Raw genomic sequence first — 72,089 nt, 5'->3', positions numbered from 1 at the left:
ACCAAACTAAAGAATGGCATCATTAACTTTAAACAAAGTTATGATGAATCTCTTTACACTGCATGGGAGCGATTCAAAACTCTGCTGAAGAAGTGCCCTAATCACCACCTAGAACGGTCAGCTCAAGTCTGTACCTTCTATAATGGTCTTACGATAAATCATAGGACGACGATCGATGCAGCAGCTCAAGGAAATCTGATGAACCAAACCACAGACGAAGCATAGGAATTGCTCGAGAACATGACAATGCATCATCATGACTGGAACAGTGGTGAAACAACTTCATCATCTGCCCCACTCTCTGCACTTAATAATCAAACGGAGGTCATCAAATCCCTCACGGATAAGTTGGAATCTCTTGCTAAACAACTTGGAGAATTGAAGACGCAGCCGCAGCAGGTCAACCAGGCTCAGGCCTGTGTTAATTGTATCAACCCGCAACCCACTGAAGAATATCAAGTTGAGTACGAAAACGCTGACGGTTCAGTCTATTTCGTTCAATACCCAGCTCGTCAACCCAATTCTAGATTCAATCAACAACCTAGGGTTAATCAATTTAAATGAAGCAACCAGCCTTTTCGCTATCGCTACCCACCTTATCCAGCCCAACAATCTCAATTGTCCTACGATCAACCACTTCCACTCACTGGTCCACCAGTCGAGGAAAATTTCCCAACCACCCAAATTACAAAAACAACCAACCCCACTCTCGGAGCTGATGATCAGTTGACTCAGTTCATTCAAGGACAAAAATAGCTAAATCAGAGAACTGCATCCAAACAAGACCAGACGGAGATACTAATGAGAAATCAATTGGCTCTGCTAAAAAGTCTAGAGATGCAGCTCAGACAGTTATCACAACGCCTTGAAACCCAACCACAGGGAAGGTTACCCAGTAATACTATCCAAAATCCCCACATAGAGGAAGCTAAGCAAATGGATTCCGTAATCTCAGAGGAAGAACCACGGAGAAGGTCAGCTAGGCTAAAGAACAAATCGACATATACTCAGAAGCTGACCCCTGCAACTCCATTTCGTGTACCCTATCCTGGAAGGCTACAGGAGGAACCATCCAAGCTTGACTCCTTCAAACTAGATGGAAGATTCCTGGACACCATGTCCAAAGTTCCCAACCAAAAGATATGCATCCGAAGGCTTCTCTCTACAAAGGAGAGGATACCAGATTCTAACAAAATTCCACTTAGTGAAGAGTGCTCAGCATTACCCAGAAACTCTCTACCGCCAAAGCTAGGAGACACGGGCCGATTCATTTTCCCGTGTTCGATCTACCAATCTGAAACCATTCATGCGATAGCAGATTTAGGAGCAAGTATCAACCTAATCCCCTACTCTCTTTACAATAGATTAGAGTTAGGAGACTTATCACTAACTAAAATGACAATCTAACTTGCCGATCACACAATTCGATATCCTAAAGGCATAGTTGAGAACGTCTTGGTGAAAGTCGAAAAATTCTTATATCCTACGGATTTCGTAGTAATGGACATTAAGGAAGACCTACACACCAGTAGTGTTAGGAAGACCTTTCATGAATACGGCTAGGACTGTCATTAATGTGTACAATCAAACCTTGATCCTGCGATCACATGGGGAGAGCGTTACCTTCAAAATTGACCGACCCACCGATCTTTCTGGACAGGCAGAGATGTTTGCTATTTCCACCAAACAGATCACTTCCGATGACGAGTCTTCACCACCAGCCAATGATATCGAAATGGGTGTCGAATCACAGTCTTCAGACGACGCAGAAATGGGAGAAGAGGATCCCAACGAAGAAATAGAGGAAGAGGAGGAATCTGAAGAGGAAGAGGAAATGGAAGACGTAAAAGAAACTGCGAAAATACCCTCTCTAAGCATTAAGCGTCATGAAGAATTAATGAGGCTTGAGACGGAAGATCACAGTTTAATCATTCGTTTCAAGAAGAAGATTGACAAGGTTGAGGTTAAAGATATAAAAATTGACCCTGCAAGTATCAAAGTGGAGAACCAGAATACTGAAGAAGCCCGTTCATCAGACGAATCCTCAGAAGAACACTATACCGATGATGACGAGGAAGATCAACATGAAGACATTCTGGATAATTCACACTCTCCAACCGAACCAGATCTAGGGGAGCCGGACTCTTCTTCAGATCAGATTCCGGGCATATCTTCACACGCAGACATGATAACCTTCATCATTGATACCGATGAATTTGAAGATATTCTCAAAGCCATCTGTAAATCAACAATTGATTACACGCTACTCTTAATAGAACGAATCATGGCTATCCAAGAAGAATACAACCTCTATCTCCAAAGAGAAAACAATGATGTCGAAATCCTAGAAGAACGCATTCAAGACTTTATCAACACTCTTCACGATCATATCTACCGAGAAGAAAGGCAACGAGAGCACAATTCAGTAGTTCGCACTATTCTTGAGACAAGATTCTGTCGAGATCAGAAGATCATTTAGTCTAAGGTTTACAACGCCTTAGCTGGATCTGCACTTCCGTTCTCAGCAAACCAACGAGCACTACTGACTCTCATCCGAAAGCACATGGATCTTTCCACTGGACGCCCGACTTATCACTCTGATTTGCAAATGATCGAAGATATTCACAGCTTTTTCGCTCTCTTGGAAAGAGATAATTTCGAAAGCACACCAGACAGGCTAGCGATTTATGTAACAATTGATCACCATGCTGATCTGATTATCAAAGAGTTACGAGACACAGTTACAGATGAAGAAAGGAGCAACAATCCGTTCTCTCATATTGAACCAGATCGAGTCAACATTGCCACCTACGTTACGAAGAAGATAGCACGTATCTTCCACGAATCCACAGATCCAAGTTTCACATTTAAAGCCAGATGTCGGGAGATATACTCAAAAACGGTGACGTTAATGCTCGAGTCAGGATTGCTGTTCACTTCTTTTCAGTTTCACCTTTTGAATAATCTGTGCAAAGCTACAGACTCTTACTGTGGAGATCACCATTCCGAAGATTTCGAGATACTAAAGATACAGTTTCTAACATTGTTTGAAGACCTCCGAAATGAGCATCCCATCAGAGAAACAATCACCACCAGCACTGCCTCTATGATTGACATTCATGGGTCAACCAGCATAGTCGTGGATCATATTCTCATCGAACTTCAAGATTTATCACGAGCCGAAACTGCACACTACTTATCTTTCAGAAGATCTTCAAGAGAAGTACCGGACCTTCTACCACTTTTGGTACGACACTTTCTCAGGATTTACCCACCAAGACTCACATTCCCTCGAGAAGACCAAGATTACAACCAACATCGAGGAATGTTTGCTTTCTAAAGCATCACTACGGTCGAGCCAACGACCTTAAACAAAAGTGCTTCTCGGGAGGCAACCCGTGCAATAAAGTAGAGTAAAAGAATAAAGGATGACAAATGAGCCGATCAATAAAGGACGCAAGGATTGAAAGCAGCTAGTATCAAGCAACATCCGCTAGGGGTAGTTCTTTCTTCCCGCTGCTAGCTCAAACTTTAAATTATGTCACATCCTAGCTTATCACTAAGTGTGGGATCCCAACCCAATTAAAAACTAGACAAATACTCACAAATCTTTAACTAAAACTCCTAAGTGTGGGATACACTAGAAACATTGAGGACAATGTTTATCTAAGTGTGGGATGTTGGTATAATCTTTTTATGCTATATTAAAATAACCCATTACAAAGATTATATTGCGACTCGAAAAAATCGTCATTGACGGCACCGTCTACTTAGGTCCCGTTACGTGGTCATAAGTCTTTAAAGCAACGTTTGACCAAAAGTATGTCGCATTCATTTCAAAAGTAAAGATGTTTCAAGGTTTACAATGTAGTTCGACAACTAGTTACATCACAAAGTTTAAAGTACAATTGAAACATATGCGACACAATTTAAAAGTAGCCAAAAGACGCTCCATGTATGCATGTATACTCGACATCCAAGCAAGTATCAAAAGTAAAGAGCAGAAGCATGTATCACAAAACGTTCAAGGACCTGAGAAAAACATAGAAATCTGTCAACGAAACCGTTGGTGAAATCATAGGTTTAAGTAAGTAAGTACAAGTGAACCACAAGATTTCTAACATTGATATAATAGTAATACATTCCAAAAGTTAATATTCACGAGCACCCAATTATCAATGCTTAACATTCCTTCCATAGAACCCTATCACAATAGTGTTAGAACATACACTGTTTCTCTAAAATATATTCCATTCGTAAACGGTAGCGAACCGTTTGAATGAGGGTTTGTCAAACCCATATGGATCCATACAACATAAGTTCTCGCTTACACCCGGCAAGTGTAACTAATGATAATCAAATTGAGGATTTTGTTCTAAACTCGTATGTAGAATGTTTGTTTTCCTGTACTTGTGTTCACTTAGTAAAAGAAATGTTTATGTTTTCTCATCCCAAATGTAAGTTCAAAAAGAGTAAAAGTGGGACTATGATCTCACCTTGAGTGCACGAGTAATAGAGTACTTCAACAACTAAACATGTGCAAAGAACAATGCTAATCTTGACCTAAACAAATAGGTCGTATCAATAACGGTAAACACGATAGGTCAAAGTGTTCAATTAGTCCTATGGCTCTTTACGACTCGATCATTATAGCATGTGAATCAAATTATCAAGTTTCATGCAAGGTACAAGTATAAAAGCATGTTAGAATGATTGCATAAGTATTTGGTTAAGTTTGATTAAAAGTCAACTTTGGTTGGGTCAAAGTCAATGAAAAAGTCAACACGTTCGGGTCGAATCCCGAACTATTTTTTTGAGGTTTTTATTCATATATAAGCATGTTAGAACAAGTTACATGTGAATCGGAGGTGCGTAGCATAGCAAACATTTTTCGAATTTTGACCATGTAGGTCAGAACCCAAACACGGCAAATGCCGCGCCGCGGCCAAGGAGGGCCGCGCTGCGACATTTAACGTGGTCTAGTGCCTGGTCAGTTTCAATTGTTCAAGTCAAAATTAAATCTTCAAATTAGCACAATTCACAAACCGTAAACACTTAGAACACGTATCTTATATCATTGGAAAGGTAATTTGACGAGGAACACAACTAAACACGTTTCATCAATCAAAAACATCATTTGCAAATATCGAGTTTCCAAATTAAATGATCAAATAAATGCTCATCATTAATGCTTCAATTTCATAAATGCACTGTGATGATTTGGGAATTAAATGAACACATATAATACGCCGTTTCGTAGGTAATTACGCATACAATACAACTAAACACTTACAAACAATATTGCATAGCATTTGGTGCATCAAAAATCCATTTTACTCCTATCAAACCCTAACTCAAAATCACAATTTTGCAATTAAGTTTATGAAGTCCTTCCAAGTCAACCTACACCTCAAATTGAAGCTAGTGTTGTTTGTAACACAATTAATACATGCATTTATAACATTTAGCAACATTCAAGCAACCAAATCACCAAATCAAACACACCAAAGTTCAAGTTCATGCTAGTTGCTTAAAATAACGAGATCGAATATATAAATCATATATTCATGTTAGACTTGAGCCATAGACACTAATTAACACTTTTACAAGTAAAAATCATCAATAACACAAAATCTAGTGATTTTAGAAAGTTACCCAAATGCAATAAAGTTGGTATGGATTCGAAGAGGAAGATGCAAGGATTCCGAATACGTAATTTGTTTGGATTGATGCTTGCTCGATTTGATTTAGATAATGAATGTTTGGATTGGTGTTTGAGAGAATTTAGTGAAAGTATTTAGAAAAAGGAAAAAAAGAAAAGAATAATGAAAGGAGGTGGGTGTAACTAGTCCATCTAGTCACATCTTTGTTCAATTGGTGAAACTAGTACCTCGAGTTCGGTTGCGGGTGCGTGAATTACCTAAACGAGATAATTTAAACGCGTATCAACGGATGATGTTATAAATATATAACGGACTTTAAAATAGTTAAACGGGAAGTAAACAGAAAAAGGCGGGATGTTACAGATTCCAAGTTCTTAAGCCAAATTTCATAATTTTTAACAAGAGAAAGCCTTTCCGAAAAAGTATTTTTAAAAACCTAAAATGTTTGTAATTAAAAGTAAGGCTTAAGTAAGGTGGAAATCTTGTTAGAATGAACCAAATCTCTAATAGAGCATTGCATGACTAAGGCATTATCGACCTAAATTGATTATGGTGAGGCACCCACATAAGACCAGCATTCATCTTTAATGCTTCACTATTTTCCGTTGAGAGTGCCGATGTCTGTGATCAGAATCAGAACTTGCTTTACATCTACATTTCCAAAGCAGCGAAACGTGATTCGGTTATAATCAGAAGAGCTAGCCATTTGTCAAAATAAAACTTTCGCACCTCCACTACTTCTACTTCACCACCACATTCACATCATCTTTACTACCACTCAAAAAATCCAGAAAATGAGATTCCTTCCGAAAACCCGATGTTTTAAACTTCTCAAGTATCATGGCAAAGGTCTTGAAAAAAGTTTACCGGCAAAAAGTTTCTCGAGATGAAATCTCCAAAAAAAAAAATCAAAGTTCTGAAAAAAGGAGCAGAACTTATAAAGAGAAGCGCCGAAGAAGAACTTGCCCAAAAATGATTATCAAATGAAGAAAAGTTCAAAAGTGCTTCTCAAAAATTTCAGCACTCCTATCTATCCGAATAAAAGTCTGCCTAAAGACTATATCACCCTTTTTCTCACCCCTCAAAAGCAACTTCACTACCACTCCAAAATTCCTTTCCATCATTGACAAATGACCTAGAAGCTATGGTTACTACTGTTCTCACATTAGTAGTAAGGATTTGAGTCTTTATCAAGCCTATGAAGATGGGTGCAGCATGACTGACTATGAGTGAATTCATTTCTTAGATCTATAGGGAACCCTAAACACTTGTGTGATTTGAGTGACCCATGAAAGTTAGCCTAAGTCATGTAACCTCCTCGCATGCTTGCAGAGATAGTTTCAATCCTAACATAAATGACTCACCTTATCTTTCGCTCTTATAATAAAAAGCAAACCGCTTAGGCTATTAGAAAAGAAACTCCGAAAAGATTTCTTAAGGTAAAATGAGAGTTTGCTTGAGGACAAGCAAAGTCTAAGTGTGGGATATTCGATATCGGCTAAAAAGTCACGTTTCCACTCCGGTATAAAGGCCCAAAAATAAGAAAGATTCAAACTTTATCGACAAAATACCCACTTGATCGGTTAGAATTGAAGAACAAGTAATTATGAAGATGGTGAAAAAAGAATCAAGAGAATCAGAGCTAAAACGAAGATTCTAGAGCGAAAATGGTGAAAGACAAGAAATCAAGTTACGATCCAGGGAATCAGCAAGCTAAATGGCCTGACTGGATCACAAATGTCCTGCCACACGCCCAAGTCAAACGGCCCCTGCAAACGGCTTGGTCTGACAAACGGCCCCTGCAAACGGCTTGCCAAACGGCCTGCCAAACGGCCCGCTAGCCGTTTGCAGGCAAAATTCATGCTTATTTAAAGGGTCTTTGTCATTCATTCCAACACACACTTCAATTCACTTCTTTCTCTCTCTTATACAATATTAGTCATACTTTTAAGGTCTTCGACTCCGTGCGGGAAACCTAGTACCCGGAGAAGAACGCCGAAGATTGTATTAGGAGCCGTCTGGAGTTTGAAGTTGTCACTTTTGTATTTGGAAATCGTTTAATCTACTGGTACTTCTATCCTTTATCTTTATATAATGTCTTCTATCATTATGTTCTATGATGTTTTTGCCATGATTAGCGAGTAGTTATCTTTAGTGTATGTTATGATGTAACCAGTTATAATGCCGAAATAATGTTATGTGAATGTTGTTAAAATGCTTTCCGATTATGCTTTAAACTCAATCGCTTTTCCAACTAATAGAACGTAGTTATTGGCTCTGTTATTGGGAAGTCGCGAACCCCGATTCAGAGTACACTATCTGTGTCACCCCTTGGTAAAAGAAGTCTATCGGATACAACATAAGATCGACTGAGGCACACCTATTGTGGTAAGTCTATCAAGCTTTGGATTCCAACTGAGGACTCTTTCGTAGTGAAACATATGACTAGACCCTTGGTACATTGTCGGTCCCAGACCATGCTAGTGTAGTCACCAAGCATATAAACTTCGTACGTGCATGCTGAAGCACATCGGTTGTTGTAAGCTATACCTCTGCTAAGTAAGGCCATGGAACCCGGTCAGTGTTAATTAGTACACTGCACCATAACGCTGTCTCAAGCATTGCACCCTGCTTGAGGGATTCTTAGTTAATTAAGGAACTATTTGTTTAAACACATAAAGGATTTGACCGTTAGGATAACCGAACATGTTCATGGAAGTAAACCTGACTTGTCCATGGTGTTCTTTATGGTTGAACTCTTTTTAAGGGCCTAACTATCTTTTAAAACCAATCATTAACGAAAGCATTGAAACACGTCACGTCTCTTAGATATGGTAAACCCTGTTGATATGGCCGAAATGGACGCTTTTATTCGTGCGGTGTCGTTAGGCAGCAGAACATCTGATTCATTTGATCAAGGTAGCACACAGTTGTTTTGTTTATTTATATTGTGTAGAAGGTGTAGAAGGTAGCACACAGTACTTTTACTTTCTAAGGTGTAGAAGGTGTAAGTTAACCTAGTGTCGTATTTTTATTGATTAACGAATTGAGAATCAAGTGGATAATTGTCTTTTAGTTAAATTACCTGGATGAAAGATAGTAGTTGTTTTTAGCTAAAGGTCCTAAATAAGTAAATAAGTGGAAGGATATCTGGAGTATGCAGATCAGGGAAATGTTGACCAAGATATCAGTATTGGGTTAGGGAAAGGTAATTATGCTTATGTTAAGACTATGCTTAGAATGATGTAGATCTAGTTGGATGAGCCAATTACACAGACCTACTTGTCTCTGAACTCTCGAAGTTCTCTTTGAGCAGTGAGAAGTATGGCACTTGGTCGTATAATTGAAAGGTAACAATACCTCGGAGGTTATCCTCAGTAAAGTACTAGGTTTATTAGTGAGTTAATGTGACGACCCGGAAATTTTCGACCAAATTTAAACTTAATCTCTATATGTTTTCGACACGATAAGCAAAGTCTGTATGTTGAAATATCAAAAACTTTGAACTGTGTTCATGTAATCAATTACCCTTTTGACTGTGCTCGTCGATTCACGAACATTTATGTGTATAGATATGTATATATAAAATATAGTTATATTAATTAAAAACGTTAACAAAGTATTAGATGTATAATACTTTACATGAACATATTTGTTTCAATATATATATAATATAATTATTGACGGAATTAAAAGATAATATCAAATGATTGAATTATCAGATACAATGTGATTATGATTACGGGTCTCTGTTATGAGATTCGCTATGATTTAAGAAATCTGTTCTTTTTAACAATATTCGGAAAATGGTTATATTCTATTAATTATATTACTATATCTATATATATGTATATATATACCTATGAGTTATAGGAACACACACACCAACTCGTTGCTTTCTGTTTAAGGTTATAATCAACCATCACCACTTGATTCAATGATTGATTCTACTGCATCTAGTTTTGTTTTCAATCTCTTCCACTATCTATTTAAAGTTATATATAAAATACATATTAGATATCAGATATCCATATTAGATATATATATATATATATATATATATATATATATATATATATATATATATATATATATATATATATATATATATATATATATATATATATATATATATATATTAAAACACACACAATCACATGCACCTTTCCTGTTGAACCTACCTTCATTATTACTTAAAAATATCAAGTAAAGATATAAAAATAGATATTACACGAATAATCTGTTAGATGTCACCATATTTTGTGTCAAATCTGTTTTTCCTCCGTGATTTATGGTCGATCAGCTAGCTAGAAGATAAACTGTAAAAAGAAGGTGTCGGTTCCAGGTTTGATTATAAATGAATATCTTCTTGCTCGACTAAACTATCTATCTACCTGTTTCTTCCTCGCATTATGATCTTGTCTCAAACCCATTAAACCATCATCTTCGACAAACCATTTTATTATTGCTTCTTCGTTGTCTGGTTGCAATCAAACACTAGAACCAACCATGACCTTCACTCTTAACCTTCATCTTCTATCATCAAAGTCATATATAAATGTAAATATATATGCAAGTATTACATATAGTTAAGCAACCAAGAACATCATCTTGAAACTGCTACAGTGTTACTACCATCGGTCATCTCGTGTTTACTAATAATCTCTGTTCATGCTTATGATCGTGAAACCATCACCAAGAACACCTCAAACGTCATCAACCCCACGAATACCCATATTGGCAAACGAACCACAACCCAAATCATCACCATCGAACAATACTACTCGTGCTTACTATTCAAAACTACATACCTCTTAACCATCACTAAACCATCAAGGACCAACCTTTGGTTGCATATCACTGCTCGTCGCTGCAAGACTTCTGCTTTATACTCCACTTCAAACTGAAACCATCACCCTACAATCGTGAGTCGCCACTATATATCACCACAACTGTCAAAAACCATTAACCTGCTACCCCGTTCCTGGTTTCTGTTTCAAACAGCCCAAACCAAAACCCACCAAATAACTGCTACGACTTCAACTACACAACCATCCTTATTTTTTTTTCTATTTTGAAACAGTCAGCTAGTCTTTTGTTTCCTTCTGGTTCCTCTGAGAATAACGAACTCGAAGAACACCTGCAACTATGATGAACCGATTACTAACACTTCTATATTCTATTTCAATTAACACTAACCCTGGAACCATGACGCCAACCCCATTACAACCGCTGGAGTATGTAAACCTATATATATATATCTGAAATTGCAAATCATCGAATAGTTTTATCAACCCAAAAGCTACTTTTGTAACATCCCGCCTTATTCCGTTTACTTTTCAGTTTAACTATTTAAAGTCCGTTATATGATTATGACATCCCTCGTTAATATGCGTTTTAAAATATCTCGTTTAGGTAATTCACGCACCCACAACCGAACTTGAGGGACTAGTTTCGCCAAAGTGCCAAAGAGGTGACTAGCATTTGACTAGTCAACCCCTTCCTCCCACCTTTTTCATTTCATTTCTCTTTTTCTATACTACTTTCCATTTTTTTCTCTCAAACTCCATATCAAAGAATCATCATCTAAATCCAAGCTAGCGGGTGTCTTGCAAAACAAATTACATATTTGGAATCCTTGCAACTTCCTCTTCGATTCCATACCGATTTCATCAAGTTTGGGTAACTTTCTAAAATCACTAGATTTTGTGTTCTTGATGTTTTTAACTTATAAAGTTGTTAATTAGTGTCTATGGCTCAAGTCTAACATGAATACATGATTTATATGCTCGATTTCGTTATTTGAAGTAACTAGCTTCAGTATGAACTTTGGTGTGTTTGGTTTGGTGATTTGGTTGTTTGAATGTTGTTAAATGTTATAAATGCATGTATTAAATGTGTTCCTAACATCACTAGCTTCAATTTGATGTGTAGGTTGTTTTAGAAAACTTCATAAACATGATTAGTGATTTTGATGTTGTTGGTTAGGGTTTGATAGAATTGAATGTGAACATTTAATGTATTGAATGCCATGAATTGTGGTTGGTAAGTGGTTAGTTAGATTGTATGCTTGATTACCTACGAAACGGCGTGCCATATGTATGCATTTAATTCACGAATCCTATTTTGTGCATTTATGAACTTGTGTATTAATTGAGCATTAAATGTTGGAAAGTCGGTTATTGCAAATGACGTTTTTGGTTGATGAAATGTGTTTAGTTGTGTGCTTTGTCAAATTACCTTTCTAACGATATAAGATACGAGTTCTAGGTATTAGCGGTTTGCGAGTTATGCTTGAAAGTGTTTGGAATTGAGACTTGGACATTTGAGACTGACCAGGTACCAGCTCCCGTGTATTGTCGCGGCGCGACAATCCTGGGTCGCGGCGCGGCCTAAGCCGTGTCCAGGTTCTGACCTCTTTGGTCAAATTATGAAAAATGTTTGGCACCCTATGGACCTCCGATTCACATGAGACTTGTTCTAACATGTTTATATATGAATAAAAACCTCAGAAAAATAGTTCGGGACTCGACCCGAACGTGTTGACTTTTCGTTGACTTTGACCGACCAAAGTTTGACTTTTTGTCAAACTTAACCAAATGATTATGCAACCTTCCTAACTTGTTTCTATAATGGTATCTTGCATGAAACTTGACAATTTGATTCACATGCTACATAATCGAGTCGTAACGAGCCATAGGACTAATTGAACATCTTTGACCTATCGTGTTTACCGATATTGATACGACCTATTTGTTTAGGTCAAGACTAGCACTATCCTTCGCACACGTTACTTTGTGAAGTACTTTTCATACGTGCACTCAAGGTGAGATCATAGTCCCATAATTCAAACAACTTTTATGCTTTAAACTATGGGATGAGAAACATATACGTATCATACTTTTACACATTGAACACAAGTACGAAAACGAACATTCCACGTACGGGTTTGAACGAAAATCCTCAATTCAATTATCATTAGTTACACTTGCAGGGTGTAAACGTGAACTTATATTATGTGATCACATGGGCTTGACGAGCCTCATTCGGACGGTTCGCTACTGTTAGCGGATGAAATATATTTTCGGGTCTAGTGTATGTTCTAACACTACGCAAAGGGTGCAAAACAGTTAAGTATGATAATTGGGTGCCCGCGAAATAAATAACAACTTTGGAATGCAAATGATTAGATAATCATATTATATTAAATCTTGTGGTTCAAATGCAACGTTTACTAAAACACCTATGATTTCACCAACGTTTTCGTTGACAGTTTTCTATATGTTTTCTCAGGTCCTTGAAAGCTACTTGATACATGCTTCCGCACTCTTTTTGATACTTGCTTGGATGTCGAGTATACATGCATAGTTGGAGCGTCTTTTGAGTACTTTAAATTGTGTCGCATAGGTTTCATTCGTATGTTAAACTTTGTAATGTAACTAGTCTTTTGAACTACATTCGTAAACTTGAAACATCCTTTTACTTATGAAATGAATGCGACATATTTTGGTCAAACGTCATGTTAAAGACTTATGACCACGTAACGGGACCTAAGTAGTCGGCGCCGTCAAACATGATTGGGTCGGGTCGCTACATATGGTATCAGAGCGTTGGTTGTAGGGATTTAGAGTTCATTGGTGTCAACCCCGAGTCATAGGGTACATTGGTGAGTCTAGACTACAACCGGTATATAGACTTGAAGTATGAATTACTCGAACTCGTCTATCATATCTAATTCTTATTCAATCTTAATCTCACGTTACTTGATTTAATTGATGCGCCACCTTGACTATATGAATTAGTGTTGAATGCACATATGAATTAGGGTAATATAATTTCCAAGATTATATTACGGTGACTCATATGAACATTCCGACATTATGACATAAAGAATTTAAGGCGAGTCAAGGAAAATTTCTCTCTATCCTTATTCCATATCATGGTTAGTATTATTAAGAATACTAATCAACGGTATCCTTGTGTTTTGAAGGAACAATGCCTCCTCGTCGTGTGCCACGCCATGAGACTCCCGAACAAGCACTACAACGAATGATAGCCACCGCCGTGGAAGCTGCCATGGCCGATCACTCCTCCAACAATAACAACAACCACAACAATCAAGGGGCCGGTAACTCAAGCGAAGGGTGCTCCTACAAAGCCTTCATGGGGTGCAAATCTCACACTTTTGATGGAACCGGGGGACCGGTTGTACTCACTCGATGGTTCGAACAAACGGAAGCCGTTTTTAGCATTAGCTGTTGTCGAGACCAAGATAAAGTCAAATATTCCACCCACACCTTTGCCGATATCGCCCTCACGTGGTGGAACACGTATGTACAGTCGGTGGGTACCGATGAAGCTCACGCCCTCTCTTGGGCCGATTTGAGGGAAAGGATGATCGTTGAATTTTTCCCTCGCGAAGAAACCCGAAAGCTCGAACAAGAGCTAAGAACTTTGAAGGTGGTTGGAAACGATCTCAAGGCCTACAATCAATGATACGCCGAGCTATCTTTGATGTGTCCCAACCTCGTGAACCCCGATTCTCAAAGGGTTGAACTCTATATGGATGGTCTACCAAAGAGCATTAAACAAGGAGTGATGTCATCCAAACCCGCTAACTTACAACAAGCTTTGAACATGGCCCGCCAATTGATCAAAACGGTTGACGAAATCATAGTTCCGGCACCTAAGGCCGAGGATAAATCGGGCAGTAACAAAAGAAAATGGGAAGCCCCCCAATCAAGCAACAACTACAACAACAACTTCACCAAAAAGCCTTTCACCTCCGACGCCAAGAAAAGTTATGGCGGAAATAAACCCTTTTGTAACAAATGCCACAAACACCACTATGGTGAATGTAGCAATCTATTTTGCCATCGGTGCCAAAGAGGTGGTCATGTGGCCAACGATTGTAGAAGTGTCGCCCCCGTCGCTCAAAAGGTGCCCAATGCACCAAAACCGGGTACTTGTTATGAATGTGGCCAAACGGGTCATTTTAGAAATGCGTGTCCGAAGAAGAAAGCCAACACCAACACGCGCGTACGAGCCTTCAACATCAACACCGAGGAAGCCCGAGATGAAAATGAATTAGTCACGGGTACGTTTCTCCTCACCAATTACTTGTTTATTCGATTCGGGTGCCGATAAGAGTTTTGTATCCAAGACTTTGACTCATTCTTTTAACACTCCACCACTTCCACTAGATACCACTTATACCATTGAAGTGGCCAACGGAAAACTATTGACTGCCGACACATATTACCGGGGGTGTACGTTAAACATTTTGGGTAATGAGTTTGAAATTGACTTGATACCCATGGAACTAGGAAGCTTAGATGTAATAATCGGTATGAATTGGCTAGCCAAAACGAAATCTCACATCCTTTGTGATCTTAATGCAATCCGAATTCCTATCGAGAATGGTGAACCTTTGATCGTCTATGGCGATAAGAGTTGCACCGGACTCAACCTCGTTTCATGCATTAAAGTTAGAAAACTACTCCGTAAGGGTTGTTTTGTGATCCTTGCTCACGTTAAGAAAGTTGAGTCCGATGAGAAGCACATCGATGATGTGCCAATTGTTAGTGACTATTCCGATGTATTTCCCGACGAATTGTCGGGTCTTCCACCTCATCGACCGGTTGAATTCCAAATCGATCTTATTCCGGGAGCCGCACCCGTAGCACGTGAACCATATAGACTTGCTCCATCCGAAATGCAAGAATTGCAATGTCAAATCCAAGAACTACTTGATCGTGGTTTTATCCAACCTAGCCATTCACCTTGGGGCGCTCCGATTTTGTTTGTTAAAAAGAAAAACGGATCCCTACGAATGTGCATTGATTATCGTGAACTAAACAAATTGACAGTTAAGAACCGATATCCTCTTCCTCGCATCGATGACCTCTTTGATCAACTACAAGGGTCTTGTGTATATTCGAAAATCGATCTCCGCTCGGGTTACCATCAATTAAGGGTTAAGGGGGAAGATGTTTCCAAAACTGCTTTCCGAACTTGTTATGGTAGCTATGAATTTCTTGTAATGCCATTTGGTCTCACTAACGCACCGGCGGTGTTCATGGATCTTATAAACCGCGTGTGCAAACCGTATCTTGACAAATTCATTATCGTGTTCATCGATGATATTTTGGTTTATTCTAAAAGCGAAGAAGAACATGAGGAACATCTCCGACTTGTGCTTGAACTTTTAAGACAAGAACGACTCTATGCCAAATTCTCCAAGTGTGAATTTTGGTTGAAGGAAGTTCAATTTCTTGGTCATGTTGTAAGTGATCAAGGTATTAAAGTCGATCCATCAAAAATCGAAGCCATTAGTAAATGGGAGACCCCTACTACTCCTACTCATATTCGTCAATTCTTGGGTCTCGCCGGATACTATCGTAGATTCATCAAGGATTTCTCTTTGGTTGCTCGTCCTCTAACTGCGTTAACTCACAAGGGAAAGAAATTCGTTTGGGCGACCGAACAAGAATCCGCATTTCAAATCTTGAAAACAAAGCTAACCACCGCTCCTATCTTGTCACTTCCCGAAGGCAACGATGATTTTGTTGTGTATTGCGACGCCTCGAAACATGGTTTTGGGTGTGTGTTGATGCAACGAACGAAAGTCATTTCTTATGCTTCTCGACAACTCAAAATTCATGAACGAAACTACACGACACATGATCTCGAACTCGGAGCCATTGTCTTTGCACTTAAAATGTGGAGACACTACCTTTATGGAACCAAGAGTACTATCTTTACCGATCACAAAAGTCTCCAACACATCTTCGATCAAAAGCAACTAAACATGAGACAACGAAGGTGGATTGAAACCTTAAACGATTACGATTGCGAGCTTCGTTACCATCCCGGAAAGGCAAATGTAGTAGCCGATGCCTTAAGTCGAAAAGAAAGAGCGGTGCCTCTTCGTGTACGAGTTTTAAACATTACCATCCACACAAACCTTAATAGCCAAATTCGGGTAGCCCAAGATGAGGCTCTCATGGATGAAAACGTTTCACACGAGCTCTTGAACATTCTCGTCTCTCGATTCGAAATTAGGGAGACCGGACTCCGATATTTCGCCGGAAGGATTTGGGTGCCTAGTTATAGGGACCTACGAAGTCTTATTTTAGATGAAGCCCATAAGTCACGATACTCAATTCACCCCGGTGCCAATAAGATGTACCATGACCTTAAAGAACAATATTGGTGGCCGAACATCAAAAGGGACGTAGCTACTTATGTTGCAAAGTGTTTGACATGTTCCAAAGTCAAAGCCGAACACCAAAGACCGTCCGGGTTACTTCAACAACCCGAAATCCCGCAATGGAAGTGGGAAAGAATAACGATGGACTTCATCACCAAGTTACCAAAGACAACGGGCAGTTATGATACCATTTGGGTTATCGTTGACCGTCTCACCAAATCCGCACACTTTCTCGCCATGAAGGAGACCGACAAAATGGAGAAAATTGCACAACTTTACATCAAGGAGATCGTAGCCCGACACGGTGTACCTTTATCGATTATCTCCGACCGAGATGGCCGTTTTGTTTCCAGATTTTGGCGTACCTTGCAAGAAGCGTTGGGAACGCGTTTAGACATGAGCACCGCATATCATCTCAAACCGATGGGCAAAGCGAACGCATAATTCAAACCTTAGAGGACATGTTACGGGCTTGTGTTTTTGATTTTGGAAAAGCTTGGGACAAGCACTTACCTCTCGCCGAATTCTCCTACAACAATAGTTATCACGCGAGTATAAAAGCCGCCCCATTCGAAGCATTATATGGCTGAAAATGCCGTTCTCCTCTTTGTTAGGCCGAAGTAGGCGACGTACAAATCACCGGACCCGAACTCATTCACGAAACCACCGAGAAGATCGTTCAAATCTAAGATAGGCTTCGGACGGCCCGGAGTCGTCAAAAGTGCTATACCGACAAAAGACGGAACGACCTTGAATTTCAAGTCGGTGACCGCGTCATGTTAAAAGTCGCACCTTGGAAAGGTGTCATCCGTTTTGGGAAACTCGGGAAGCTAAATCCGCGGTATATTGGTCCTTTCGAAATCTTGGAGCGTATTGGAACCGTTGCTTATCGTTTAGATCTTCCGCCTCAATTGAGCTCCGTTCATCCTACCTTCCATGTATCTAACTTGAAAAAGTGTCTTGCCGAGCCCGATATTGTCATCCCTCTCAAGGAACTTACTATTGATGACAAACTTTATTTTGTGGAGGAACCGGTTGAAATTGTGGACACCTCCGTCAAGACATTGAAACAAAGCCGAATCCCGATTGTCAAGGTTCGTTGGAATGCCAAAAGAGGACCCGAGTTTACTTGGGAAAGGCAAGATCAAATGCAAAAGAAATACCCTCACTTATTCCCGATTCCGGAAACGCAAAATTTCGAGGAAGAAACAACAACCACTACGCCTACTTAAATTTCGGGACGAAATTTCTTTTAAGGAGTAGGTAATGTAACATCCCGCCTTTTTCCGTTTACTTTTCCGTTTAACTATTTAAAGTCCGTTATATGATTATGACATCCCTCGTTAATACGCGTTTTAAAATATCTCGTTTAGGTAATTCACGCACCCGCAACCGAACTTGAGGGACTAGTTTCGCCAAAGTGCCAAAGAGGTGACTAGCATTTGACTAGTCAACCCCTTCCTCCCACCTTTTTCATTTCATTTCTCTTTTTCTATACTACTTTCCATTTTTTTTTCTCAAACTCCATATCAAAGAATCATCATCTAAATCCAAGCTAGCGGGTGTCTTGCAAAACAAATTACATATTTGGAATCCTTGCAACTTCCTCTTCGATTCCTTACCAATTTCATCAAGTTTGAGTAACTTTCTAAAATCACTAGATTTTGTGTTCTTGATGTTTTTAACTTATAAAGTTGTTAATTAGTGTCTATGGCTCAAGTCTAACATGAATACATGATTTATATGCTCGATTTCGTTATTTGAAGTAACTAGCTTGAGTATGAACTTTGGTGTGTTTGGTTTGGTTGTTTGAATGTTGTTAAATGTTATAAATGCATGTATTAAATGTGTTCCTAACATCACTAGCTTCAATTTGATGTGTAGGTTGTTTTAGAAAACTTCATAAATATGATTAGTCATTTTGATGTTGTTGGTTAGGGTTTAATAGAATTGAATGTGAACATTTAATGTATTGAATGCCATGAATTGTGGTTGGCAAGTGGTTAGTTAGATTGTATGCTTGATTACCTACGAAACGGCGTGCCATATGTATGCATTTAATTCCCGAATCCTATTTTGTGCATTTATGAACTTGTGTATTAATTGAGCATTAAATGTTGGAAAGTCGGTTATTGCAAATGACGTTTTTGGTTGATGAAATGTGTTTAGTTGTGTTTTTTGTCAAATTACCTTTCTAACGATATAAGATACGAGTTCTAGGTATTAGCGGTTTGCGAGTTATGCTTGAAAGTGTTTGGAATTGAGACTTGGACATTTGAGACTGACTAGGTACCAGCTCCCGTGTATTATCGCGGCGCGACAATCCTGGGTCGCGGCGCGACCTAAGTCGTGTCCAGGTTCTGACCTCTTTGGTCAAATTATTAAAAATGTTTGGCACCCTATGGACCTCCGATTCACATGAGACTTGTTCTAACATGTTTATATATGAATAAAAACCTCAGAAAAATAGTTCGGGACTCGACCCGAATGTGTTGACTTTTCGTTGACTTTGACCGACCAAAGTTTGACTTTTTGTCAAACTTAATCAAATGATTGTGCAACCTTCCTAACTTGTTTCTATACTGGTATCTTGCATGAAACTTGACAATTTGATTCACATGCTACATAATCGAGTCGTAACGAGCCATAGGACTAATTGAACATCTTTGACCTATCGTGTTTACCGATATTGATACGATCTATTTGTTTAGGTCAAGACTAGCACTATCCTTTGCACACGTTACTTTGTGAAGTACTTTTCATACGTGCACTCAAGGTGAGATCATAGTCCCATCATTCGAACAACTTTTATGCTTTAAACTATGGGATGAGAAACATATACGTATCATACTTTTACACATTGAACACAAGTACGAAAACGAACATTCCACGTAGGGGTTTGAACAAAAATCCTCAATTCAATTATCATTAGTTACACTTGCAGGGTGTAAACGTGAACTTATATTATGTGATCACATGGGCTTGACGAGCCTCATTCGGACGGTTCGCTACCGTTAGTGGATGAAATATATTTTCGGGTCTAGTGTATGTTCTAACACTACGTAAAGGGTGCAAAACAGTTAAGTTTGATAATTGGGTGCCCGCGAAACAAATAACAACTTTGGAATGCAAATGATTAGATAATCATATTATATTAAATCTTGTGGTTCAAATGCAACATTTACTAAAACACCTATGATTTCACCAACGTTTTCGTTGACAGTTTTCTATATGTTTTCTCAGGTCCTTGAAAGCTACTTGATACATGCTTCCGCACTCTTTTTGATACTTTCTTGGATGTCGAGTATACATGCATAGTTGGAGCGTCTTTTGACTACTTTAAATTGTGTCGCATAGGTTTCATTCGTACGTTAAACTTTGTAATGTAACTAGTCTTTTGAACTACATTCGTAAACTTAAAACATCCTTTTACTTATGAAATGAATGCGACATATTTTGGTCAAACGTCATGTTAAAGACTTATGACCACGTAACGGGACCTAAGTAGTCGGCGCCGTCAAACATGATTTGGTCGGGTCGCTACAGATGGTATCAGAGCGTTGGTTGTAGGGATTTAGAGTTCATTGGTGTCAACCCCGAGTCATAGGGTACATTGGTGAGTCTAGACTACAACCGGCATATAGACTTGAAGTAGGAATTACTTGACTACTTGTGCATTATACTCGAACTCGTCTATCATATCTAATTCTTATTCAATCTTAATCTCACGTTACTTGATTTAATTGACGTGCCACCTAAACTATATGAATTAGTGTCGAATGCACATATGAATTAGGGTAATATAATTTCCGGGATTATATTACGGTGACTCATATGAACATTCCGACATTATGACATAAAGAATTTAAGGCGAGTCAAGGAAAATTTCTCTCTATCCTTATTCCATATCATGGTTAGTATTATTAAGAATACTAATCAACGGTATTCTTGTGTTTTGAATGAACAATGCCTCCTCATCGTGTGCCACGCCATGAGACTCTCGAACAAGCACTACAACGAATGATAGCCACCGCCGTGGAAGCGGCCATGGTCGATCACTCCTCCAACAATAACAACAACCACAACAACAATCAAGGGGCCGGTAACTCAAGCAAAGGGTGCTCCTACAAAGCCTTCATGGGATGCAAACCTCACACTTTTGATGGAATTGGGGGACCGGTTGTACTCACTCGATGGTTCGAACAAACGGAAGCCGTTTTTAGCATAAGCGGTTGTCGAGACCAAGATAAAGTCAAATATTCCACCCACACCTTTGCCGGTATTGCCCTCACGTGGTGGAACATGTATGTACAGTCGGTGGGTACCGATGAAGCTCACGCCCTCTCTTGGGCCGATTTTGAGGGAAAGGATGATCGTTGAATTTTTCCCTCGCGAAGAAACCTGAAAGCTCGAACAAGAGCTAAGAACTTTGAAGGCGGTCAGAAACGATCTCAAGGCCTACAATCAACGATACGCCGAGCTATCCTTGATGTGTCCCAACCTCGTGAACCCCGAATCTCAAAGGGTTGAACTCTATATGGATGGTCTACCAAAGAGCATCAAACAAGGAGTGATGTCATCTAAACCCGCTAACTTACAACAAGCTTTGAACATGGCCTGCCAATTGATCGAAACGGTTGACGAAATCGTAGTTCTGGCACCTAAGGCCGAGATTAAATCGGGCGGCAACAAAAGAAATGGGAAGCCCCCCAATCAAGCAACAACTACAACAACAACTTCACTAAAAAGCCTTTCACCTCTGACGCCAAGAAAAGTTATGGCAGAAATAAACCCTTTTGCAACAAATGCCACAAACACCACTATGGTGAATGTAGCAATCTATTTTGCCATCGGTGCCAAAGGGGTGGTTATGTGGCCAACGATTGTAGAAGTGCCACCCCCGTCGCTCAAAAGGTGCCCAATGCACCAAAACCGGGTACTTGTTATGAATGTGGCCAAACGGGTCATTTTAGAAATGCGTGTCCGAAGAAGAAAGCCAACACCTACACGCGCGGACGAGCCTTCAACATCAACACCGAGGAAGCCCGAGATGAAAATGAATTAGTCACGGGTACGTTTCTCCTCAACAACACTTATGTTACTTGTTTATTCGATTCGGGTGCCGATAAGAGTTTTGTATCCAAGACTTTGACTCATTCTTTTAACACTCCACCACTTCCACTAGATACCACTTATACCATTGAAGTGGCCAACGGAAAACTATTGACTGCCGACACATATTACCGGGGGTGTACGTTAAACATTTTGGGTAATGAGTTTGAAATTGACTTGATACCCATGGAACTAGGAAGCTTCGATGTAATAATCGGTATGAATTGGCTAGCCAAAACGAAATCTAACATCCTTTGTGATCTTAACACAATCCGAATTCCTATCGAGAATGGTGAACCTTTGATCGTCTATGGCGTGTTTTTCTTCTGTTGTTATTCGTTGCTACTATTTTCTTTTGTTTCCTGTTTGATTCAGTGAAGATGCGAGGTTGATTCCATGACAATGATGAACGAATATGATGATACGATTAGGATCATGATATTAGATTACGATATTGATAAATGATGATGGGTAACGATGGTATTAGGAGGATGAAGTTAATAATATGGTAATGTTATTATGGGGTTCGATGATTAAGATTCATAATTATAGTTGATGATGATCATGATGCTTGATATTATTAGGTGATGATTAGGTGATAGATTATGTTGATGAGAAGAAGAAGAAATAATACAGAAAATTGATTTATTTTGGAAAAGAAACAGAAATCGAGTTATAAGGATTTAAAATCCTATTTATTTCAGAAAATCAATGACAGCGTAATGGTTTAGGTTGTTATCGGGTTTGCGGGACGTCACAGGTTTAAACCCGGACTTGGGCATTTTTTTAGGACTACTTATTTGAGGTAGTTTACTGATTACTCATTTTTATTATTATTATTATTATTATTATTATTATTATTATTATTATTATTATTATTATTATTATTATTATTATTATTATTATTATTATTATTATTATTATTATTATTATTATCATTAAATGATAGTATTAGTATTATTATTAAAAATTATTATCATTACAATTAGTATTATCAATATTATTATTATTATTACTAAAATCATTATTATTATTAATAGTATTGTTTTTATAACAAATTATTGATTCTTGAAATAATACCAATTACAAATATATATATATATATATATATATATATATATATATATATATATATATATATATATATATATATATATATATATATATATATATATATATATATATATATTTTAATATAACTATATGTGTGAATATTGATTATTTTACAAAATGACCATATATAAAATATAATTGAAGATATAAAACATAAATAAAGTATATATATTTATATAACTACAACACTTAAAATACATAATATTATTTAGAAAGAATTATGTGATTATATGTGTTAATATATATACTTGATATAGGTTCGTGAATCCGAGGCCAACCCTGCATTGTTCAGTATCGTCGTATGTATATTTTTACTACAAAATATCGTATTGTGAGTTTCATTTGCTCCCTTTTACTCTTTACATTTTTGGGCTGAGAATACATGCAAATGCTTTATTAACTATTTTACAATATTTATATGCGTGAGTTTCATTTGCTCCCTTTTTAAATGATTTTGCAATATATATTTTTGGGACTGAGAATACATGCGCCGTTTTTATAAATGTTTGACGAAATAGACACAAGTACTAAAAACTACATTCTATGGTTGGATTATCGAATTGAATATGCCCCTTTTTAGCTTGGTAACCTAAGAATTAGGGAACATTACCCCTAATTGACGTGAATCCTAAAGATAGATCTATGGGCCTAACAAACCTCATCCGAGGTACGGATGCTTTAGTACTTCGACTTATTATTATACAAACGAGAGGATTCTATTTTGGGGATATTCTATATGCATCTTGTTAATGTCGGTTACCAGGTGTTCACCATATGAATGATTTTACCTTAATGCAGACGAGAGGATTCTGCTTGAGGATTATGTTACAAAAAGAAAATCTTGTGGTCTATTAAAATTATGGAAATGATTATTATGATAAACCTATGAACTCACCAACCTTTTGGTTGACACTTTAAAGCATGTTTATTCTCAGGTATGAAAAAAATCTTCCGCTGTACATTTGCTCATTTTAAAGATATACTTGGATTCATTCATGGCATATTTCAAAAGACGTTGCATTCGAGTCGTTGAGTTCATCAAGATTATTATTAAGTCAATTATAGTTAGATATATTATGAAATGGTATGCATGCCATCAACTTTCGATGTAAAGAAAGATTGTCTTTTAAAAACGAATGCAATGTTTGTAAAATGTATCATATAGAGGTCAAATACCTTGCGATGTAATCATATGTTATTGTATTCGTCTTTATAGATTAGGATGGGTCTTTATAGTTAAGCTCTAATCCTAACCCTCGTTATCAGTTTAATTAACTGAATAACAACGTGCCGTGTTGATTGAACACTGATCACAAATGGAAGGAATCCGTCGGTTTAAGTTGGTAAAACCTTAAATGAAAACTAACAACCATTCCATAATACTAATGAGATCATAACAATTCAAACATTATACAGCATCACAGTTAATATACCAATAGTAAAGCAGATAGAAATCTAATGAATACCTAAACAGTTGATATAACTAAGACCTAAGGCAACAATCAGACAAGAGCATGCAATAGGCTTGGGTCACACAGTGAAGGCACTAACAAGATCTTAACAGCTCTTAAGAAGTCTCTTCGGAACAGTCAATAGGCATACTAGGTCATTCATGTCTCAATTCCTAAGTTCCGTGTCCTAAAAGCGCATTAAATGCCTCTCGGGAACTCCGGCCATACCGAGTTCATAGAATCTTCAGATACAGTATAACCAGGGGTCTTAATCTTATGAATTAGCTAATTTCATAAAGGTGGAAAAGTCCTGATCACAACCTAGGTTGGTCAATCCTTAAGATGCTAGTATACAAATCTATCAGACTTCCTAGTTCAGTATTATAACAGTAATCGTACTAAATTAACATAATTACGCTAACCCAAACTTCTACCATGGAAACATACGGATTAATTAAGCTATCATGGTAATATCGGAATGCATTATTAAACATAAAAAGTAAGAACACATGTTTATTACAAAAGACAAGTGTTTCGGATAAAAACCTGAAAAGGCCGAAGAAAATCAGCCCGAGATCGCAGGGACTCGCCGGGATATCCTCCGAAAAATAAAAGCTAAGCTAACTACTACTAAAAACTAACTAAAAGCTTGAAAATATGAAATGAATTACAAATTGAGTGTGTGTTGAAATGGATGGAGAAAGCCCTTTAAATAGACTTGAAATTTTCCTGCAAACGGCTGGCACGCCGTTTGGCAAACCGTTTGGGAGGCTGTTTGCAGGGACCGTTTGCCAGGTTTGCCCGTTTAAGGTGCTCGTTTGCTCTGACCGTTTGCCAGGCCATTTGCCATACTGGCAAGCCGTTTGGCAAGCCGTTTGGCAGGCTGTTTGCTTGCTGATTTGCTGGATCGTAACTTAATTTATTGTCTTTCACCGTTTTCGCTCTAGATTCTTCGTTTTAGCTCTATTTTACTTGATTCTTTTTGCATCGCCTTCATAATTACTTAATCTACAAAAGAAACCAAAAAAGCGATAATTTTGCCGACAAATTTTAAATATTTATTGTTTTAGGGCTTAATATAGGGGATAAAAATGTGACTTTTTGGCCGATATCACCTGTATTCTATTATGCTTAAGAAAGTTTAGACCTTTGTGGAATGTTAATACGTCACCCAACCGAGTCGCTCAATTGGATGAGACATCTGAACGTGTATGCCTGTAGTCAGACTGCACGGGCGTCGGGGATAAGGGACGTTGCTGTCTATTTAGAATCTTCAAGCCCATCACATTACCCAGTGACATGTCTTACTACAGGGGCCTTTGCCTATTCATGAGCCAGCATTCCATAATCTCGGCAGAATAACTGATGATATCATAGTATGCACTTGCTTTAACCTTATCTGAATTACAAATTTTATCGCATTTACTTTATCTGTCTTATAAACTAGAAAAACCCAAAATTAGGTAGCCACTACTCCTTCATAACTATCTTAAGCTTTAAATATAGGTTCGATTCCACTGATATCTTAAAAATACGACTCTAGGTCATACTTCCCTTACTCATAATAAGGAGTAGTACGATTTAGGCCCCGCTAAATATAAATTTAAAACAGTACCCCCTCTTGATAACCGATTCTGACGTGTTGCGATCTAACGACACCGAACAAATAAAACCTTCTGTTTCGGCCATATCAGGCTGACGTGGCATGCAGCTTGTTTGTATGTTTGTTCCAAAATCAAGTACTCGTCTTGGGACAGTGCAGTTTCCGGGATGAAGTGTCTTTTCCGGGACAATGCACTTTTCCGGGACAGCGTGCTTGTCCGGGACGGCTTGTTTGTTCCGGGACGGCGTGTTTTCCGGGATGGTATCGTTGTACTAGGCCAGAATATCTTCACCGGGGAGACGTGGCATTTTCGAGAGTGTGGTGGATCCATCCAAGTCATGACGCCTTGATCAATCAAGAAGGTTTTGCCTGATGTTTATTCCAAGCATTTCTTCACGGTAGTGTTATGACCGGGCAATATTGTAACCGATTTATGAGCATATTTATAAAGGTTATCGGGTGTCCGTCGTCCATGGTCCAGCAGACCTTTTTATGTGATGACCTGGTTCCCGGCTTCTTAATGCTTTATGTGCCCGGCTAAGTGGTGCCGGTAACCCGTGCACTTGTCCGGGTAGGATAAGTTTTATGTAGTGTCTCGGCTAGCCTCTTTCCGGTACGCTTCTTCCCGGGCGCGTACGTAAGTAGCCTTCTGATCGGGTTACTAAAGTACAGCTGGGAGGATGTTACTTACCCATGATGATTCATGCCGAGAACATTCTAGCCGGAATGCTGTTAATAATGTGCCTTTCTGAGACGGATCACTATACGTATCATCAATATATATATATATATATATATATATATATATATATATATATATATATATATAGTCATTATCAAAAAGGAAGCACTTTTTAGGGGGAAGTGGGGGGGAATAATTTTTTTCGTTTTTCTTTTAATTTTTATTTTCAAACATTAAGATCACATGAAAATATGAACATTTAAAACACACACTTTGTGACGAATGTTATTATTTTGGCGGGAAAATGCTCAAAAAATAATGATAACATTCATTATGAACAATGTTTTAGTTAGAGTTTTTTTTTCATCGCTTTTCTTTTCATCTTGTGTGAAGTGTTTTTTTTTTAATTTAGCCCGATTTAGTGTTTACGGTGTAGGGTTTAGGGTTTAGTCCCTAAACCTAAAAACCTAAAACGCAAAACCCTAAACTTTAAACCGTTCGTATTAAAAATTCAATCAAAATCCTAATTTTTAAACCCTAAACCTTAATTTCTAAACCATAAACCCTAATATTTAAACCCTAATTTCTAAATCCTAATTTCTAAGCCCTAATTTCTAAACCTTAATTTCTAACTCCTTAAAAAAAAATATTTTAATTAAAACATTACATACAATGCATGTTATCATGTAAGTTAGACTACGTTTCATCTTCAGAACTATCTATGCATATATACATACAATTGCATCCCTAAAAATAGTATATATATATATATATATATATATATATATATATATATATATGCATACACTCTAAAATGATGCGAAAATAAAAATTCACATCTCTAGGTAGTTAAGGCATCCCTATTATTTATGTACACGAGAATTTCATTTATAAAGGAATAAAATGGCAATGCTGTTATAATTCAGTAGGCTTATAACTACCTTTAGTGGCCTAGTTCTTGACTGTAGACTAATAAGTATATAGAGAGAATATGAGAGAATATGAGAGAATATATTTAGTGTGTGTTTTATAAACTCATAACACACATATTTATACTCAAAAAATCTACTATACAATATCTATAATAATAATAAAATTAACATCCAATTTAACTTTTATAACACTCCCCCTTGAATGACAATTTTATTAGAGAATAACTAGTACTGCCTCGTTAAAAACCTTGCTAAAGAAAACCCATTGGGATAAAACTTTAGCTAAGGGAAAAAAAGTGCAGCATAGAGTTGACTCCCCCTCAATTAGGCAACGCCTGAATTGTTACATCTTCTAAACATGCCTCATGCCAATATTATGAATGTGTGTTCTAAAAATAGCAGTTGGAAGTGCTTTGGTGAAAAGGTCAGCAGAGTTTTTGTTGGACTGAACATATCTCATTTCAATCTGGTTGTCCTTAATGAGATTTTGAGTGTATGAGAAGAATCTAGGAGGTATGTGTTTTGTTCGGTCACTTTTGATATACCCTTCTTTCATCTGTGTTATGCAAGCTACATTATCTTCATAGATAGTTGTTGGACTTTTATCGCGTTCTAGTCCATAAGAATCAGTAATGAGTTGTGTCATTGATCTCAACAAAAAACATTCCCGAGTAGCTTCATCTAATGCAATCACTTCGGCATGATTTGATGATGTTGCAACAAGTGTTTGTTTTTGAGAACGCCATGATATTGCGGTACCTCCATTTAGGAATACATATCCATTTTGAGATTTAGCTTTATGTGGATCAGATAAATAACCTGCATCTGCATAACCAACCAAATCTTGTTTCGATTCGTTAGAATAAAATAATCCTAAATCAGTAGTTCCTCGAAGGTATCGAAATATGTGTTTGATCCCATTCCAGTGTCTTTTGGTAGGAGCTAAGCTGAACCTTGCCAACAAATTAACTGCAAAAGAAATGTCAGGTCTTGTACAATTTTTAAGATACATAAGAGCTCCAATTGCACTAAGATATGGTACTTCTGGTCCTAGGATATCTTCACGATCTTCACAGGGACGAAATGGATCAGTGTCAACATTAAGTGATCTAACAACCATAGGAGTACTTAATGGTTTTGCCTTGTCCATATTAAAACGTTTTAAAATCTTTTTAGTATATGTTGTTTGATGTACAAGTAAACCATTAGACATATGTTCAATTTGTAAACCAAGGCAATACTTGGTTTTTCCGAGATCTTTCATTTCAAATTCTTTCTTTAGAAGTTGAATGGCTTCATGGATCTCTTTATTTGTACCTATGATATTAAGATCATCAACATAAACAGCTATGATCACATATCCGGATGTTGTTTTCTTAATGAAAACACATGGGCAACTAAGATTATTGGTATACCCTTTGCTTATCAAGTAATCACTTAATCGTTTATACCACATGCGACTCGATTGTTTCAACCCATATAAAGACCTTTGTAACTTGATTGAGTACATTTCTTTGGGTTTTGCATTGGTTGCTTCTGATACCTTAAATCCTTCAGGTATCTTCATATATATATATATCACTATCAAGTGATCCATAAAGATAAGCAGTCACAACATCCATGAGATGCATTTCTAAATTTTTAGAAACTGCCAGGCTGATTAAGTATCTAAAAGTAATTGCATCCATAACAGGAGAATAAGTTCCCTCATAATCAATTCCTGGTCTTTGAGAAAAACCTTGAGCTACAAGTCTAGCTTTATACCTTGTAACTTCATTTTTCTCATTTCTTTTTCACACAAAAACCCATCTATATCCCACAGGTTTCACATCTTTAGGTGTGAGAATGATAGATCCGAAAACTTTTCTTTTATTGAGCGATTCAAATTCAGCTCGTATTGCTCCTTTCCAATGATCCCAATCATGTCTATTTTGACATTCTATGACAGATTTTGGTTCTGGATCATCATCATCATTCATGATATCATATGCAACATTATATGAAAATATCTCATCAAGATTTTTCATTTCATTTCGGTTCCATAATATTTTTGAATGTGCATAATTGATTGAAAATTCCGTATTGACATCATCAATCTCCTCTGCAGAAGGAGTATTGATTTGTAGTTCTTCTTGAACACTTTCTTTTACCTCATTATCAGCTGATTTTCTTTTTCGAGAATTTTTATCTTTGGAACCAATTGGTCTCCCACGTTTCTGGCTTGGCAAAGACTCAAGAATGACATTATTGCCAGTTTTTGGAATTTCAATTCGAACTGGAGCATTTGCTGCTGGTATATATGATTTAGTCACTCTTTTTGTATCTGTAAATGCATCAGGCAATTTATTTGCAAGTTCTTGCATATGCATTATTTTTTGAACTTCGGTCTCGCATTCTTTTGTGCGAGGATCAAGATACATTAATTAAGGTTCACACCATGAAACATCATTTTCTTTATTTTTTATTTCTTCCCCTAATCTAGGGAATAATGTTTCATTAAAGTGACAATCAGCAAAACGTGCAGTAAAAATATCACCCGTCATGGGTTCAATATATCTTATTATTGAAGATGTTTCATATCCAACATATATTTTCATCCTTCTTTGAGGACCCATTTTAGTGCATTGTGGTGGTGCTATAGGGACATAAACCGCACAACCAAATGTTCTAAGGTGGGAAATATTTGGCTGATGGCCAAAAGCAAGTTGCAAGGGAGAATATGTATGACTTGCGCTTGGTCTAATGCGAATCAATGTTGCAGCATGCAAAATTGCATGACCCCATACAGATACTGGGAGTTTTGTTCTCATTATCAATGGTCTAGCTGTTAGCTGCAATCGTTTAATTAATGATTCAGCTAAACCATTTTGTGTATGCACATGGGCAACAAGATGTTCAACAATAATCCCAATAGACATGCAAAAGTTATTAAATGCTTGAGACATAAACTCACCGGCATTATCTAGTCTCACCCTTTTAATAGTATAATCAGGGAAATGTGCTCTCAATTTAATAATTTGAGCAAGAAATTTTGCAAATGCCATATTTTGACTTGATAATAGACAAACATGAGACCATCTACTAGATGCGTCTATTAGAACTATAAAATATCTAAATTGTCCACATGGTGGATGAATTGGTCCACATATATCACCTTGAATTCTTTCAAGAAACATTGGTGATTCTTTTTCAACCTTAAGAGGTGATGGTCTTATTATCAACTTTCCAAGTGAGCATGATGTACATGGGATAAGTGCATCATGAGGGATCCTTTGATCCGCCAATGGATGTCCATGTGTATTTTGTATTATTCTTTTCATCATTGTTGATCCTGGGTGGCCTAATCTCTCATGCCACAAACTGATCATTACAGGATCACATGATTTTTCTTTAACTACCACATTTACTTCAGGTACATTTATATGTGTATAATGTAAACCAGAATGAAGTCTTGGTAGTTTTTCAATTACACGATTCTTATCAGTGATACTTAAATATTTTTCATTTTCTGTTGTCACTGACTGATAATCATATCCATTTTGGTATATGTCAGAGAAACTTAATAAATTTCTCTTTGACATTGGAGAAAATAAGACATTATTTATCAGAAAATTCGTACCATTTGGTAACATGAATTTTGCCTTTCCCATTCCTTTTATTAAGTCCACAGGACCTGATATAGTATGTATAGTTCCTTCCGTTGCTTTCAAGTCTGTGAAATATTTTTTAGATTTGAGTATGGTGTGAGTGGCACCACTGTCTGCAATACAAATATCTCCACCATTTAACTGATTTTTTACTCCAGCAGTATACATCATGAACTTCAAAAAAAATATGAGAAACAAATAATGAGTACATAATTCATCAATATATTACATTCAAAACATGTTACAAATGATAGCACATAATAAGGAAATATGTAGTAAACTAGATATGGTGTAGATTGAAAATCTACAACCATTTATTTAACGGGAACATATAATAGGATATATATATATATATATATATATATATATATATATATATATATATATATATATATATATATATATATATATATATATATATATATATATATATATATATATATATATATATATTAGAAATTTATTCATTAAAGTAGTCACAAGTTGGCTCAGTGATTTTTGTATCAAGGTCATCTACAAGATTTGCTTCTTTTCATTTTTCCTTTAGGGATTCTTGATACCGATTAACATAATTCTGATTTGTTCGGCAGTTTTTAGACCAGTGGCCAATTTTACCACATCGGTAACAAGAATCTTCAACATTCTTTGAAGAGCCTTCTTCAACATTGTGATTTATGGGATTGTATGGTTTTTGAATTTTATAATTTTGTGGATTATTATTTCTTTGTCCACGACCACTACCACCATGACCACGACCACCACCACGACCATTACCATAAGGGTGATTTCGAACATAGTTATGATTTTTATTATTGTTATGGTAATTTCCATGATGATGGTTTTGTCCAATATGGCCACGACCTTGTCCACGCCCTCGTCCATGTGCATTTCTTCTTTTATTATTATTATTATTGTTAATAGCATTAGCTTCAGGAAATGCTAGCGCACCGGTAGGACGAGATTCTTGATTTTTCATCAGTAATTCTTTATTAACTTCTGCAACTAAGAGATAAGTTTGAAGTTTGGAAAAAGTTTTATAATTCTGCAATCTTAAATTTTCTTGCACAGTTATGTTTGCAGAATGCATTGTGGAGAAAGTTTTCTCCATCATATCAGCATCACTTATTTCTTGACCACAGAATTGAAGCTTTGAACGGATCTTGAACATGGTCGAGCTGTATTCACTTACCTTTTTGAAATCTTGAAACCTTAGATTTCTCCATTCTTCCCTCGCAGCTGGGAGTAATATTTCCTTTTAATTATCGAATCTACTCTTGATACTTTCTCATAAAACATGTGGATCTTTGATAGTGAGAAACATATGTTTTAAAGTGGTATCAATATGTTTGCGAATAAAAGCAATTGATTTTAATTTCACTTGATAGGAACAAGTATTATTTTCTTTTAAAGTTTCTAGAATACCCAATGATCCAAGATTTATTTCTACATCCATAACCCATGATGTGTAGTTTGTTCCCGATACATCTAAGGCATCAAACTCAAGCTTTGATAAGTTTGACATTTTCTATTTTCAGAAAGATGAACAACATAAATCATAATCATAATCATAATCAATTTTATTTTATTTTTATAGACAAATAACAACATGAAATTAGAATTAGTTTAGATTCATAAGTAGCAAACAAATGAATAATGGTATGATTACAAATAATAAAACCATAAGGGAAGGATAGAATATAGGTTCATATTATATTATTAATAATATTATTATAATATATATTAAGTTATAATATATATTATTATAATATATTTTTCTTATTTTAACTTTTAAGATTTACTTTTAATAAAAATACAAACTACTTTTTCTTATTTTAACTTTTAAGATTTACTTTTAATAAAAATACAAACTACTTTTTCTTATTTTAACTTTTAAGATTTACTTTTAATAAAAATACAAACTACTTTTCTTATTTTAACTTTTAAGATTTACCTTTAATAAAAATACAAACTGCTTTTTTCTTATTTTAACTTTTAAGATTTACTTTTAATAAAAAAAATACAAACTACTTTTTCTTATTTTAACTTTTAAGATTATAAATTTAAGAATAAACATTAGTATGCATGAAATAAATAATGATTAATTGCATAAGTAATCATAAATGTTAGATAACATATAAAGACCCCATCGTATTCGTATTGATCGGAATTAATCTCGACCCATGGTACCGTGTTGTCAAATGACATGTTGCGTACATAAAGTACCGTGTTGTCAAATGACGTGTTGCGTACAATCATGAGGTCTTATTAACATAAATATAAATGTTAGTGAAGTTAATAAGAGTTAGATTACAGAAAATATAATTCAGGCGGTATAACCGACCATATATAACTTAAATAACATAAATATAAATGTTAGTGAAGTTAATAAGAGTTAGATTACAGAAAATATAATTCAGGCGGTATAACCGACCATATATAACTTAAATAACATAAATATAAATGTTAGTGAAGTTAATAAAAGTTAGATTACAGAAATATAATTCAGGCGGTATAACCAACCATATATAACTTAAATAACATAAATATAAATGTTAGTGAAGTTAATAAAAGTTAGATTACAGAAATATAATTCAGGCGGTATAACCGACCATATATAACTTAAATAACATAAATATAAATGTCAGTGAAGTTAATAAAAGTTAGATAATTTCTTACCTTGATTAGTGACGTGTGCTTGCTTAGATAAACCTTGATTATACGGAGCACTTCGTGCTGATAACGTGTTATAATTCAGTAGGCTTATAACTACCTTTAGTGGCCTAGTTCTTGACTGTAGACTAATAAGTATATAGAGAGAATATGAGAGAATATATTTAGTGTGTGTTTTATAAACTCATAACACACATATTTATACTCAAAAAATCTACTATACAATATCTATAATAATAATAAAATCAACATCCAATTTAACTTTTATAACAAATGCGACTATGTATTTCAAAGATTTGCGAATGAATTTGGATCCATAATTTAGGTGTGTTTGGTAGGATGCATCACTAGTTAAAGACACTTTAATACAATTAATGGATGGATTAATGGTTGCCTATACTCTTTAAAATGATGTATCCTTAAATTGAATGAAGAGGATATGTAGGGAAAATATTGTTTATTAATTAATCTCTGTCAATTGACCGAAAATTAATACCAGATTTTTTTTTTTAAATCAGAGTTGTAACTTATCCCCAAGACCCCCTTAGCTCTGGATCTCTCTCTCTCTCTCTCTCTCTCTCTCTCTCTATATATATATATATATATATATATATATATATATATATATATATATATATATATATATATATATATATATTGTGTGTGTGTGTTTGTATTTTGATTTTTTTTAGCGTCTTCCAAACGAACTGATGCTACTTCAGGGCCTACGTAGTGGTAAAAGAGTCTCTTGCTTCAATATTGCAAAACGCAGATACAAATGGAGGTTGAAACAAGAAAAGTTCAAGATACCAAACCTCTGTGTGTCTCATGGTTTTGGCCGTTTTCGAAATGAAAGTCGACTAAAATCGGGCACAAAACGTTTATTCACTTACCACTTTAAAGAGCGTGCTTTTTACGTTTTTCATGTTTACAACAATCCATAAGCTTTAAGTTGTGTAATGAATAACTCTATGAAGAAATATTTTCCAATTATTGGTGATGTGTATTCTTTATACTTTAGAAATTCAACAATAACAATACTTGAGACACTGTCCGTATAATATCGTATATTCATATACAATTTTTAATTTCAATATTTTAGTTGCGGATGAGTACCCGTGCAACGCACGGGCTCATAAATCTAGTATATATATTAGTTATAATTTTATTATTAACTACTACTTATTAACTACTTCTTATCAACTAAATTAATAATAAATAATTTGTAGGATAATAAAAAAGAATATGTAAAGCATAATAATTTCGTGTGTGTTTATCAGGTACACAATTGTACATTGCTACAAATTTTGGTCCATACGCAAAATGAAGAGTATATGACAACTCACTTGTTGGAGATGGAAACTCCTAAAAAGATAAAATTGAAATGTGTTAGTGAAGATTTACAGTTATTTGGTGATTAATTGATCTAGTTTTAAGCTTTGAAGAGAAGATATAATATACAAACAATAATCTTTACTAAATTTAGATATATTGATACTTGCAAAGTTCTTGTTAACAATAAAGACAAAATGTATATTTATTATATATGCATTATTACGTAAGAATAAAGATTAATTATTAATTTTATATATATATATATATATATATATATATATATATATATATATATATATATATATATATATATATATATATATATATATATATATATATATATATATATATATATATATATATATATATATATATATATATATATCCTATCTATATGTATAGAGTATATCTTATCTTTTTATAGCTTAGTATTAATTGTAATAATCTATACATATATATGTAAATCAATATGTATATGTATATATTAAATTATAATTAATAATTAATTCAATTTAATCATCAAATGACACCTAAGCAAAAATCTTTTTGATTCATATATATAGGGTGGATCCAGAGAGAACCAAGAGTAGGAGAGAACTCACACACTAAACTCAATATGTGATGCAGATTGACTCAATGTGTGTGCAGATTGACTCAATTTGGGTGCAGATTGAGTCAATCAATCTGTGTGCAGATTGAGCTAATCTGTGTGCAGAGTTAGCCAATTTGAGTGTAGATTGAGATTGAGCTCAATCTGTGAGTTCTATGAGTTCTCTTTCACCCTTAGTTTTCTCTGGATCCCTTCAATATATATATATATATATATATATATATATATATATATATATATATATGGGCATAATCAATGGGGAAGTAACTAATCGGGGGACGCAGGGGGAATAAAAAAAAAATTCATTTTTTTGGAATTTTTTTTTCAGGCATTAAGATCACACGAAAATATGAACATTTAGAAAAGATACTTCGTGATGAATGTTATTATTTAGGCAGGAAAACGATCGACAAAAATAACATTCAAGATAATATTGGTCGTGAAAAATGTTAACGTTTTTTTTCTTCATGTTTTGTGAAGCAAAATTTAGCCCGATTTAGAGTTTAGGGTTTGGTGTTTTGGGTTTAGGGACTAAACACTAAACCCAAAACACCAAACCCTAAACCCTAAACCCTAACCCCTAAACCCAAATCGAAAACCCGTGAATTTCTCTCCTGTGTGGGCGATTTTAGCGAATCTGTACGGACCAGCTGAGTTCTTCACTGTTCCTTTGATTTCAGGCTAATTTCTGTTGTTAAACCTTCCCTAATCACTGAATCTGTCTTGTTTCTTCACCTTAATCATTTGTATTTGCTTTTATTCCACCGATTTTCATCCTGTTTTGAGTTCTTTTAGATCTCAAAATTTGGGGTTTAGCCGCATTTATTGTTCCATCGATTATTAGCTTGATTCTGTGTTATTCACCTTCAAAACTACTCGAAATTGGTCTAATATGGTTACCTGATACTGTATTGTGTTTCGATCTTATTGTTTAACATATAGAAATCCTAATTTTGAATTTAGGGTTTCTTATCTCTTTTCCCAGATTTGCATTTATTTTGGGGGTTTTGATTTCTAAAGCTATAAATCACTTGTATGTGCCATGATTTTTGAATCTAATACTCCGGAAGCTCCTATTCGTCCTCCTGATCCTCCAGATTTGAATATGGTGGACCCATGTTACACTCCTGAATCTCGTATTTCTGAAACTCCTGCAGTGGATAATGTGATGTCACCTGTACAAGTTAGAGCTCGTACTAGGGATGAGCTTTCTCCTATGGTGCAGGATGAGTTTAAGAAATCATGCTTGTCTACTAAAAGAAAGGGTAAGAAGAATTCTCTTATGAATAAAGAAGACATGCCTGCTAACCCAAAGAAGAGTGCTCAATTTGTGTTGTATGGTGGTGATACTGCTATTCCTGAGCAAGTAGCTTCATTACCTGCTATTGAAAGGAGGAAAAAGGGCAGAAAGAAAGGTATTCTTAACAAAAACAAAGTTATTGATAATGATACATGTGTTGATATTAATGATAATAGTAATGTTGATGTTATTGTTAAATCCATTGATGAGAATGCTGTTTCTGCAAAGCCTATATGCAATGTTAGTCCTGTTGTCTTTTTCAAAGGGTCAAAGGATGTTGATTCTAATATGATTACTGCTTCTGAGAGTGCTACAAAAATGTTTAAAAAAGATGGAGTTAATGTAAAGGTTTCTATTCCTGCTAACTTTTCTCAATTCTCCTTGGGTGGTGTTAGCAATGATATTACTAGCCCTACTGTCATTAAAACAGGGCATGTTCCTGATGAGGGGGGTACCAAGAGGCCAAGAGCTTGGGCTAATCCTAATTCTACATTTGCTGATATTATGAAACAAAACAAGGAAAATGATGAATTAAAAATGGAATATATTCCCCCCGTTTTGTTATCTAATGGTAAAAAAAGAGTTGTATTTACTGAAGATGAGGTTAAAAAAGGTGGAAGTGCTTTTTCTTTACAACTCTATGGTTATTTCATTGGTACTTCTATAGATTATAGAGTTGTTAATGCTCATTTAAGAAGAATGTGGTGGAGGTATGATTTGAAAGAAGTTACAAAGGCTGCAGCTGGATTCTATCTTTGTAAGTTTAAAAGTGAGAAAGGTATGAAAGAAGTCCTTAAAAATGGACCATGGTTGGTGAATAATGTTCCTTTTTTTGTCAATCAATGGGAACCTGGGGTATGGCTTGAAAAAATTGAACCTGCTAGAGTCCCAATTTGGATTTGCATTCATAATATTCCTATTGAGTTATGGAATGGTAGAGGTATTAGTAAGCTTGTGAGTAGTATTGGCAAGCCTATTACTATGGATAAAGTCACAACTTATAGCTGTTTGCAAAAAAGTGGTAGATTGGGCTTTGCTAGGGTTTTGGCTGAAGTTAATGCAAGTGATGAATTACCCAGTTCTATTGAATTTGCTTATCCATCTTTTGGTTCTTTTCCTGCTAAGGTGGGGCAACTTGAAGTAACCTATCAATGGAAACCACCACTTTGCACTTATTGCAAAGTTTTTGGTCATACTACCAAAGTTTGTAGTAAAAGGCCTAGAACTGAGGATGAAGTTGCTGCTCAAATTATTAAGGATGCTATTAGGGTGGATTCTACTGTTGATAAGATTAATATGAATGATGTTGGGAATGATGATGGATTTCAGATAGTTGGTAAGAAGGGTAGAGTATTTGATAGATTGAAGTTTACAGGGAATAATGCTCCAAAGAATAGTGGTAAAATCCAGCATGATGTTCAAAATGTTAAAAGCCCTAATTTCAAAAGGAGTGGTACTCTCCCTTTTAAGGGAAATATTTTTGATAAAATCAGGCAGCAAAATTCAACTAAATGGGTACCATCTAGTAATAATAGGGATAAAGCTTCCACTAGTGGTACTGCTAATGATAAACAACATGAGGTGACAGATATTGCTAAGTTAATTGAAGAAAGATCTGTGCCTGTTGCAATTCCTGTTATGAAATCATCAAGTCAGAAGAAGAAGCAGATGGAGACTGGGAAAAATATATATGGATTAAAGGAGAATTGTGTTCTTGAAGAGATTGTTAATAAAGAGCAAGATAATTTGAATAAGTTTGCTTCAAAGAATGTCTTTGCTACTTTGGCTACTGAATGTAATGTCATGGATGATGGTGATGAGGCAGAATGTGTAACGACCCGTCAAAGTACACTTGACGACCATCGTTATCTTGGTCCCACAGCTTGATCGAAACTCTATATGAATTTAATAAAACAACCTTGCATTCTTTATTTAAAAATGATTTCCTATAAAGGAAATCTACTAAAATGTATAAGTTTAAAAAAACTATACATAAATACTTTAACCAAAAGTTGACCAAAACAAAGTCAACAAACACCCACTATTCAATGTAACAAAATAGAATGCAAGTTAATGTTTAACAAAAGCTGTCATCATAAATATGCAGACTCTCTAAGCACAGTAGAAGCAATCAATCATGAACCTGAGAATAAAACATGCGAATAACTGTCAATATAAAGGTTGAGTGAATTATAGGTTTAATAGTGCAAACAATATTTAATGTAAACCATAAAAATTTATGTTTGAAAACATAAAAACTCCTTTTTGGACCACAAAATTATATGCTAGAAAACATATAAAAACATTATTCCATTTACAGTGAGCCACCTGGTAACCACTTAACCATTTATTTACCCTTGCCAAACACAATAAATAATATACACCGCACAAGTGTATCTACAACAAATTACGAAGTACTAAACATTCCGATTATAAATTGCTAGCGCGACTAGCTCGAAATGGGGTTGTCAAACCCGATAGATCTATCCATAGGATTCGCGTTCACCAGTAGAAACCAGTGATTACAATTACCAGATTAGGGAATATTTTTGTTCGACTCACAATGCATAATTTAAACCAACTTCCACTTGTCCAAAATATAAAATAAATTGCATGTATTCTCATCCCAAAAGATTTAAAATAGAAAAATTGGACTATAACTCACCTTAATAGTAACGAAGTAACCAACACAATTAAGTGAACAGCAAATGTAGTACAGTGATCAGGAATGATCACAACGCCGACCTATAAATAAAGCAGGTCGATATAAATAACTAACTTAGGTCAAGTCTTAGTATGATATCTATTGTACATGTTGCAAGTAGTCATAGAACAATACTCAATATGCATCGGTTTGATCGGAACAGCTTACGGACACACTTTCTATTTTTAGAAAGTTTCTATTTTTAGCAGGTTTCCATTTTTGGAAAGTTTCTATTTTTAGAAAGTTTCTATTTTTGGAAAGTTTCCAAATTTAGAAAGTTGCTATTTTAGGAAAGTTTATAAGTTAGGAAAGTTTCCTTAATTAGAAAGTCAACAAAAGTCAACTGAAAGTCAAAGTCAACTGAAAGTCAACTCAAAAGTCAACCTTGGTCAAACATGGTCAATGTAAATTTTAAAAGTGTAAGCTATAATAATAATATAAGTTATAACGTTTATTAAAGTTAAATATGTCTAATTATGTCATAACATAAGTTTAATTAAATTAAAATGAATTATTACAGTTAATATAAGTTTAAATCATATAATTAATATAACATAAGTATTTAATTAATTAATTAAATATTAGTCATAATATAAGTATTATTAATTAATAATAAATTTTAAATTATATCATAAGTATTATTAATTAATAATGAATTATTAATCATATCATAAGTTTCTAATTATAATCATTAAATCATAAGTATTTAATAATTAAATTATAATTAAATAATAACTAAGCCTTATAATAATTAAATAATTAATTAATCCTTATTATAAGTCTTATTATAATAATCTCATAATATAAGTTTAATACTTATCATAAGTATTTTCCATTAATAATGAAAGTATTATTAATCACAAGTTTAATTAAAATGTTAATTAAATCATAAGTATTAATTAAATGATATAATAAATATATATCATAAGTCTTAAATAATAATAATAATTACTTTTTATATCATAAGTAATTAAATGATAATGAAATCCATTATTTATATCATAAGTTTAATAATAAATCCCAAGTTTTAAATCAAAAGTTCATCGGGTCGTATCCTAAGCCCCGGGTGTCGGTTTTCGGCGAGCCTTACATATATCTCCGCCTAAGCAAACCACCTGACACTTTGGTACACTCAAGAACACACCATTAACAGCCCACAAGTCGTGATATACAGCCAATACACTACTTGGAACTTCAATTCAATCAAAAACGTGTTTTAGACGTAACGGGTGATTCGTGGCTCGGATTGAGATGACCCGAACATGAAAGTTCGCCCCACCATCAGTACTAACACACTAACACACCCTAAAGTCACCAAATATGGTCACAAAGTCGGACCAAACCTGGTTCATACCAAAATCACATTTCAATCTTAACAAAATACCACTTTGATCGATTCTAGGGCTCCGGGAATCGAAACGACATGAATTCGGAGTCTAAAATTAATGTCTTGATGAGAGGAACTCATTTATATACTTTATTTTATGATTAAAATCAGTTACAATATCAGAAACACACGAAAAAGCTGCTGTCCCAATTTTATCAAACCGAAAAGTATGCAATCGAGCAAATCTACGCATACAATCAACATTACAACAACTAATAATCATCATACTAATAATATAAACATAAAATACAGAAAAATAAATAAAAATTAAAAGTTCTAGGGTTAGGGTTTATACCCTAATCAAGAAACAATTGGTATGATCGCGTAGAGAACGGAATGAGGAATCCGATTGTATAAACGATTTGATGATCCAAGTAATATTTTTAATTGATGATGATGATATTGTTGTTGCTAGTTCTTGGCCAAGAAGAAAGAAAAGAGGGAGATAAAAGCTTGCTAGGTTAAGAAATAAAATAAAGGAATGAATTAATTTGAGATTAAAAGGGAACTAGTCATAAAAATTGCAAAAACACCCCTCCCTTAAAGGGTTCAGCCGAAATATGCATGGGGGTGGGCCCCATTAGCCCAAAATGCTATAAAGTCAAGAAGCTTGTGGCCCGAACGCCCGACCGAAGCCCGAAACGCGAAAATACGCTTACGCGATTAAAAATTCGGAGAGATAACAAACGCGCGACGAAAAATAAATATAAATACTTTATATAATTATATGACCTTAAAATATCATATTTAAAATAATTAGGATTTAAATATCCCAAAAACTCGACCGTTGGTTTGAAAATCGAAAAGATTCGCCGGATGGAAATCCGCGACACGTAGAAACGTACAACTTAAAATATGAATACAAATATTCATTTAACACATAATAATTAATATATTATTACAAAAATAATAATATGGGTCATAGAAATGACGTGGCACGAATAACAGTTAACGGTCGTTAAATAATTAACGGTAAAAGATAACGGAAAAAGTAGGGTCGTTACATTACCTTCCCGTTACGGAAATTTCGTCCCGAAATTTAAGCAGGTGCAGGAGTTGACTCAGCATCTGGGAACAGATGTGGGTACTTCTGCTTCATCTGATCTTCATGCTCCTAAGTGAACTCGGGACCGCGTCTGGCGTTCCATCTAACCCGGACAATAGGAATTCTACTCTGTTTAAGAGTCTTAACTTCTCGATCCATAATTTCGACAGGTTCCTCAATAAAATGAAGTTGCTTATTGACATGAAGCTTCTCCAGAGAAATAGTCATATCGGCCTCGGCCAAACGCTTCTTTAAATTCGACACATGAAAAACATCGTGAACAACACTGAGTTCTGGTGGCAATTTCAAACGATAAGCCACGGGTCCAACTCTCTCAATAATCTCGAACGGTCCAACAAAACGAGGATTCAACTTTCCCCCTTTACCAAAATGTACCGCACCTTTCCAAGGTGATACCTTTAACATAACATGGTCACCGACCTGAAATTCAATATCCCTTCTCTTATTGGCATATCTCTTTTGCCGACTTCTGGCGGTTCTCAAACTTTCCTTAATCTGTACGATCTTCTCGGTAGTCTCATGAATAATTCCTGGACCTGTGAGTTGAGCATCCCCAACCTCATTCCAGCAGACAGGAGACCTACACTTTCTACCATACAGCGCTTCAAATGGTGCGGCTTTAATACATGCATGATAACTGTTGTTATAAGCAAATTCAGCTAGCGGCAAATATTTATCCCACCCATTACCCAAGTCAATAACACACGCTCGTAACATGTCTTTCAACGTTTGAATGGTCCTTTTACTCTGACCATCTGACTGTGTATGATAAGCAGTGTTCATAACCAATTTAGTTCTTAAAGCATCTTGTAAGGACTGCCAAAACCTCGATGTAAATCGACTGTCTCGGTCCAAATAATAGATACGGGAACACCATGCCTCGAAACAATTTCCTTCAAATATAAATGGGTAAACTTCTCCATCGAATCAGTTTCTTTAATCGACAAGAAATGAGCTGACTTTGTGAGTCGATCTATAATCACCCAAATGGTATCATAGCCACCCGCAACTCTCGATAATTTCGTAATAAAGTCCAGCGTAATACCTTCCCACTTCCACTCGAAAATTTCAGGTCACACCAAAAGTCCTGACGGATCTGATGTTCAGCTTTAACCTTAGCACAGGTCAACACTTAGCCACATACGTAGTCACATCAGCCTTTAAATGAGGCCACCAATACAGCTCCTTAAGATCATGATACATCTTTCCTGAACCAGGATGAATAGAGTACCTAGACTTATGAGCTTCATCTAAAACAAGTTGTCGCAGATTACCAAACTTCGGAACCCAAAGGCGTCCCGCAAAATACCAAGTACCATTGGTTCGTATCTCTAATTGTTTACTCAAGCCTCGGACCTTACCGTTAAGAAATTCTCCTCCTTCAAGGTTTCTTGTTGAGCTGCAAGAATCTGCCTTACGAGGTTTGTTCGAATGGTCATATTCAAGGCCCTAAACCTACGAGGCTCAACCCTTTCTTTACCACTCAACGCATCCGCCACAACATTGGTCTTACCCGGATGATATAAAAGTTCACAATCGTAATCATTCAACATCTCAATCCATCTTCGTTGTCTCATGTTCAACTGTTTCTGATCGAGAATATGTTGAAGACTTTTGTGATCTGTGTACACAGTACTCTTGACCCCATACAAATAATGTCTTCAAATCTTAAGCGCAAAAACAATGGCCCCCAACTCTAAATCATGAGTTGTATAGTTCTGCTCGTGAATCTTCAATTGAAGTGACGCGTACGCAATAACTTTCTTTCGTTGCATCAAAACACAACCAAAGCCTTGACGCGAAGCATCACAATAAACGATAAAATCGTCATTACCCTCAGGTAGTGACAATATCGGAGCGGTAGTCAACTTCTTCTTTAAAATCTGAAAAGCAGTCTCTTGTTCATCCTTCCACTCATATTTCCTCCCCTTGTGCGTTAAAACAGTCAGAGGTTTCACTATACAAGAGAAATCTTGAATGAACCTTCTATAGTAACCTGCTAATCCTAGGAACTGACGAATCTGATTAGGAGTTTTCGGAGTTTCCCACTTTTCAATCGCCTCAATCTTAGCAGGATCAACTTGTATCCGTTGTTTACTAACAATATGTCCAAGGAATTGAACTTCTTGTAACCGGAATGCACACTTAGAGAACTTAGCGTACAACTCTTCTTTTCTTAACAGATCGAGCACCAACTTCAAATGTTCTTCATGCTCTTCATCACTCTTCGAATAAATAAGAATGTCGTCGATGAACACAATAACGAACTTGTCCAGATAGGGTCTACACACACGGTTCATGAGGTCCATGAACACAGCAGGTGCATTTGTCAATCCGAACGTCATAACAAGAAATTCGCAGTGACCATAACGGGTACGGAAAGCGGTTTTCAGAATATCAGTTTCTCTAGCGCGTAATTGGTGATAACCAGAACGAAGATCAATCTTAGAATAAATGGACGAACCTTGAAGTTGATCGAACAGATCATCAATTCTCGGAAAAGGGTAACGATTCTTAATAGTATGCTTGTTTAACTCACAATAATCAATGCTCATCCGGAACGAACCATCTTTCTTCTTAATAAACAAAACAGGAGCTCCTCAAGGGGACGAACTGGGACGAATGAAATATAGTTGCAACAATGAAGGAAGCAATATATGGAGTAGTCACATCGGTGGCATAGATATTTAAGGCAATTCTCTCAAAGGAGATAACGAGGATCATGGATTTCAAAGTAAATTTTCATTACATTTCCGAAAGGAAGACGTATGAAAGGTGTGCTTTTTCAACGAGAGTGAACTTCTTTGTGCAATGAGCGAGGAAATCTAGGATTCATCTATATTCTTAAATTTATGTGCGGATGAAAAGAACGCGAATCATGGGTTATAAAGAATGGCCGAATCCAGGTGGGATGAATCTCCAAAAATAATTTCGTGCACCTCAAAGTGTTGAATCCTAGAATTGATGTTTACGAGGGTGTTGCAGTTAACAGCGAGTATTGAGGGTAGAAACTCCTCAAACGGTCAAGTGTAATATATATCCATGATACCCACTATAACAACAGTTGGGGGTAGAAATCCACCTAGCGCCTTTTCTACAATAGGGTGAACACCGAGTGTACCCCAGAAATTGGTTTATCGGTCCGCGTTTTGGCTATGTCTAACCATAAGAGGGAAAATTTTATGAGCGCAAAGACTTTCCAACAAATTTTATAAAACCGGAATCCAAAGTGGTGTAAGAGTTTCTATCAACGAACTTAATGGTAAGTTTCATCCTTAAACCGAGGATGAGAAGAACTGTGATTCAGACACTCTTTAGGGTAATGCGAAAAGTTGATAAAATTAATCAATGGAGTTTTGAAAAAGCTTTAAACGTTTGATGTAACAACATAAACGGAACGAAGTTCTTAGTAAATTTAGAAGTATGTACAACGTGTACCATTTTTTTTTTATAAAACAAATTGACTTAATCAAACAGCTCAATAAATGAGTGGTTTTAAAATAATTTTGAAGGTATGATTTAGTATACACTAGCCAAAATAGGTAAAGGTAAATTTATTCATTTGAATCCATACGTACATATACGATTTTATAAATTGTATACATGACAAAATATTTCATTACTTCTATTCACCCATAAATCCGTAAGAACCACCCAATTAAACAAATGTGTAAAACTCCCGATGATAAACAGAGTATCTGTATTTCAGAGGTTACAAGTTGAAGTAAGATCGTGAAAGATCGAGTAAAGGACTTGAATTGCCGTACGACATTTGACCAACATATGTTACGAGGTCATAAAAACCAATAAGTTAAATGTTACTTTGACTATTATCAAGACATAAATCCTTGAGCCAAAACTGTTCCCGAGCGAAGCTGTTGCTAACAAGCGAGTTATGGAGAATAGGGCATGAGATAGCTAATCTGGTTAAAACGAGCTTCTCGTATATCAACAAATAAGATTATGAATATCTTCCTTACCCATGTAATACATCGGAATTTCTGAATGAGTAGTGTAAAAAAAAAAAAAAAATTTTGACTCGCTTTCTATTCCTCATGTCACAATATTGGGACTTCTTTATGAATTAACGTAATATAATCACGTTGGCCTGACGCCATTATATTTCACTAATTCATAGTTTCATTCCAATAGCACTACATGAGGTCAGGACACGCGATCAACCTCGGATTTCCACACAATTTCCCTAAAATGATTTCTTAAACAATGTACTAAGAATAGCACAAGAGACATAAACATCAAAAGTAACGAATAGGAGTAACGATGACATAAAAATATCTTCGAAGTACCAAGAATCTCTAAAAGTCAAGAATGACGTCTTCCGATTCAAAAACCAAAGCACATAGGCACAACAGCACAAAGGCACGTAGTATAACAAGAATGTTATATACCTAAACATAATAGCTGACATTGAAATGCCGAGTATTTAGAAGTCAAGAATGACATCTCGCGTAACATAACTCAAACGTCAAACACATAACCATAATAGATGACATAGGAATGTCTAGAATTTCAGAAGTCAAGAATGACATCCCTCGGTTTCACTATCTGAGGTGTTCTTATAAAAGATAAACTCGCATGAGTCGGAGAATACGTTTAAATTGGAATGGGAGTTCCTCCCGGATTCAGAACATAATAGAGATGTATGTATGATAACAATATACATACCAATACGATACAAATAATCACATATAATAATATATAATAGGTCGGGCTGTAGACTAGACTCACTAATGCACCTTATTGACTCGGGTAACGACATCAATGCAGCCTAATTCCCTACAACCAGAGCTCTGATACCAACTGTAACGACCCGTCAAAGTACACTTGACGACCATCGTTATCTTGGTCCCACAGCTTGATCGAAACTCTATATGAATTTAATAAAACAACCTTGCATTCTTTATTTAAAAATGATTTCCTATAAAGGAAATCTACTAAAATGTATAAGTTTAGAAAAACTATACATAAATACTTTAACCAAAAGTTGACCAAAACAAAGTCAACAAACACCCACTATTCAATGTAACAAAATAGAATGCAAGTTAATGTTTAACAAAAGCTGCCATCATAAATATGCAGACTCTCTAAGCACAGCGGAAGCAATCAATCATGAACCTGAGAATAAAACATGCGAATAACTGTCAACACAAAGGTTGAGTGAATTATAGGTTTAATATTGCAAACAATATTTAATGTAAACCATAAAAATTTATGTTTGAAAACATAAAAACTCCTTTTTAGACCACAAAATTATATGCTAGAAAACATATAAAAACATTATTCCATTTACCGTGAGCCACCTGGTAACCACTTAACCATTTATTTACCCTTGCCAAACACAATAAATAATATACACCGAACAAGTGTATCTACAAAAATTACGAAGTACTAAACATTCCGATTATAAATTGCTAGCGCGACTAGCTCGAAATGGGGTTGTCAAACCCGATAGATCTATCCATAGGATTCGCGTTCACCAGTAGAAACCAGTGATTACAATTACAAGATTAGGGAATATTTTTGTTCGACTCACAATGAATAATTTAAACCAACTTCCACTTGTCCAAAATATAAAATAAATTGCATGTATTCTCATCCCAAAAGATTTAAAATAGAAAAATGGGACTATAACTCACCTTAATAGTAACGAAGTAACCAACACAATTAAATGAACATCAAATGTAGTACAGTGATCAGGAATGATCACAACGCCGACCTATAAATAAAGCAGGTCGATATAAATAACTAACTTAGGTCAAGTCTTAGTATGATATCTATTGTACATGTTGCAAGTAGTCATAGAAAAATACTCAATATGCATCGGTTTGATCGGAACAGCTTACGGACACACTTTCTATTTTTAGAAAGTTTCTATTTTTAGCAGGTTTCCATTTTTGGAAAGTTTCTATTTTTGGAAAGTTTCTATTTTTGGAAAGTTTCTATTTTTGGAAAGTTTCCAAATTTAGAAAGGTGCTATTTTAGGAAAGTTTATAAGTTAGGAAAGTTTCCTTAATTAGAAAGTCAACAAAAGTCAACTGAAAGTTAAAGTCAACCGAAAGTCAACTCAAAAGTCAACCTTGGTCAAACATGGTCAATGTAAATTTTAAAAGTGTAAGTTATAATAATAATATAAGTTATAACATTTATTAAAGTTAAATATGTCTAATTATGTCATAACATAAGTTTAATTAAATTAAAATGAATTATTATAGTTAATATAAGTTTAAATCATATAATTAATATAACATAAGTATTTAATTAATTAATTAAATATTAGTCATAATATAAGTATTATTAATTAATAACAAATTTTAAATTATATCATAAGTATTATTAATTGATAATGAATTATTAATCATATCATAAGTTTCTAATTAAAATCATTAAATCATAAGTATTTAATAATTAAATTATAATTAAATAATAACTAAGCCTTATAATAATTAAATAATTAATTAATCCTTATTATAAGTCTTATTATAATAATCTCATAATATAAGTTTAATACTTATCATAAGTATTTTCCATTAATAATGAAAGTATTATTAATCACAAGTTTAATTAAAATGTTAATTAAATCATAAGTATTAACTAAATGATATAATAAATATATATCATAAGTCTTAAATAATAATAATAATTACTTTTTATATCATAAGTAATTAAATGATAATGAAATCCATTATTTATATCATAAGTTTAATAATAAATCCCAAGTTTTAAATCAAAAGTTCATCGGGTCGTATCCTGAGCCCCGGGTGTCGGTTTTCGGCGAGCCTTACATATATCTCCGCCTAAGAAAACCACCCGACACTTTGGTACACTCAAGAACACACCATGAACAGCCCACAAGTCGTGATATACAGCCAATACACTACTTGGAACTTCAATTCAATCAAAAACGTGTTTTAGACGTAACGGGTGATTCGTGGCTCGGATTGAGATGACCCGAACATGAAAGTTCGCCCCACCATCAGTCCTAACACACTAACACATCCTAAAGTCACCAAATATGGTCACAAAGTAGGACCAAACCTGGTTCATACTAAAATCACATTTCAATCTTAACAAAATACCACTTTGATCGATTCTAGGGATCCGGGAATCGAAACGACATGAATCCGGAGTCTAAAATTAATGTCTTGATGAGAGGAACTCATTTATATACTTTATTTTATGATCAAAATCAGTTACAATATCAGAAACACACGAAAAAGCTGCTGTCCCAATTTTATCAAACCGAAAAGTATGCAATCGAGCAATTCTACGCATACAATCAACATTACAATAACTAATAATCATCATACTAATAATATAAACATAAAATACAGAAAAATAAATAAAAATTAAAAGTTCTAGGGTTAGGGTTTATACCCTAATCAAGAAACAATTGGTATGATCGTGTAGAGAACGGAATGAGGAATCCGATTGTATAAACAATTTGATGATCCAAGTAATATTTTTAATTGATGATGATGATATTGTTGTTGCTAGTTCATGGCCAAGAAGAAAGAAAAGAGGGAGAGAAAAGCTTGCTAGGTTAAGAAATAAAATAAAGGAGTGAATTAATTTGAGATTAAAAGGGAACTAGTCATAAAAATTGCAAAAACACCCCTCCCTTAAAGGGTTCAGCCGAAATATGCATGGGGGTGGGCCCCATTAGCCCAAAATGCTATAAAGTCAAGAAGCTTGTGGCCCGAACGCCCGACCGAAGCCCGAAACGCGAAAACACGCTTACGCGATTAAAAATTCGGAGAGATAACAAACGCGCGACGAAAAATAAATATAAATACTCTATATAATAATATGACCTTAAAATATCATATTTAAAATAATTAGGATTTAAATATCCCAAAAACTCGACCGTTGGTTTGAAAATCGAAAAGATTCGCCGGATGGAAATCCGCGACACGTAGAAACGTACAACTTAAAATATGAATACAAATATTCATTTAACACATAATAATTAATATATTATTACAAAAATAATAATATGGGTCATAGAAATGACGTGGCACGAATAACAGTTAACGGTCATTAAATAATTAACGGTAAAAGATAACAGAAAAAGTAGGGTCGTTACAGAATGGGATGTTGATCTTGAACTTTACTACACTGATATCAAAGAAGTAGATAACCTTATTAAAAACAATCTATATCCATCAAGTGGATTGAGGCAAAAATGGGGTGAGAAAATGATTGATTATTTTAACTTGAAATGTAAATAAATTGGTCGACCATGTCTTGATGAATTAGATAATATTAATGATGTTGAGTCTGAAGAAGATGGTACTGCACAATCTATGAGGCTTGATGATGATAATTTTGAAGCTATCAAGTTAGGGGGTATGGTGGATGGCACAAACCCTGCTGTTTCCCAATGTCTATAAAAATTGCTGCTTGGAATGTTAGGGGCATCAATAATGCCACTAACCAAAAAGAAGTAAAGAAGTTTTTGAATAATGGTAGTTATAGTATTTGTGGTTTGATAGAGACTCATGTTAATAAATCAAATCTTGTTAATGTTGGTAATCTTATGTTTCCTAATTGGGATTGGATATCTAATGCTGCAAGTTGTAAAGGAGGAACAAGAATTATTGTTGGCTGGGATCCAAGATCTGTTGATGTTATTGTCATTGATCAACATGCTCAAGCCTTTCATTGTTTTATTGTTCCTTCTTTTGGAGGTTCAGGTTTTTATTGCTCCTTTATTTATGGCTTTCACAAAATGGTTCCCAGATGAGCTCTATGGATGAGTTTAATGAGATATAAAAGAGTTGTTAAGCATGAACCTTGGGTGTTATTGGGTGATTTTAATGCTACTTTGGATCCCGAGAAGTGTTCTGCAGGTTCTTCTTTCATTACTAAAAGTATGAGTGAATTTCATGAATGTGTAAGTGAAATTGAAGTTGATGATATAAGTTGGTCAGGTTTAAACTTTACTTGGAATCAAACCCCAGGGAAAACTACTGGGATTATGAAGAAGCTTGATAGAGTGATGGGTAATGTTGAGTTCATTGAGAAATTTCCTTCTGCAACTTCTGTATTTATGCCATTTTTAATGTCTGATCATAGTCCAATGATATTGACTTTTCCTGATTTAGTTAAAGCAAAGCCTAGACCCTTCAAATTTTATAATTATTTGACTACTAAAGCTGGTTTCTTGCCAATAGTTAATAATATGTGGAAGACTGAAGTCAATAGGCATGCTATGTATTGTGTTGTCACAAAACTTAAATCATTAAAGAAGCCTCTTAGAAAGTTGAATTATGAGCAGGGTAATTTATTTGAAAAAGTTAAAAAGTTGAAGGTGGAATTGGAGAGGGTTCAGGAAGCTGTTGTGAGAGATCCTTCTAATGTTGACTTGAGAGAGGAAGAAGCTATGTATGTTAAAGCTTATAAAGAAGCAATCATTGATGAAGAGCTTTTTCTAAAACAAAAATCAAAGATTGAATGGTTAAAAGAAGGGGATCAAAACTCTAAATTCTTTCATAAAGCAGTTAAGGAAGGAATAATAGGAATAGAATCAATTTTGTTGAAGATTTGCATGGTAATATTTTTTATGGTAATCAAGTTCCTAATCAATTTGTACTCCATTTCAAGAATGTTCTTGGGTGCAGCAATGTTGTGAATCAAATTAATGATCCTGAATCTTTGTTTACTAAGAAGATTTCTTTTGAATATGCCCATGCAATGGTAAGATTGATTACTGATGATGAAATTAAAGCTGCCCTTTTTGATATTGAATATGATAAAGCTCCTGGACCAGATGGTTTTTCTTCTAAGTTCTTTAAGGCTGCTTGAGGAACTGCAGGTCCGGATGTGTGTACAGCTGTAAAAGAATATTTTCAAAATGGTAAGCTATTGAATGAAGTTAATTCTACAATCATTGCTTTAGTTCCTAAGTTGGCAGCTCCTAAAAAGGTTAATGATTTTAGACCAATAGCTTGTTGTACTGTTCTGTACAAGTGTATAAGTAAAGTGATCACCAATAGAATCAAAAATGTTTTAGATGGTATTGTTGATGAAAATCAAAGTGCTTTCATTCCTGGGAGGCAAATTAGTGATAATATTCTATTATCACAAGAATTAATGAGAAACTATCATAAGAAGGTGGGTCCTCCTAAGTGTGCTTTCAAGATTGATGTTCAAAAGGCATATGATTCTGTTGAGTGGCCTTTCCTTAGAAGCTGCCTGTTGTATTTTGGTTTTCATCCAATGATGGTCTGGTGGATCATGAATTGTGTAACTTCTACTTCATTTACCATAAATGTCAATGGGGATCATGTAGGTTATTTCAAAGGAAAAAGAGGGTTGAGACAAGGTGACCCTATGTCACCATACCTTTTTACTCTTGTTATGAAAGTACTTACCTTGATGATCAGAAGAAGGGTAGAAGATGATGATGAGTTTAAATATCACTGGAGGTGTGAGGATGTTAAACTGACTCATCTTTGTTTTGCTGATGATCTTTTGATGTTCTGTCATGGTGATAAGCACTCAGCTAGTATTCTGAAGAATGCATTATTTGAATTCAGTGGGGTCTCTGGGCTAGTAGCTAGTATGGAAAAGAGCTCTAGTTATTTTAGTAATGTTAGGCCTAGCATAAAGGCTAAAATTGCTAAGGTACTACCTTTTTCTGAGGGTTCACTACCTGTTAGATATCTGGGTGTTCCCCTACTTGCAACCAGATTATATAGAAAAGATTGTGTTGTGTTAATTGATAAAGTTAAGAAGAGAATATTTGACTGGAAGAATAAATCACTTTCATTTGCTGGGAGACTTCAATTGATCAATTCTGTACTGTGTTCCCTTCAAGTTTATTGGGCTTCAATGTTTATCTTACCTAAAAGTGTCAATGCTGATATTGAAAGACTGTTGAGGAATTTTTTATGGAGTCAGGGTGAATTCAAAAGGGGGAAGGCTAAAGTCAATTGGAATGAGGTGTGCAGGCCAAAAGTTAAAGGGGGTCTGGGAATTAAAAATCTGCATACTTGGAATATTGCTTTGATGTCCAAGCATGCATGGAATATAGTGTCAGATAAAAACTCAATTTGGGCAAAGTGGGTCAAGAAAGTCAAACTTAAAAAGAGAAATTTTTGGGATTTTAAAGCTGCAGTTGACTCATGTTGGAGCTGGAAGAAGATAATGCAAAACAGAGAACTTATAGCTAAATTCATTGTTAAGAGAATTGGTAATGGTAGTCATACATCAGCCTGGTTTGATAATTGGCATCCTGTGGGTCCACTTTGCAAGTTCATTGGCTACAGAGATCTTTATGAGGCTGGGTTCAAAAAGAATGAAATGGTGGCTGATATTGTTGTGAATGGTGATTGGAAGGTTCCTGACTTGTGGAAGATCAAGTTTAAGGAGATTTTTGATTTCCCTACTCCTGTGCTCATTGCTGACAGAGTAGACATGTGTCTTTGGAAATCTAGGTCAGGTAAAACTTCTAATTTCACTGTTAAATGTGCATGGCAAGATCTAAGTGAAGACTGGGCTAATGTTAATTGGGCTAAGCTTGTTTGGTTTAGTCAATGTATACCTAGACATTCCTTTATTACATGGGTTGCTCTTCATGGTAAATTGAGGACACAGGATAAATACATGAGAGTAGAAAGTAATAATGACCTTAGATGCCCTTTTTGTAAGTTGTGTAAAGATAGCCATAGTCATCTTTTCTTTGATTGTGACTACCCTAGGGCAGTATGGAATGAGTTGAAACTTATGGCTAACCTTGATCATGCCCCTAATGAATGGACTGAACTTGTAGAATATTTGTTGCATAGACCAATTAATAGAACTGTATGGAGTATTATTCAAAGATTGGTTTTTGGTTCATGTGTGTATTTTATATGGCAAGAACAAAACCTTAGGTTGTTTCAAGGGAAGTGTAGATCTGTGGATGATTTGGTGCTTTATATAAAGAAAATTGTCAAATTTAGGCTGTTAGGGTTGACTATAAAAAATAATAGTCAAACTAAACTTGCTGCAGATATATGGGATATTGATTTTGGTCCAGCTAAAAATGTTGGTGATGGAAAGTGATCAATGGTTTTCTGGTGGTGGTAGGAAGTTAAGTTGTGATGCTATGTGTATTAGATCTTGTTATCATGTGCAAGTAAGTAGTCTGGTGATCAATTTAGGGTTCAGTGGTCAATTATTGACTTTGGACTGGAGATGTAGGGTCCAATTTCATAATATTGATTTTCTTGATTTCTTAAATTGTATTTGGTTGATATTGACTGTTACTTGCATGGGGGAGTTATGGTGGTGGTTGATTGCATTTGATTTGGGTATTCTTGCCGGTTTGACTTTGCTTGGTCAAAATTTTAAAAGATGGTTTAGTTATCTTTTGGACTGGGTTGATAATTTTGTAATTGACAGTCCTGGGATCATTGTTATAGTCTTGTATGTCGCAATTCAAGCTATGATATTTGATTCTCAATGTATTTTAGTAGTAAGTAGCTTAGTGGTTACATTAGGGTTAGGCAGTCAACTGTTAGAATTGAAATGGTGTTGTAGCTTTCATGTTCAAATGGTTGGTCTGTCTTACATCCTAATGTTGACCTGGTTGATGAAAGCTGTTACTACTATGGTGATGATATGGTATTGGTATAAGTGGCAATGGAGGTTCTATTGGCATCATCTCAGTTGGTCCTCTTGGTTTGGAATGCAAGTTATTGATTTCTTGACTGTAAATGTAATGGAGGAAATATGTAATATGAAAGTAAAAAGAAAAAGAATGTATGTTATCAAGGTCACTTTGGCTGTGGTGATGTGCAGGTTTTTGTATTCTGGGATGGTGGTTGCTATATTGAAGAGTATATTGGTCTTGTTCATGAAATTTAGTGTACATGCTATCTTGGTAATTCATAGACTAAAGGATCAAGAGGTTGCTGCCTTGAAGATTCAACTTTTGGATGCTTCAGAGTTGAAAGAGTTAAAGTTTATGATGATTAAAGATTTCAAGGTTAAAGAAGTTCAAGTATTAAAGATTGAAGATCAGGAAGAGTTGTATATTTCAAGTGAGATAACCAAGTGCATGGCGGACGCTTCAGGTATGGTTTGTTATTTGATTTATACATGTGGTTTTTTGCAGGTGATTTATGTTAGCCATTTGGTAGTATTTAGACATTTGTTTTGGTATTGGTGGTTGTTTAGAATATGGTTTGTTTTCATTTTCTAGGCTTTTAATTAATGTATAGATTTTATTTCCTAGTGTAGGGATTGAATGTTAAAGTGTTTCGGATGGTCACTTCAAAACACCCGCCCCTCTTGTACTTTTTGTTTTGTTTTAATAAAATTTTGTCGGGTACCGTCCCCTTTACCCAAAAAAAAAAAAAAAAAATTACCCTAAACCCTAAACCCTAAATCGTTCGTGTTAAAAACTCAATCTAAATCCTAAATCTAAACCCTAAATCTAAACCTTAAACTCTAAATTTCTAAACCCTAATATCTAAACCCTATAAACCCTAATATCTAAACACTAATATCTAAACCCTAATAGCTAAACCCTAATATCTAAAACCTCAACATACGCTTGAAAAACACGATAATTGTTATATATTACTTCTTCGAGGGTTTTTCCGCCAAAATAAAAACATTTATCACAAAGTATCTTTATTAAATGTTCATATTTTCATCCAATCTATAATGTTCGTGAACAAAGTTTTTTCAAAAAACGAAAAAAAAAAGTTTTTGCTTCCCCCGCTTCCCCCGATTGGTTACTTCCCTCTTGATCATACCCCATATATATATATATATATATATATATATATATATATATATATATATATATATATATATATATATATATATATATATATATACACGTTAGAAAAGCAAACAAAAATTCATTAGTAGAAATAGAATAGATTGGAAAACCAATCTGCAGTCTAACATGCACCAACACCAAATCTAAGCTCACGAAACTAAAAAGACTCACCCACTGGACATACAAAAAGGTCTAGAAAAAAATAACACACTTTCATGAGAAGGAACGAGTCTTCGTCCATCACCACTAAAGAATGACAACCAATTGAATATGAATTGGATGAGCTTATATCCATATTATATTATATTATATTATATTATATTATATTATACTTACATACTAAACCTCCTCTCTAATTTGGTCGTTTCAGTTTTAACGTGTTGTCATTTTGAGTTTGCGTTCACACTACAAATGGTCCTCCAACTTTCGCACAAATTACACAACAACCCCTCAACTTTACACTTTTTCAGGGGTAAAAAACGTAAATTTATAATTTAATTAAAATAAAAAAAACTTACTCCACCCGAATTTATAACGGGCCCATACTAAACCTCCTCCCAAATTTGGTCGTTTCAGTTTTAACGAGTTGTCATTTTGAGTTTGCGTTCACACTACAAATGGTTCTCCAACTTTCGCACAAATTACACAACAACCCCTCAACTTTACACTTTTTCATGGGTAAAAAACGTAAATTTATAATTTAATTAAAAATAAAAAAAACTTACTCCACCCGAATTTATAACGGGCCCTATCTTCTCGCTCGGTGCGAGTTAAATTTTACCGAGGCCACCGCTCAACTCGAAAAAATCTCACGAACCCAACGGGACTAACTATATGCAAAACGGACATCGTTAAAAAAACACTAAATAACGGGCCCTATATTCACGCTCGGTGCGAGTTAAATTTTTCCGAGACCACCGTTCAACTCGAAATAATTTTACGAACACAACGCGCCTAACTATACGCGAAACGGACATCGTTAAAAAAAATAAATATTTCGGGCTATATTACATACATATATATACATATACAACACGACTAACTATACGCTAAACGGACATCGTATATCCAAATTGGACCGCGCGTCGAATACAACCGCAGCAACGCGCGGTCGGATTTTTTCTAGTTCATATGTATTTAACTTTTAAAATCGATATCCGTATTCATTTTAAAATAATTCATTCATCCATATCCATATATGTTGGATTAAGCGGGTTAACGGATATACGTTGGATGTTAAGTTCATCTAAAAATATTCCTATTATAAAATGAAGTCATCAAAGTATTTTTAAGAAAGATATGTAATATATATGAATTTAATGTAATTCTCATAGGGTATGTTTGGCACACCAGCTTGTTGAAACTTATGAGAGCTTATAAGAGATTAAACATATTATTTTAATAATTTTTAAGTCATAAGCTTTGTTTAGTAGACACAAAGTAGAACTTATAAAAATCATAATCTCTTAAAAGATACTTTTAGTAGCTTATGAAAAAAAGTAGAGCTTATGAATTTAAAAATAAGTTCCAGCAAGTTTACCAAACACTTATAAAAAATAATAAGCTCCACCTTCCATCTTCAAAATTAAGTTCCAGCTCTAGCTAGTTTCCTTCAAAAACACCAATAGTTGTATCTTCACGATTTATATATTCGATAACATTTTAATAGTTTATAGTGTACATATATAACGATATGTAATATATATGTATTTCGGGTGATAATTGATATACCCATATTCACTAAATTTTCACATCATCCATATTCACGTCCATATCTACTTATCATTCATTTAGATCAACCATATTCATTTAAATGGATCGGATCGGATGGATATCCGATGGATCAGAAATCCATTGTCATTCCTAAATTCACCACGAAGCAATCAGTCTGTTATGCTCTGATGGAAAGCTAATCACAACTGAAAATAAATAGGTATATATGAGTATTTAAAAAAAAAAAAAAATTGGGTTTTCTCCTAACGTGTGTGGGTGACATATGATCGCGAAGGTGCTTAAGTCCCCTCTGGGTGATGGCGATATCGCCGTTCGAAAAAAAGAAAAGATTATAATGTGATATTTGACTTTTAGCGTTATCTATCCCATTTTTTGGGCAAAAAACAAAGAACGAATATATAAACTAAGGAATTTTCATCAAACGATGAAAAACCTATCAAGAGAAACAAGGAAACCGGGAAGCTTCACAAATAGAAAGCGCAAACTAACAAATAACTATCCCTATAACGGCTATCTAGGACGAAGCCTTGCCAGAAGTACTAAAATGAAGGAAACATACAATATCACATCGCAAAATATGTGAAAATAGCAACCGAACCAAAAAAAAAACAAATAACTAATGAAAGAAACTAGAACTAAACCAATTAATCTCATAAAAGAATTCAAACAAGCATTAACATGCCAAGATAACCATGGTAATTAAGAACAAGAACTATAAGTGTCTATATTATGGTGTTCTATCAAATTATGCAAATAAATATCAATCACCTAAAATTCCAAACACCTAAAATTCCAAAGTAACCAACACAACAGCATGCAAAAAGCTATTACAACATGAACATCTAGTACTAGTACTAATGCCAATACTAATACTGAAATACAATATACTAAAAGAGTTATGTAAGCTGGATTACATGAGGCAAGTAATCCACAAACAAGTGCGAATTTTATTTTGAAATTGAAATTTAAATTTAATTTCACGTTTAAAGTATCGTAAAAAGTAAACAATATAATGATGTCGGTGTTGTACCCGAAGCCAAACTCGAACTCGAAAGCTAGGACATGAGAACCTCGTTCTCTCCTCTTTTTATTGAATACGTTGGGTTTATTAAGACTAAATATTTTGTCAAAGAGATCATTAAAAAATTCACGCATGCACTACTTGTTGGTGATTTTAGCATGATCCAACATACATTTTAGAGATTGGATTGCTATGTTGAAAGTGTTTTCGAACCATTGATACGTTACACGAATTCGGAGAGTGTCGAGTACACGTTCGTAAAACGTGAGGTGGTTTGAGGTTTACTTTGGACTTGGTAATAATGTTTGGAACTTAAAGAATGCGAAACGGGACTTGAAAGGCTAAACACACTTGAAAATGAGCTTAAACAAAAATTTTAGTGTGCAGTAGCTTTAAGCCGCGGCGCGGCTCCTGGGCCCGCGGCGCGGCTTAAGGCATGATTTTCATGTCGAGACTTTTTGCATTTTGGGAGTGTTTTCCTTTGTTAGCCCGCGGCGCGGCTCTTGGGCCCGCGGCGCGGCTTAACACTGAGCACGCTGAAAAGGTGCCTTTTCAACCCAAAAGGCACATTCGAACCCCAAACGTTTTGGGGTTGTTCCAGGGCATTTTTAGCTGCGTTTTTTCATGTTTTTAGACCATTTTAAGTCTAAATACATGAATGTAAACTTCCAAGTCACTAATGGGTATGAATCAAAGGTTGTGACTTTTCAAGAAACCTTTTGACCCATTATAAATACACCCTTTGTGTATTTGAGAAAGGTTCCAGATTTTTAATCTTTTATACACACTTTCAACTTAAACAATTAGAAGATAAATCTTTGCAATTGTTTTGATTGTTTTCTTTTAGCCAAAACATCAATCTAGTCTTTGTCTTATCCCAATTGAAACTTCGTGTAACCCGTGGCTAATTGGGTCGAAATATTCGATTAGGAAAGTGTTCACACGATTCAAAGATCAATCCGGAGTCGGTTCCATTTCAGGCACGAAGATTACTTACAATCCAAGTTACTAACATTCTAATCGAATATTTGATCACCATGTCCGGTGAAACGGTGAAGGAAATGACTTCAAGGTTTGCAAGATTGGAAAAGTTTGAAGGGGCAGATTTCAGGAGATGGCAAAAGAAGATGAAATTTCTTTTGACTTCATTGAAATTGGTTTATGTGTTGTCTACTCCAAGGTCCGCTGAATCGGATGAAGAGACCATGGAACATGCCCGGTTAAGGAGCAAATGGGACAATGACGACTTGTTGTGTCGTGGCCACATTTTAAATGGTATGTCCGATGTTTTATTTGATGTTTACAATTCGATTGAAACGGTTAAGGAACTTTGGGATAAATTGGAGGCCAAGTATATGGCCGAGGATGCATCTAGCAAGAAATTTCTTATTAGCAATTTCAACAATTACAAGATTGTTGATACTAGGCCCATCATGGAACAATTCCATGAGATCCTTAGGATCTTGGGGCAATTTACCCAACACAACATAAGTGTGGATGAAACTTTCACGGTTTCATCCATCATTGACAAATTGCCATCTTCATGGCAAGATTTCAAACACACACTCAAACACAACAAGGAAGATATGAATTTGAATGAGTTGGGTAGTCACTTGAGAATTGAGGAATCAATTCGGATACTAGATAGTGGCAAGGGAAAGGGTAAAGAAGTGGGATCTTCTTCAATCAACATGATTGAAGATAAATCTCATGGGAATAAATACAACAAGAAATCAAACAACAAGAAACGAAAGTCTGAAAACAACAAGAATGCGTCCAATAAAAAGGACAAGAAGTCTTGTTGGAGATGTGCCAAACCCGGTCACTATAAGCGGGATTGCAAAGTCAAGATGGTAGAAGGAGGAAGCACATCGGGTGCAGGCCAAGGATCAAAGGATCCTACTCCTAATCAAGGTCAAATTTCTGACTTTGTGACTATTCCAATTAAGAACTATGTTTCACATATTTCTGATGCATTCTTTGTACAGGATGATACAATTGGATGGTGGGTAGATTCTGGTGCAACTTTCCATGCTTGCAAGGATCGTGAATGGTTCAAAACTTTTGTACCGGATAAGGATGTTTTGCACATGGGCAACGAATCTATTGCTAGTGTTGTTGGTTACGGAAATGTTGTATTGGAGTTTAGCTCCGGAAAATCTATTACTCTTTATAATGTATTGTATGTACCTAACTTGCGTAAGAATCTTATATATAGTCCCATGTTGAATAAATGTGGGTATAAACAAGTGTTTGAAAGTGACAAATATATATTGTCTAAGTGTGGTGTGTTTGTTGGTTTTGGGTATTATAACAATGGAATGTTCATGCTTAATCTCAAAAATGTTCTTAGGGCCATTAATTCTACTTGCATGATTGGTTCTAGTACTTGTGATTCCGGTTTATGGCATGCTCGTTTAGGTCATGTACATTACAAACGAATGTATGAAATGTCTAAGGATGACTTAATAACAAGTTTTGATAAACATTTAGATAAATGTAAAACTTGTATGCTAACAAAGATCACTAGACAACCTTTTAGAGAAATAAACTGGAAGTCATCATTATTGGAACTAATTCATAGTGATCTATGTGATCTTCATGCTACTCCTTCAATGGGTGACAAGAAGTACATGATTACTTTTATCGATGATTCGTCTAGGTATTGCTATGTGTATCTTTTGCATTCTAAAGATGAAGCTTTAGACAAATTTAAAATCTATAAAACTGAAGTAGAATTGTAACTTGACTGTTCAATTAAAAAATTGTGTACCGATCGAGGTGGCGAGTATTATGACCCGGAATATTTTCAATCGATAGGAGTTATTCACCAAACCATGGCCCCCTATACGCCACAACAAAATGGTATAGCCGAAAGGAAGAATAGGACACTTAAAGAGATGGTTAACTCCATGTTGTCTTATTCCGGTTTGAGTGAGGGATTTTGGGGGAAAGCCATGTTAACGACTTGCTACATCTTGAATAGGGTTCCCAATAAGAATGGGAAGAAGACTCCTTATGAACTTTGGTTTAATAAACGTCCTAACTTGCATTACTTGCGAGTTTGGGGATGTAGGGCGGTTGTGAGACTTCCGGAACCCAAAAGGAAAACGTTGGGTGAAAAGAGTATTGATTGCATTTTTATTGGATATGCCGAGCATTCCAAGGCATATAGATTCTTTGTCATTGAGCCAAATGACGCTATTTTGGTTAATACCGTAATTGAATCTAGATATGCAATATTTAATGAATCTAGGTTCTCATCAATACCTAAACCAAAGGATATGGCACCTATTGCAAGTACCTCCCATGGTGCTCAATTGGAAGAAATTCCAAATGAGACTCATGAGCCACGAAGAGGGAGTAGGAAAAGAACTCCTAAATCATATGGTGAGGATTTTCAACTATTCTTAGTTGAAGGAACTAGAGATAGTGTCATATCTCAACTTCATTATTGTTATAATATTGAAGAGGATCCGAGGACATATGATGAGGCTATGAGGTCTCGTCACGTTGCCTTTTGGAAAGAGGCAATTTCTGACGAGATAGACTCTATCATGGAAAATAATACATGGGTTCTAGTTGATTTGCCACCCGATTGTAAACCTTTGGGCAACAAGTGGATCTTCAAAAGAAAGATGAAAGTTGATGGATCGGTTGACAAGTTTAAAGCACGTTTGGTCATACAAGGCTTTAGGCAAAAGGAGGGTATTGATTGCTTTGATACCTATGCTCCGATTGCTCGTATCACCACCATTAGATTGTTGATTTCGCTTGCGTCGATTCACAATCTTGTTATTCACTAAATGGATGTGAAAACCGCTTTTCTTAACGGTGATTTGGAGGAGGAGGTGTACATGAAACAACCGGAAGGTTTTGTCATGCCGGGACAAGAGATGAAGGTGTGCAAATTGATTAAGTCTTTGTATGGACTTAAACAAGCACCAAAGCAATGGCATCAAAAGTTTGATGATGTCATTTTGTCTCATGGCTTTATGATCAACCAATCGGATAAGTGTGTGTATAGCAAATTTGATCATAAGCGGAATGGTGTGATTATTTGCTTGTATGTGGATGACATGTTGATATTTGGTACTAACCGAGATCAAGTTGATAAGACCAAACAATTTTTGTCATCTAAGTTTTTTATGAAGGATATGGGGGTTGCGGATGTGATTCTTTGGATAAGGATCATCCGTGGTGACAAAGGTATCACGATAACTCAAATTCATTATATTGAGAAGATCCTCAAGAAGTTCAATCTTGAGGATACCTCCCCGGTAAGTACTCCCATTGATCCTACTCTTAAGCTCTTACCCAATACGGGTTCGGCTGTGTATCAACTTAAATACTCGAGTGCTATAGGGTGTCTAATGTATGAAATGACTTGCACTAGACCGGATATTGCCTATGCAGTGGGTAAATTGAGTAGATTTACTAGTAACCCGGGTTCTCACCATTGGCAAGCAGTGAATAGAGTATTTAAGTATTTGAAGCGAACCAAGGACTTTGGTATCACATATACCGGCTTTCCTTCTATTCTAGAAGGTTATTCAGATGCAAGTTGGATAACCAATATGGAAGATCATTCTTCTACTACTGGTTGGATATTCCTACTTGGTGGAGGGGCAATTTCATGAGCTTCCAAGAAGCAAACATGTATTACAAATTCGACAATGGAGTCGGAATTTGTTGCATTGGCTGCGGCGGGTAATGAAGCCGAGTGGTTAAGGAATTTGGTATATGAAATTCCTTTGTGGCCAAAGCCCATTCCTCCCATTGGTATGCATCGTGATAGTGCTTCAACGGTGGCTAAGGCATATAGTCACATGTATAATGGTAAGTCTTGACAATTGGGTGTTAGACATTCCATGGTACGTGAATTAATCACAAATGGAGTGATCTCCATTGATTTTGTAAGATCGGAACAAAATCTAGCGGATCACTTGACCAAGGGACTAGCCAGAGACTCAGTGCACAAGTCGGCTATTGGTGTGAGATTGAATTCCATCTAAATCTTTCAAAGTGGGATACCTAATTCCCTTATAGTACAACGCTAGGAGCTGAATTCAATGAGGAAAGTCTATTTTGAGAAGATTGGAACACATGTTTTCATATAATCCCAAAGGTATGTGTTCGGACCTACAAAATAAAGTGAGGTTGAAGTTTATAACTTCTTAATAGTTCTCTTGAAAAATTGCATTGTAGGAGCAAGATTGAAGAGAGCTACCTAAGTGGACATGAAGTTGAGCCGCTTCAAGAAAGCTTTGGACTTAGTTTTCTATATGTTCATGATTGGATTGGGACACATGGCTCCTAATAGTGTCAAGTTTGTATTGTTAGATATTATGGAACTAGTGTGTATATTATTGACAGGTTTTCAAATGAATTGATGGGTTCAAACTATTAGAGCACCCTGATTTTCGAACTCTTGCACGTTTAATATACTATGTGTAAATTCAATCCATGTGACATTTACACTTATGCATTAGTTTCTAATTGTTGGTATTTTAGTAATCAAGGATCAAAATAAAATAGGGGGGATTTGTTGGTGATTTTAGCATGATCCAACATACATTTTAGGGATTGGATTGCTATGTTGAAAGTGTTTTCAAACCATTGATACGTTACACGAATTCGGAGAGTGTGGAGTACACGTTCATAAAACGTGAGGTGGTTTAAGGTTTACTTTGGACTTGGTAATAATGTTTGGAACTTAAAGAATGCGAAACGGGACTTGAAAGGCTAAACACACTTGAAAATGAGCTTAAACAAAAATTTTAGTGTGCAGTAGCTTTAAGCCGCGGCGCGGCTCCTGGGCCCGCGGCGCGGCTTAAGGCATGATTTTCATGTTGAGACTTTTTGCATTTTGGGAGTGTTTTCCTTTGTTAGCCCGCGGCGCGACTTAACACTGGGCACGCTGAAAAGGTGCCTTTTCAACCCAAAAGGCACATTCGAACCCCAAACATTTTGGGGTTGTTCCAGGGCATTTTTAACTGCGTTTTTTCATGTTTTTAGACCATTTTAAGTCTAAATACATGAATGTAAACTTCCAAGTCACTAATGGGTATGAATCAAAGGTTGTGACTTTTCAAGAAACCTTTTGACCCATTATAAATACACCCTTTGTGTATTTGAGAAAGGTTCCAGATTTTTAATCTTTTATACACACTTTCAACTTAAACAATTAGAAGATAAATCTCTGCAATTGTTTTGATTGTTTTCTTTTAGTCAAGACAACAATATAGTCATTGTCTTATCCCAATCGAAACTTCGTGTAACCCGTGGCTAATTGGGTCGAAATATTCGATTAGGAAAGTGTTCACACGATTTAAAGATCAATCCAGAGTCGGTTCCGTTTCAGGCACGAAGATTATTTACAATCCAAGTTACTAACACTACTTATTTGTACATTAACAATAACTACCCACTTTATGAAAATAACTATTATTACCCTAGATGATGTACGGCCACTTTTTACACAACTTTAATTCTTGATAACGGTTCTCATTAGAAAATTTTTTAAATAATAGCCATTCTTTATTTTTCAATCTTAATTTTTTTTTGAAAAGCAGCAAGAATTATTAAAACAAAAAGAATTTATACAGGCAAGGGCCTATTATATGCAGCGCCCCAATATGATATACAGCATATACAAAGACAGAACTATAGCAAGAGACCAACCTGAAACCAATTGATTTACGAACTAATAAACACGAAAACTAAATAATACACGTAGAAGGAGCCGATAACCACTGAAGTTGCTCGATTTTCGCCTTCCTTGATCGGCTTGAAATCCATTCGAAGCTTTTTATTTGAATTTCATTAAGAGCCGTTGCTCCGCACCACCATTTGTTGTTGAATAACTTTTGATTTCGATTTTTCCATATATAATTCCCTGGTATCCATTCGAATGCTTGCCAAACCTTCAATTCCCAACCCGACAAATTGTACCCGTTTTTCCCACAGAAAAGATCATCAATACACCAAATATTTAAATTATTAAATCCCCACCATTTGTAAACCTTATCCCAAATATCGCGAGCGTGCTTACAGAAAATTAAAGCATGATCTATTGACTCGAAATCGTCATCACACGTCAGGCATCGTATTGATCCTAAGTCAACCCCGCGTTTGTCTAACTCGACTCGAACTGGAAGCCTTCGTAGCTTTTATCTTCAAACAAAAATTCCAAACTTGCTAGGAATTAAATTGTTTCGCATTGTAGGAGTTCCAATATGAAATGTCCCGTTCATATTGATTATAAATGTTCCATATTAATTGATTTCGTTGCGAGATTTTGACATCTATATGAGACATTTTTCAAAGACTGCATTCATTTTTAAAACAACCATAACCTTTATTTTATCAATAAAGGTTTTAAAAGCATTACGTAGATTATCAAATAATGATAATCTAAAATATGCTGTTTACACATGACCATTACATAATGGTTTACAATAGAAATATATTACATCGACATATGTTTCTTGAATGCAGTTTTTACACAATATCATACAAACATGGACTCCAAATCTTGTCCTTATTTTAGTATGCAACATCGGAAGCTCTTAGTATTCACCTGAGAATAAACATGCTTTAAACGTCAACAAAAATGTTGGTGAGTTATAGGTTTAACCTATATATATCAAATCATAACAATAGACTACAAGATTTCATATTTCAATACACATCCCATACATAGAGATAAAAATCATTCATATGGTGAACACCTGGTAACCGACATTAACAAGATACATATATAAGAATATCCCCATCATTCCGGGATACCCTTCGGATATGATATAAATTTCGAAGTACTAAAGCATCTGGTACTTTGGATGGGGTTTGTTAGGCCCAATAGATATATCTTTAGGATTCGCGTCAATTAGGGTGTCTGTTCCCTAATTCTTAGATTACCAGACTTAATAAAAAGGGGCATATTCGATTTCGATAATTTAACCATAGAATGTAGTTTCACGTACTTGTGTCTATTTTGTAAATCATTTATAAAACCTGCATGTATTCTCATCCCAAAAATATTAGATTTTAAAAGTGAGACTATAACTCACTTTCACAGATATTTCCTTCCTCGGAAATAAGACTTGGCCACGGATCGATTCACGAACCTATACAAATATGTACATATATATCAAAGTATGATCACAATATAATTACAACCATTTTTATTATGTTTTAAAGATTTGAGTGTATTAAGTCAGCTGTCCTTGTTAATAACCTATAACTAGTTGTCCACAGTTAGATGTACAGAAATAAATCGATATATATTATCTTGAATCAATCCACAACCCAGTGTATACACGTCTCAGGCTAGATCACAACTCAAAGTATATATATTTTTGGAATCAACCTCAATCCTGTATAGCTAACTCCAACAAAACTGCATATAGAGTGTCTATGGTTGTTCCAAATAATATATATACATGGGTCGATATGATATGTCAAAACATTTGCATACGTGCCTATGGTATCCCAAGATTACATAATATATTAGAATACATGTATAATACAATATAAGTTAGCTAGGATATGATTTGTATAGATTTATTAAACATTTCCCGTAGCTAAAAAGATCAAAAATATTCAATCTTGTTTTACCCATAACTTCTTCATTTTAAATCCGTTTTGAGTGAATCAAATTGCTATGGTTTCATATTGAACTCTAATTTAAGAATCCAAACAGAAAAAGTATAGGTTTATACTTGGAAATTTAAGTTACATGTCAATTACTAAAGAGGTAGTCATTTCCATCGAAAGAACGACATCTTAATGACCATTTTGAAAAACATACTTTCACTTTGAGTTTAACCAAGATTTTTGGATATAGTTTCATGTTCATATGGAAAATCATTTTCCCAGAAGAACAACTTTTAAATCAAAGTTTATCATAGTTTTTAATTATCCAAACCAAAACAGCCCCCCGGTTTCACTACGACGGCGTATATCCGATTTTATGGTGTTCATCGTGTTTCCAGGTTTTAAATCATTAAGTTAGCATATCATATAGATATAGAACATGTGTTTAGTTGATTTTAAAAGTCAAGTTAGAAGGATTAACTTTTGTTTGCGAACAAGTTTAGAATTAACTAAACTATGTTCTAGTGATTACAAGTTTAAACCTTCGAATAAGATAGCTTTATATGTATGAATCGAATGATGTTATGAACATCATTACTACCTTAAATTTTCTGGATAAAACTACTGGAAATGAGAAAAATGGATCTAGCTTCAAAGGATCGTTGGATGGCTTGAAAGTTCTTGAAGCAGAATCATGACACGAAAACAGTTCCAGTAAGATTTTCACTCGAAATAAGATTGTTATAGTTGTAGAAATTGAATCAAAGTTTGAATATGAATATTAACTTAAATTAGAAAGATAACCTACTGTAAATAATAAAGGTTCCTTGATCTTAGATGATTACTTGGAATGGATTAGAAAGCTTGGAAGTAGACTTGCAAACTTGGAAGTATTCTTGATTTTTATGAAACTATACTTATGGAATTTATGAAGAATACTTAGAACTTGAAGATGGAACTTGAGAGAGATCAATTAGATGAAGAAAATTGAAGAATGAAAGTGTTTGTAGGTGTTGTTTTCATGTAATTAAGTCATGAATGATTACTAATATTTTTGTAATTTTATGAGATATTTCATGCTAGTTGCCAAATGATGGTTCTCACATGTGTTAGGTGACTCACATGGGCTGCTAAGATCTGATCATTGGAGTGTATATACCAATAGTACATACATCTAAAAGCTGTGTATTGTACGAGTACGAATACGGGTGCATACGAGTAGAATTGTTGATGAAACTGAACGAGGATGTAATTCTAAGCATTTTTGTTAAGTAGAAGTACTTTGATATGTGTCTTGAAGTCTTTCAAAAGTGTAAGAATACATATCAAAACACAACATGTATATACATTCTAATGGAGTCGTTAAGTCTTCGTTAGTCGTTATATGTAAGTGTTGTTTTGAAACCTTTAAGTTAACGATCTCAATTAATGTTGTTAACCCAATATTTATTATATCAAATGAGATGTTAAATTATTATATTATCATAATATTATGATGTATGAATATCTCTTAATATGATACATACATTAAAATATCGTTACAACGATAATCGTTACATATAAGTCTCATTTCGTAATTCTTGAGTTAGTAGTCTTGTTTTTACATATGTAGTTCATTGTTAACATATACTTAATGATATATTTAAATATCATTTTATCATGTTAAATATAGTGTATCAATATCTTAATATGATACATATGTATTTAGTAGACGTTATCATAACGATAATCGTTATATATATCATTTCGAGTTTCTTAACTTAGTAAACTCATTTCTTATGTATATCACACATTGTTAATATACTTAGTGAGATACTTACTCATAATAATCTCATGTCAACCAAATATATATATGTCTATATATACCACAACATGTAGTTTTCACGATTTTGTAACGTTCGTGAATCGCCGATCAACTTGGGTGATCAATTGTCTATATGAAACTTATTTCATTTAATCAAGTCTTAACAAGTTTGATTGCTTAACACGTTGGAAACATTTAGTCATGTAAATATCAATCTCAATTAATATATATAAACATGGAAAAGTTCGGGTCACTACAGTACCTACCCGTTAAATAAATTTCGTCCCGAAATTTTAAGCTGTTGAAGGTGTTGACGAATCTTCTGGAAATAAATGCGGGTATTTCTTCTTCATCTGATCTTCACACTCCCAGGTGAACTCGAGTCCTCTACAAGCATTCCATCGAACCTTAACAATCGGTATCTTGTTTTGCTTAAGTCTCTTAACCTCACGATCCATTATTTCGACGGGTTCTTCAATGAATTGAAGTTTTTCATTGATTTGGATTTCGTCCAACGGAATAGTGAGATCTTCTTTAGCAAAACATTTCTTCAAATTCGAGACGTGGAAAGTGTTATGTACATCTATAAATTGTTGAGGTAGCTCCAGTTGGTAAGCTACTGGTCCGACACGATCTATAATCTTGAATGGTCCAATGTACCTTGGATTTAGTTTCCCCTGTTTACCAAATCGAACAACGCCTTTCCAAGGTGAAACCTTAAGCATGACCATTTCTCCAATTTCAAACTCTATATCTTTTCTTTTACTATCCGCGTAGCTCTTTTGTCGACTCTGGGCGGTTTTCAATCGTTGTTGAATTTGGATGATTTTCTCGGTAGTTTCTTGTATTATCTCCGGACCCGTAATCTGTCTATCCCCCACTTCATTCCAACAAATCAGAGACCTGCACTTTCTACCATAAAGTGCCTCAAATGGCGCCATCTCAATACTAGAATGATAACTGTTGTTGTAGGAAAATTCTGCTAACGGTAGGTGTCGATCCCAACTGTTTCCGAAATCAATAACACATGCTCATAGCATGTCTTCAAGCATTTGTATCGTCCTTTTGCTCTGCCCATCAGTTTATGGATGATAGGCAGTACTCATATCTAGACGAGTTCCCAATGCTTGTTGCAATGTCTGCCAGAACCTTGAAACAAATCTACCATCCCTATCAGAGATAATAGAGACGGGTATTCCATGTCTGGAGACAACCTCCTTCAAATACAATCGCGCCAACTTCTCCATTTTGTCATCTTCTCTCATTGGCAGGAAGTGTGCTGACTTGGTGAGACGATCAACTATTACCCAAATAGTATCATAACCACTTGCAGTCCTTGGCAATTTAGTAATGAAATCCATGGTAATGTTTTCCCATTTCCATTCCGGGATTTCAGGTTTTTGTAGTAGACCTGATGGTTTCTGATGTTCAGCTTTGACCTTAGAACACGTCAAATATTCTCCTACATATTTAGCAATATCGGCTTTCATACCCGGCCACCAAAAGTGTTTCTTGAGATCTTTATACATCTTCCCCGCTCCAGGATGTATTGAATATTTGGTTTTATGTGCTTCTTTAAGTACCATTTCTCTCACATCTCCAAACCTTGGTACCCAAATTCTATCAGCCCTATATCGGGTTCCGTCTTCCCGAATATTAAGATGTTTCTCTGATCCTTTGGGTATCTCATTCTTCAACTTTCCTTCTTTTACAACCCCATGTTGCGCCTCCTTTATTTGAGTAGTAAGGTTAGTACGAATAATTATATGCATAGCTTTTACCCGTATAGGTTCTCTGTCCTTTCTACTCAAAGCGTCGGCTACCACATTCGCCTTCCCCGGGTGGTATCGAATCTCAAAATCATAATCATTCAACAGTTCAATCCACCTGCATTGTCTCATATTCAGTTGCTTCTGATTAAATATATGTTGGAGACTTTTGTGGTCGGTATATATAATACTTTTGACCCCATATAAATAATGCCTTCAAGTCTTTAATGCAAAAACAACAGCACCCAATTCCAAATCGTGAGTGGTATAATTTTGCTAGTGTATCTTCAATTGTCTAGATAAATAAGCAATCACCTTCGTTCGTTGCATTGATACACAACCGAGACCTTGCTTTGATGCGTCACAATAAATCACAAAATCATCATTCCCTTCAGGCAATGACAATATAGGTGCCGTAGTTAGCTTTTTCTTCAATAACTGAAACGCCTTCTCTTGTTCATCCTTCCATTCAAATTTCTTCCCTTTATGCGTTAATGTAGTCAAGGGTTTTGCTATTTTGCAGAAATCTTGGATGAATCTTCTGTAGTAACCAGCCAATCCTAGAAATTGACGTATATGCTTCGGAGTTTTTGGGGTTTCCCACTTTTCAACGGTTTCGATCTTTGTCGGGTCCACCTGGATACCTTCTTTGTTCACTATGTGACCGAGGAATTGAACTTCTTCCAACTAAAATGCACACTTTGAAAACTTAGCGTACAATTTTTCTTTCCTCAATACTTCTAGCACTTTTCTCAAATGTTCTTCGTGTTCTTGATCATTCTATGAGTAAATAAGTATGTCATCGATGAAAATAATGACAAACTTGTCAAGATATGGCCCACACACTCGGTTCATAAGGTCCATGAACACAGCTGGTA

The 72,089-nt window shown here is 35.3% G+C and overlaps 1 protein-coding gene and 1 non-coding gene across 2 annotated transcripts; one reads left to right on the top strand and one right to left on the bottom strand.

The window, feature by feature from the left end:
* Positions 1–3: 3 nt before the first annotated feature.
* Positions 4–110, bottom strand: LOC139874047 (small nucleolar RNA R71). The gene has a single exon (XR_011767750.1). It is a non-coding gene; the product is annotated as a small nucleolar RNA R71 (small nucleolar RNA).
* A 36,962-nt stretch (positions 111–37,072) lies between these two features.
* LOC139870551 (uncharacterized) lies at positions 37,073–54,556 on the top strand. Its single transcript, XM_071858335.1, has 6 exons — positions 37,073–39,176; positions 50,765–50,854; positions 51,001–51,201; positions 51,358–52,058; positions 52,178–52,280; positions 52,323–54,556. The coding sequence occupies exons 1-6, from the start codon at positions 37,073–37,075 to the stop codon at positions 54,554–54,556; spliced, it is 5,433 nt and encodes a 1,810-aa protein (XP_071714436.1).
* Positions 54,557–72,089: the final 17,533 nt, after the last annotated feature.

This window comes from Rutidosis leptorrhynchoides, chromosome 10 (assembly GCF_046630445.1).
Source record: "Rutidosis leptorrhynchoides isolate AG116_Rl617_1_P2 chromosome 10, CSIRO_AGI_Rlap_v1, whole genome shotgun sequence".
In the NCBI taxonomy this organism is placed as follows: Eukaryota; Viridiplantae; Streptophyta; class Magnoliopsida; order Asterales; family Asteraceae; genus Rutidosis; species Rutidosis leptorrhynchoides.
This window is presented reverse-complemented; position numbering and strand designations above follow the sequence as displayed.

What these genes read in the sequence shown, in the direction of transcription:
- LOC139870551 (XM_071858335.1), top strand. Translation starts at nt 37,073, where the DNA reads ATGATTTTTGAATCTAATACTCCGGAAGCTCCTATTCGTCCTCCTGAT. An exon ending in TCCTTCTTTTGGAGGTTCAG is followed by an intron (nt 51,202 to 51,357) that starts GTTTTTATTGCT and finishes AGTGTTCTGCAG; the next exon opens with GTTCTTCTTTCATTACTAAA. An exon ending in TAAAGCTCCTGGACCAGATG is followed by an intron (nt 52,281 to 52,322) that starts GTTTTTCTTCTA and finishes GAGGAACTGCAG; the next exon opens with GTCCGGATGTGTGTACAGCT.